Here is a 71265-nt window from a genome sequence, read left to right on the forward strand (position 1 = left end):
AAAAAATAAACAAATAAAAGTTTGGAATAGCCAAGATAAGAGGGAAAAACAGTATTTTAATCACACCCAATTCTTAGCAGTTCCATTTTCCTACACTGATAGTCTCTTGGCCATAATATAACCTTGGAGCTGACTACTCTCACTGTTGGTATTTCAAAATTATTTATTTCACAGTGAGTCCTTTTTTTTTTTTTAAAGCAGTTTTCAAATATTCCAGAGTTTTGTAAACTTTTACCGGCAATTTTAAGTAGTCTTACATTCCTTGTGACTCGGCTTCCAGGATCTGCAGAGTTTAGTGGCCTAGCAGTTACGCCCAAACTGAAACTAGGCCTACCCAGAGCTGCATCTACATTCATAGACGCACGTGTCTTAATGGATGGACGTAAAACAGTTTCTTCTCAACACAAAAATCAGGGTTCTGGGGGGATCCCCGGATGGCTCAGCAGTTTAGTGCTGCATGGAGCCTGCTTCTCCCTCTGCCTCTCTCTCTCTCTCTCTCTCTCTCTCTCTCCTGAATAAATAAATAAAATCTTTAAAAAAAAAAAAAAAGAAATCAGGATTCTGACAACCCCTGCATTTGGAATACCCATGTGTGGGACCACCACTGAGAAATCAGGTTTGGAGGGGCTGTAACCATAGCTAAAACCTTATGAAAAGCTTTCTAAGTATTTCTACACTTGCAGAAATAAAACCCTAGATGCTGTGTGAAGTTGCATGTATCTTAAATTAGTACTGTTATGTATATCTTAACTTACAATTCATTTCCCTTCCTGGTTTCCTAGAAACATTTTCAGATCTTTCTCACAATCCCAATGGGATGATTCTGGTTTTGTGCAGATATTACATTTTTGCACATATCACATTTGATATTACATTTTGTGCACATATCACAATATCAAGAAGTATTATTTCCCCCTGTGGGATCCTCCTGCAAATGTCCGGTGCCTTATAGTTTCATAATTTGGGCATGGTGACTTCTTGCCCCCAAGCCCTACCGCAGTCCCAAGACACAGGATCACTTGAGTGTTTGAAATGCTTTGAGACACATTTATTGAGGTATTTGACCCAGCCGGCTACGTGTTTTTGCAGCCTCCCTTCCATAACACCAGGTTATGTACGCAGCCTTATCTTTGGCCATAGAAACTTCACACAAAACACTTATCATAGTTCCTTGAAGACAAGTGACCGGTGTCAGTACCCTCTGTACTACTAGACAAGAAGTGTAGATCCCACGACTAACTTTATTTATCCTCATTTTCCTTAATTTCTTCTGGGAATGCAAAACTGACCTTGGCAGTGTCCTTTGCCTCCCTTCTTCTTCTTCTTCTTCTTCTTTTTTTCTTTATCCTCAATATCTCTTTATTCTAATTAGGGCAGCAGTTGTACCTAGAATCTAAATTGGGAAGGAAAGGTATACAGAAGTACATTAGGATACCTGCACTTGGGATCCCTGGGTGGCGCAGTGGTTTGGCGCCTGCCTTTGGCTCAGGGCGCGATCCTGGAGACCCGGGATCGAATCCCACGTCAGGTTCCCGGTGCATGGAGCCTGCTTCTTCCTCCACCTGTGTCTCTGCCTCTCTCTCTCTCTCTCTGTGACTATCATAAATAAAAATTAAAAAAAAAAAAAAAAAAAATTTAAAAAAAAAAAAAAAAAAAAAGGATACCTGCACTTTGGGTAAGAGACGCTGCGGTTGAGGAGAGATCACAGAACTCCCCTTGGCTTATGACAGTCTGCTTTACCTTCTCCGGAAGGGAAGCAGATTAAGGTACAATCCTTTCAAGTTGAAAGTTTTTGACAAATCACATTTTTTTTAATCCCCTGAGTTCTTCTTTATAGGGTGCTTGGTAGTGGCTTCTTTTTCTTCCTTATCAATACTAAAAATTCTTCTGTTTTATCCTCCATTATTCTTATCTTTCTGCACCTCTATCAAATTCCTTCATTTTACCCCAGCTTCTCTTCCCTTCCTAATATAGATCTCCAGAGATCTATATTAGATCTCCAACCTGGCTTTACTCTTTTAGCAGTTAAAAGTACTGACATCCTTTTCCTTTGGATCGTCTAGAGACGCCCTATCTGTGAAGGACTCCCTTACAAAAAGTTCGAATGCACCGCTCACAAAGGGGAGAGGTTGCAGGAGAAAGTCCTCAATGTTATCTTTTGGTTGTTGGATATAGGTAAGATACTTTAGAATTCAGTAAATCCAGATTAAAGGAGTGCAGTTAATGCCAGCTGAATTTAAATGTCAGCTTCTGAGATAAGGGAAGGGATGCAGACAAAAATTAGGAATTTATTCTTCGATGTAGCACCTGAGGGAGGCAGTTTGTATAGGGGTTAAGAATAAAGGCCCTCACTTGATGGGATGAGCACTGGGTGTTATTCTATATGTTGGCAAATTGAACACCAATAAAAAATAAATTTATAAAAAAAAAAGTAAAAAAAAAAAAAAGAATAAAGGCCCTCGAGGGGCATCTGGGTGGCGGAGTTGAGCTTCTGACTCTTGGTTTTGGCTCAGGTAGTGATCTCAGGGTCCTGGAATCAAGCCCTGCATCGGGGCTCCTCGGTCAGCATGGAATCTGCTTGAGACTCTTTCTCCCCTCTCCCTCCGCTCCTACTCCCCAAGTGTTTGCTCTCGGTCTCTCCCTCTCTTTCTAGAATAAATAAGCAGATCTTAAAACAAAGACCCTAGAGCCAGACTGGCCCGGTTTGAACACAGCTTCATCACTTGACTGTGTGATTTTGGGTACCTTTCTTTTGTTTTGTTTTGTTTTGTTTTTGTTTTTGTTTTTGTTTTTGTTTTTGTTTTTTAAGAATGAGAAAGAGCACAGAGCAGGAGGGGGAGCAGAGGGAGAGAGAGAGAATCTCAAGTAGACTTTGCACTGAGCACGGAGCCCAATGTAAGGCTCCATCCTATGACCCCGAGATCATGATCTGCGCAGAAATCAAGAGTCAGCCACTTGACCAACTGGACCACTGAGGCCCCCCTTGGGCACCTTTCTTATCTTTTCTTTGCCTCAGCTTCCTCCAGTGTATAGTGGAGGACACTTCTACCTCATGGGGGCATTACAAGGATTAAATTAGTTTATAAAAAAAAGCACTTATTATTGCCTGGCAATAGTAAGCACCACATAAACATCAATTACTCTTACTCAAAATTATAATAAGGAATAGATCAAGGCCCCAGAAATATTTTCAGTTTTTAGAAGTATGAATTTTCTTAATGTTTTTGATTTTTGAAAGATCACAAATGTGGTCTGGATTACCCCTAGAAAAAAGTTTGGCTTAATAACTGATTAATGAGTTTTTTAAAAAAGAAACCATTCTGTGTGACCCAGTACAGAGTGTAAAGTTCACTAACAGGAGATGTCTGGTTGGCATAAAAACCATTAAAGAAAATCCTGAGCATGATGTTAATCTTAACTCGGAAACACATGCTTTACATTATTGTCCTATCAGTTCTCAAGTTCCTGGCATATGTCGCTGAAGCAGACTTTTTTTTTTTTTCTCAAGTAGTCATTCTCTCTTATTGCTTTTGACTTAGATAAACGACCTTCTAACTAAAGATTGGGAAACTTTTTGTAGGCTTTATTTGTGATTGTTATTTAAAGTGATAGCTGTGAAAGACTGTCAGAATATCTTTAGCATAGTGCTCTTCAAAAAGAAAGGGTAATTCCTTTGAAAATAATAATGAAAGGATAATAGAATCTCAGATATAAGAAGAATAAGGTCTGCGAGCTCACGGATGGTATTCATCTGCCAAGACCGGGAAGCCTGTTTCAGGAGCTAACTGGTTCTGCTTGCTTCATACTGCTGAGTACGCTGGGGTTGCTACATTGGGGGCAAAGTGCACTGGGCAGAGGCCCAACAGATTACTCTTCTAAAAAAAAAAAAAAAGGATTACTCTTCTAGCCGGAAGGACTATGGCAGCTCTGCGTCTACAGTTCTGGCCAACTCACGCCATCTCACAGTCTGGCTTTTCACTGAATATACGAATAATTCCAATGGCCCGGGTGATTATTATATATTAAATACGAGCACTACTTTTAGTACCATTTCTGAATAAATACTTTACCTTTTTAACCACTGCTATTTTATGTTATTCTCTGCACATGCGTTCTGGAAGCTTGTGTCCAATATGGAGATTAATGAGACATACAAAAAATAAAGTGCAAATCTGCATTTTTAATTGAGAGCACTTTTAAAGGAATTTCAGTATTTATTACAAGACTTAGATCTGCAGAAGTAGAGAGGCAGCAGCATCTGGTGGAGCAAATAGAGGCTTAGGAGTCCCACCTGGTTTATTTCCTGGTCACCAGTTACGTAATCCCTCTAACTCTATCTCCTCATCTATAAAATGAGGACAATATCCGCCCTAAAATTTTCAAGAATTCAGTTAGATACATAAGTCAAAGAGTGCGTACCGCACGGAATGACGGAAAAGTTTGTCTCTCCAACATCCAGTTTCCCCTTCCCTCTCGGTGGAAAGAGACCTGAAGACTAATTAAACCCTCAGAATAGGGCAGCCCAGGTAGCTCAGCGCTGTAGCGCGGCCTGCAGCCCAGGGTGTGATCCTGGAAACTGGGGATCGAGTCCCCTGTCCGGCTCCCTGCATGGAGCCTGCCTCTCCCCCTGCGTGTGTCTCTGCCTCTCTCTCTCTCATGAATAAATAAAATCTTTTTAAAAAAATAAATAAACTCTCAGAATAAAGATTGAGGTTTTCAGTAAAAGAAAAATGTCACGTCTAAATGTCTAAAATGATCACCAAGAAAGTACTTTATAGCGAGAGAGCCTTCCCTCAGCCTTAGTCATTAATTCCACGCTAACTAACCTCAAAGTACAGAACTTGGAGGTTTTCCCTAATGTAATGCAAACACCCTGTGTCTAGACAGTCAAGAGACCCAGGACCTTAAAAAGGTTGTCATTCTCTGGAGGAAAAAAAAAAAATCCTCCACTGAGGATATTTGCACTCAGGTCACTAAAAAGTTATGCAGAGAAACCCATTAGGTGTTAAATGGGCATCGGTTTCCCAGGCCTTGAAGCTGGGCGAAGCCTTCAGGATGGAAACCTTATTTGGGAAGAAAGGTTTGAGCCCCGTTAATTCTAGAGGTCATCGAAGACCATCCCCGGGCGCCAAGCTGTATTTAAACAAGATGGACCAAGGACAGAGGCCTAAGTAGGCAGGGAGATGACAGGTGACAGGTGGCCATCCTGTGGGCCTCCTACCCGGCAGCGCAGAGGAGCAGGCGGCGGAACCCGGGGCTTCCCTTGCGGGGCCAGACGTCCTCCTCGAGGCCTCCGGAGTTGCCTTCGCGCCCCTCGAGACCCCCCCCCCCCCCCCCCCCGGCCCTGGAGGTGGAGCATCGCCCTCCCCCGCCCGCCCCGGGGGTGCCCTCCAGGGTGGGGGTGGCCTCCTGCGCCCCGCCCGCGGGGCAGCCCCTAGGATGCGCCGGGCCCCCCTGGAGCCCCGGAGACACGCCCGGGGAGGTCCCCGCTGCCGTCCTCCCGGGGCCTGTGCGTCTGCGGAGGATTTGCAGCGAGTCCTCGGAAACCAGCCGCGGAAGGGGGTGGAGGCTCCGGGCGGAGGCCGAGTTCTGGGAGGCCCTCACCTGCGGCTGGGGGGGAGGACCCGGGCTCCCCTCGTCAGCTCCCGCCGCCCCGCCTCACCTGCTCCTGCCCGTTCACCCCGAAAGGTAATGTCGAAGTTGGAGGGGCGCTGTTGTTTTTTTAAAGATGTTATGTACTTATTCATGAGACTCACAGAGAGAGGGGCAGAGGCGGAGACCCAGGCAGAGGGGGGAGCAGGCTCCCTGCGGGGAGCCCGATGCGGGACCCGATCCCGGGACCCCGGGGTCACGCCTTGGACTGAAGGCGGATGCTCCACCGCGGAGCCCCCCGGGCGCCCCTGGAGGGAACAGTCTTTAAAAGTCCGCATCCAAGGACCGCGGATGTACCCGGGGGGCACCGACCCGCTGCGCTCTGCTCAGCGTCAAGACTGATGCGCGGGGATCCCCGGGGGGCTCAGCGGGTTAGCACCTGCCTTCGGCCCAGGGCGTGACCCCGGGGCCCCGGGATCGAGGCCCGCGTCGGGCTCCCCGCGTGGAGCCTGCTTCTCCCCCTGCCTGTGTCTCTGCCTCTCTCTCTATCTCTCATGAATGAATGAATGAATGAATGAATGAATGAATGAATGAATAAATAAATAAATAAATAAATAAATGTTTAAAAAATTTTTAAAAAGTGATGCGCATCCCGCAGAGGCCACCGCGACCCCGCGCTCGGAGGCCCGCCCGCCCGCCGCGCCCTCTGCCTCCGCCCCGCCCACAGCCCCGCCCACAGCCCACAGCCCTGCTCACAGCCTGCAGCCCCGCCCACAGCTCCGCCCCAGCTCCCAGCTCCGCCCACAGCTCCCAGCCCCGCCCACAGCTCCCGCCCTCAACTCCCAGCTCCGCCCACAGCTCCCAGCCCCGCCCACAGCCCCGCCCCAGCTCCCAGCTCCGCCCACAGCTCCGCCCCAGCTCCCAGCTCCGCCCACAGCCCCCAGCCCCGCTCCCAGCCTACAGCCCCGCCCACATCCCGCTCCCAGCCCCGCCCACAGCTCCGCCCCAGCTCCCAGCTCCGCCCACAGCTCCCAGCCCCGCTCCCAGCCCCCAGCCCCGCTCCCAGCCTACAGCCCCGCCCACATCCCGCTCCCAGCCCCGCCCCAGCCCCGCCTAGCCCCGCCCCCGCGCAGCCTCCGCCCCTTCCGCCCCGGCCTGGCCGCGGCCTGCAGTGCGGCCTCCCGGCGGGGGGCGTCGCTGTGTCGGGGTGCGCGCCGCTCCCGGGGCCCTGGGCGCCGGCGGGGGCGGGAGGCGGGGCGGGGTCGCGGCGGTCGGAGGCGGCGGGCCGGGGTCTCGGCGCCATGGCCGCGTCCGTGTTCTGCTGCCTGCGGTGCTGCCGGGACGGCGGCGCGGGGCACATCCCCCTCAAGGAGATGCCGGCCGTGCAGCTGGACACGCAGCACATGGGTGAGGCCCCCGCCCCGGCCCAACGGCCCACGCCCCGGCGCGCGGCGCGACCACGCGACACGGCCCGCGGGGCGCCGCCCCCACCCCGGCCCCCGCCCCCCGGGTCCCCGGCCCCGGGACACCCCTGCCTCCTGCCCCGCCCCCCGGCCCTTGGGGCCCCGCGTCTTCCGTCCCCCCCACGACCCGCCCCCCGCCTCCCCCCCGGCCCCCGGACCCCCCCAGCTGCCCCCTGCACCCGCGCGCGGCCTGGCGGGGCTCCCCGTCTGCGCCCGCTCGGCCCGGGCCGTGTTGTGCGTGAAGGCCGGGGAGGCCGTGGAGGCCGTGGAGGCCGTGGAGGGTCCTGCCCCCCCCCCCCCCCCGCCGGGCCCTGCACCTGCCGCCCCCTGCACCTGCCGCCCCATCCCCGCGGCTCTCGGCGCTGCACCTGCCCGGACCCGGGACGTGAGCCCCCGGCCCAGGGCTCCTCCCGCGGGGCTCCTCCCGGGGCCCTACACAGGATCTCTGGCCGCAAATGAGTATTAAATACAAACATTCGGGGGGTGGGGGCGGGGACAGTGAACTAAAAATCGTTTCGAGTGTATCAGCATTTGTATCTTTCGTGGCTCTATTTTTGGCTGAGCGTTAAAAGTGAAACAAATGAACCTTGATGGTTGGATAAGAAAATTGAAAAAAGAAACTTGACGCAGTCTCTGCATTTTTTGTTTTTCTGTTTTTATTCAGGAACGGATGTTGTCATTGTGAAAAATGGAAGAAGGATATGTGGGACAGGAGGCTGTTTAGCCAGCGCCCCTTTACATCAAAACAAAAGCTACTTTGAATTCAAAATCCAGTCCACAGGTGGGTATAATGGTCCTTTACCATTGGGAGCCCTAACTGTAAATACAAGAGCAGTTTTGGGGTACACGAGAAAGATCAGTGAGATGGTAAAGAAAAAAATCACAAAGCTTGTTTGGAAAGCCCTTTTTTTTTTTTTTTCTTCCCCCACCTCTTGTGTGATCCTGGTTAAAGTAGTTAATTTAGTTATTTTAGGTTCAGTTTGCATATCTATAAAATGGGATTACAGGAACTGCCATTCCTGCTTTGCATTAATCATACTTACAGATGTGTTTTGCACTGGGTGTGCCTACGGCGCTGGCCTTATTGAATGGGTACTAGATGCTCCATCTCATTTGATCAAGGGTATAAGGCGTAGATTCCTGCTGTGTTATCTTAGGATAGAATCAGTCTTACGGGGATCCCTGGGTGGCGCAGCGGTTTGGCGCCTGCCTTTGGCCCAGGGCGCGATCCTGGAGACCCGGGATCGAATCCCACATCGGGCTCCTGGTGCATGGAGCCTGCTTCTCCCTCTGCCTGTGTCTCTGCCTCTCTCTCTCTCTCTGTGACTATCATAAATAAATAAAAATTAAAAAAAAAAAAAAAAAGAATCAGTCTTACGATCCTGAATTTTTTTTAACACTTGTTAAAATACCAAGATCTGTTGCCTTCTGAAGCAGTCAGCAGATTTAGAATTCTAATATCTATACTTCTCATTAAAAAATTTACAGAGCGTCTTGAGTCATAGGACAGTCCTGCTTGAGTATTAGAGTAGCAATGAGTTAACTTGGAGCTGTGCTGAATATGAGGAAATATATTGTTTAAAGCTTTGTTGTAAGAAAAAAAAACTTCTAGTGAAATATAGCTTGAAAAATATAAGTGTAGGCATAGAATAGGAAAACTAGCGGGGAGTAAGTTAATCAACCATACTCTTACTCGACAAGCTTGAATGATATAAAATGTCCTTCTGGGGCTTGTTTTCTTAATCAATGTAAAATACTGATGTTCTTAAGTACATGAAATAAAAGGAAACTGTCCTCCATTCTTTTATAAGCTAAACTGCAAAATGTCTCTGGTTGCTAAAATCTTCTCAAGTACAATCTACCTTTCTCAAGAGAAGCCAGTATATTCTTGAACCTTAAATTTGGTACAAATTTTCATGTGGGTTTTCCGTAAAGGATGACACGCTCAGTGACATCTCTAGGGTAAATACATTGTTGGGGTTTGTAGATTGATCTCTCAATGCAAGCCTGAGGCAGTTGTGCCCAAGGGCATCACAGCATGCACAGTTCTCTAGGGGTAGGGAGACTCTAACCCCGTCTAGAACTGTTGTCCACGAAACTAGTATTATTGCCTCTGTCACTCTTAAAATTGTCCCGCTCTGGAAGGTAAATTACATAGTCGGATTATCTAGGAAGCCTAGACGGTAATATCCAGACATGCAGCTTTTTGATAGTGCTGCTCACTTCAGAAAAATTGGCAACATGATCTTCAAACTTTCTTCCATTTATAGATTTTCTCCTGATTTTGATAAAAACTGAGAAGGAAACAGTTTGAGACAAAAATCCAGAGCTCTAGGTAATTCAGTTTCACTGGTTAGCTGCTTGCTTTAAAAATCAGCTTAGACCAAAAGGCTTTAAACTCACTGACTTAAGGTACGGGTAAGAAAATCATTTTTCTCTCTATCATTAATTTTCTCCTCTTTGTGATCTTGACCAGGTCCTATATTCTCTGTCACACACCATGGACGGAAAAGCTAAAGACAGATTTCCCACCTCTCCAAGTAGTGCTTGGCTAGAACCCTGGACCATTTAAATTTGTTGTGTAGCTTTTTTAAAATGTCTTTTAAAGAATAGTGATGACAATAATAGCTAACATCTTATAAAAAATACTCTGCGCTTTACTTAACCGATTTTGGGGGGATACTTACACTGATGCAACTATTTACTTGGTTACCTTCCTGTATCTCTTAATAACTGAAGTAAGTACTGTTAGAAGCCCAAGTTCGCAGGTGAGGAAGCAGAGGGAGGTTAAAGACCTTGCCCCAGATGACGTAGCTAAGCCGAGGTTTCACCCAGGCAGTACGGGTTCGGGACCCATTCTTACCTCCTAGGTTGTGCTCCATCCGTAGAGAACATACGGTACTTTGCAGCCTACTTTTATTTATTTATTTATTTTTTCCTAAATATACATATATTTTAAGATTTTATTTATTTATTCATGAGAGCCAGAGAGAGAGTGAGAGAGGCAGAGACACAGGCAGAGGGAGAAGCAGGCTCCATGCAGGGAGCCCGACGCCGGACTCGATCCCGGGTCTCCAGGGTCACACCCCAGGCCGAAGGCAGGCGCTAAACCGCGGAGCCACCCAGGGATCCCCTGCAGCCTACTTTTAAAATATTTGTTTTTTAGAACATAAAAAATAGTTCAGTGATAGTATGCCGCTTCTTTTAAAAACAACTTATACTCTTCTTAAAAACAATTCCTTCTTTCATATTTGTATTCCTTCGATTTGGGGGCCATTTAAACTGTTATTTTTTAGGAATATGGGGTGTTGGCGTTGCAACTCAGAAAGTTAACTTGAATCAGATTCCTCTTGGCCGAGATGTGCACAGCCTGGTGATGAGGAATGATGGAGCCCTGTACCACAACAACGAGGAGAAAAATAGGCTGCCAGCAAACAGTCTTCCGCAGGAGGGAGATGTGGTGGTAAGTTTTCTTGTGGGATTGTTTCCCACTCTAAGTTATTAGACTTGAACTGCTTTTAGCCTGGCAGTTTGTGCTTTGAATTCCGAAGTGCTGGGACTGGGTCTCATGAGGTGGCACATACTCCAGAGACAGCCGCTGGGGTAGTTGCTGCTGCCTCACCTGACTGCCCTGCTTTCTGATGCCGCCGCCGGCTGGGAAGCAGAGCGTGAGCCCTTATTTCCATTCAGGAGAATTAAGGACAGGTTGGCTGCTGATCAGCGTTTTGCCTGCTTCTCTCACATCAGAGAAGTTCTTGGTCCACAATGTTAAAAGTTTGCTGATGTTCATATTAGAAAATACTAGATATTTTCCCCGCTCGAGATCTCTTAGAGAAAACTGTGATGACGTTTATTGCAGCCATACCTCGAACATGCTGTGGGTTTGGTTCCAGACCACTTGCAATAAAACAAATACCATAGTAAAGCAAGTCAAGTGAGGCTTTGGTTTCCCAGTGAATATAAAAGTTATGTTTGCACTTTACTGCGGTCTCTTAAGTGTGCAATAGCGTTACGTGTAAACAAGTATACGTACCTTAGTTAAGAAATACCTTATTGCTAAATAAATGCTAATCATCATGTGAGTTTTCAATGAGTCATAATCTTTTTGCTGGTGGAGGGTCTTGCCTCAGTGTTGATGGCTCCTGACTGATCAGGGGGCGGTTGCTGAAGGTTGGGGTGATGGGACAGTGGCTTAAAAGCAGATGACAATGCATTTTGCTGCAAAGATTGACTCTTCTTTTCATTAACAATTTCTCTGTAGCATGCAATGCTGTTTGAGAGCATTTTATCCAAAGTAGGTCTTCTTTCAAAATTAGAATCCATTCTCTCAGACCCTGCTGCTGCCTCATCAGCTAAGTTTGTATGATACTTTTTTTTGAAAGATTTTATTTATTTATTCGTGAGAGACACAGAGAGAGGCAGAGACCCAGGCAGAGGGAGAAGCAGGCTCCATGCAGGGAGCCCGACGGGAGACTCGATCCCGGGTCCCCGGGGTCACGGCCTGAGCTGGAGGCAGGTGCTCCACCGCTGAGCCCCCCGGGCGGCCCTGTATAATATTCTAAGTCCTTTGTTGTCATTTCAACAGTCTTCACAGCATCTTCACCAGGAGTAGATGTTATCTCAAGAAACCACTTTCTTTGCACATCAGTAATAACTCTTCATCTGCTGAAATTTTATCATGAGGTCGCAGCAACTCAGTCACATCTTCAGGTTCCGCTTCTAATTCGAGTTCTCTTGCTATCCCTACCACCTCTGCAGTTATTCCTCTAAGTCTTGAAACCCTCGAGGTCATTCGTAACAGTTGGAATCAACTTCTTCTAAACTCCTATTAATGTTGATGCTTTGACTTATTCCCACGAATCATGAATATTTTTCTACTTCTTTTTTTTTTTTTTTTTTAAGTAGGCTCCATGCCCTTATGGAGCCCAACACAGGGCTTCTTGGATTCATGACCCTGAGATCAAGACCTGAGTGGAGACTAAGGGTCACATGCTTAACCAGCTGAGCCACCCAGGTGCCCTGAATCACGAATGTTCTTTTTTTTTTTTTTTAAAGATTTATTTATTTATTTATTTATTTATTTGAAAGAGAGTGAAAGAGAGAAAGAGCGAACACAAATAGGGTGAGGGTAGAGGGAGAAGCAAACTCCTGCAATCTCGAATGATCTTAAGGGCATCTAAAATGGTGAATCTTTTTCAGGAGGTTTTAGGTTACTTTTCTGAGATCTTCCAGAAGAATCATCATCTATGGCAGTTGTAGCCTTACAAACTATATTTCTTGAGTAATAAGACCTGAAAGTTGAAATTACTCCTTGATCCGTGGGCCACAGAATGGATGCTGTGTTAGCAGGCATGAAAACAGCATTAATCTCATATTTCTATCAGAGTTTTTGGGTGAACAGATGCATTGTCCGAGAGTAAGGATTTCATTTTTTCAGACCAGTGGGTCTCAGCGGTGGGCTTAAAGTATTCAGTAAACCATGTGGTGTTCTCCAGGCTTTGTTGTTCCGTTTATAGAGCACACAGCGTAGGAACACGTCGGGCTTCAGGGCCCTGGGATTTTTGGAATGGACAGTGAGTGTTGGCTGCAACTTAAAGTCACCAGCTGCATAGCGCCCAGTAGGAGGATCAGCCTGCCCTTTGAAGCCAGGCCTGGACCTCTCCTGTCTAGCTCTGAAGATCCTAGATGGCATCTTCTTCCGGTGTAAGGCCGTTCCATCTGCCCTGGCGATCTGGTGTCCGGCGCAGCCACCCTCACTTGGCGAGGTCCCCGGGATGACTTGCCGCAGCTTCTGCTCAGCACGGGCTGCTTTACCTTGCGCCTTTGTGTTATCGAAATGGCCTGTTGCCTTAAACTTCATGAACCGACTTCTTCTCGCTTCCACCTTTTCTTCTGCAGCTTCCTCTCTCAGCCTTCACAGAATTGAAGGGAGTTAGGGCCTTGCACTGGTTCAGGCTGTGGGTTGAGGGAATATTATGGCTGAGGCGACCTAAGCAGACCACCGAAATTTCTCCACATCAGCAGTCAGGCTGTTCCGCCTTCTTACTATTTGTGTGTTCGCTGGAGTAGCACTTTTAATTTTCTTCAAGAACTTTTCCTTTGTAGTCACAGCTTAGCTACCTTGTTTGGTACAAGAGGCCTAGCTTTTGGCCTGTCTTGGCTTCCTACAGGCTTTCCTCACTGAGCTTGGTATTTCTGAATTTTGATGTAAGGTGAGATGCACGTGACTTCTTTTCGCTAGAACACTTACAGGTCATTGTAGGGTTATTAACTGGCCCAACTTCAATATTGTGTCTAAGGGAATAAGGAAGCCGGAGGAGAGGGGGGAGACGGGAACAGCCAGTCACTGAAGCAGTTAAAACCCACACATACATCCATCAAGTTTATGGTCTCATATGGGCGTGGTTTGTGGCACCCCAAAACAGTTGTAATAGTAGCATCAAAGATCGCTGAACACAGATCACCTTAACAAATAGAATAGTGCAAAAGTTTGAAATATTGCAAGAACTACCAAAATGTGACCCAGAGACTTGAAGTGAGCAAACGCTGTTAGAAAAACAGCACCAATAGAGTTGGTTAACACATGGTTACCTTCAACTTGTAAAAAACACACTATCTGTGAAGCACAATAAAACAAAGTATTAAAAAAAAAAGTATGCCTCTATTTAATTTATGAACTTCTCTTAAAGAATTTCAGCATTTTACTAGGAGTATTAATCCTCATTAAACTTAATCTTGTTAAATTTCTTCACTTTGAGAACTTTTCAAAGAGGGACCCGTGGGTGGCTCAGTGGTGGAGCATCTGCCTTTAGCTCAGGTCGTGATCCCAGGGTTCTGGGATCAAGTCCCACATTGGCCTCCCTGCATGGAGCCTACTTCTCCCTCTGCCTGTGTCTCTGACTCTCTCTGTGTCTCATGAATAAATAAATAAAATCTTAAAAAAAAAAACTCTTCAAACAATAGGACTCAATCCTAAGGCTTGATCGGGGGAAAAGGTGTTTTTTGTTTTTTGTTTTTTTTTTGGAAAGCTTGGGATAGAAAGAGTTACATATAATTAAGACTTCTCTATTTTTATTCCCAACTAGATATATTTAAGTCTTTACCAAAGCCACCCTGTTGAAAATGAAATCCAGAGATCCGTTTCTGCTTTCCCTGTTACTTCTTACATGGCATTACCCAAGAACCTTACACACGGGGTGCGGGCTATCAGCTCTTGATTGAGAAGAGAATCCTAGGCTCTCCTTCAGCAAAGGTGCCCTTATACATAGAGCCTTGCGTTCCTGGCTCTGGTACCAACTTGAAAGAAATCTACGTAATGAAGGAAAGCTTCTAATGATAAGACAACACAGGGTAAATCCAGGTTTTTGAATTGAGGAAATATACAGCATTTTGGTGAGAAGGAAGACACATGTAGAAATTAAGATTTTTAACTGTGGTCTGATCTTTCATTTTTCTTAAAGGTTTATTTCACTTTACAGAAAGAAATACTGGGGGAAAGGGGCAGAGGGAAGGGGAAAGAGAGACTCTCAAGCAGACTCCTGCTGAACCCAGACTCACACAGAACCCAGTGTGGGGCTCAATCCCATGATCCTGAGATCATGACCTGAGCCAAAAATCAAGAGTTGGACAGCTAACCAGCTGAGCCACCCAGGTGCCCCTGATCTTTCATTTCTTTTCTGCAATTAAAAAAATACAAAGAACGTTTAGTTTGCATTTTTTGTTTTGTTTTTTTTTAGAGAGGGAGAGAGAGAGAATCCTAAGCAAACTCCATGCCTAGCATAGAGCCTGACTCGGGCCCAATGTCACAGCCCTGAGATTATGACCTGAGCCAAAATCAAGACTTGGACACCTAACTGACTGAGCCACCCAGGTGCCCCTAGTTTTTTTAAATAGGTAAATTGTAAGAGTTTTAGGAGAAAAAAAAGGAAATTGTTTTAGGAGACAAAAGACATAAACCATTTTTATTTTTATTTTATTCTTTTTTTTTTCATAAACCATTTTTAAAATCTGCTTTTCTCTGTTCTTCTTCTTGAATAGTTGGTTTTGTATTTGTAGATCATTGCCAGATGTCCGTAATACGGAACACCCTTACTCAAATGGATATTTCTTGAAAGAGAATCTTGAAGTCAGGTCGATGCTATCAACCTGTTTACACTAAGATGAAATTCAAACATAAGCAAGGATAATCAGTAACAAATGTTTGTCTTTGTTGGTGTGTTGAACTTCTACCGTGTGTTATTCTTGCCTTCCTATCTCATTTGTTGAGATAACTGATACCACAAATTGACAGATTTAAGAATGTCATTTTTAGTCTGTCAGCTTTATTAAATTAGACTTTGAGTTTTCATACCCATTCTGATAAAAGGAGGACTTTAAAAAAGGTGAAATATATGCAGAATCAAGAAAAGTAAAACATTACCTTACCACATTACCTTCATCTGCCTAGTTCGGACATTTGAGAACAAATTTCACCAAATTGCTGACAGTGGCATAGGAAAAATAGGATGGATTTAAGACAGGGAAAACATTCCCATATGTGTAACATTTCAGTCATATACCATTCTCTGAGGAGAAATCAAGAAAAATAAGCTTTCAACATCCGACCAAATGATTATATTCATGCGATAGTCCTGCAGTGCCCACAGGGCCTGCTGCAGCACGAGGAAGGCATACCTGGCTTGGGAGTGTAGGTGAAGAAATGTAATGAGATTAGGTTTAATGAGGATCAGTACTTTTTTCCTTTAATATGTAGTCTTGGAAAGTGGAAATCATTCTAAAGTTGTACTTTTTGGTTCAATTTAGAGAAGTTTTATAAACATTCTTTGTAATGATAATGGCAAACACTTCTCTAGCATTTATTATGGGCAGGCACTGTTTTAAATGCCTGGCAAGGATTAAATTGTTTAATCCTCATAATGATTCTATACACTCTCTAGTAGTATTACCATCATTTTACAGATTAGGAGAAGTAACCTCTTCTGCGGAGGGATCCCGGGTTATAATACAGGCGTCGTAATTACAGAGCCTGTTCACTGAATATGCAATTATTGATAAATGCCTTGAACACATTAGATTATTTGGTATCATTATGGTGGAGTGAAACCTGGTTTCTAAATCATATAAAGGACTAAGTTAGAAATACTTGGGCTGAACTCTGCTCATAGTACTTAGTACTCGTATCCTTTCCCACTTGTTTCTTTGGTCTTAGGATTTTGCCCTCAGCTGCAGGTTTGGCAACTGAAGCTTGCTTGCTTGCAGTAGGTTATGCTGCCACCAGGTGGTGGAGGCCGCCTGGATTACGCGGCTGATTACGCGGCTGCTCCAAACTGCGAGGGGTCGAGGTTCCCCGTGACACGTTCCTATAAAGAAGGAACGCATTGTTTCTATGTAATTTTGTTTTCATTACAAAAAGGAATCCCAGCCACCAGTTAGCTTTATTATTATATTTAAATAATAAACTAAATGAAACAGAAACAATCTGTCTTGATATTTTTTGACTACTAACAAATTTTTATTTAACCCTGGCTAAGATTTGAGGGTTTTTTTTTAAGATTTATTTATTTTAGAGAGCATGCATGAGTGAGCATGCATCCCCTTCCCCTTTCTCCCAGGGCAGAGGGAGAAAAATCTTCAAGCAGACTCGCTGCATAGCGCAGAGGTCGACCCCAGGACCCGAGAGATCAGGCCCTGAGCAGAAGCCAAGAGGCCTGACTGAACACCCAGCTGCCCCAGGAGAACCTTTAATAGCGCTTAGCACGTGGACTCACCTGGGACTTGGTCGTTTTAACTAGAAAGTGCGGGAGGCAAGGCTAGATCATCTGTACGATCTTTTTCTAGCTCTATAAAGTTTTTAAGTTGATATAGTATATCCACAGTCAGAAATCCCTGGAGTGGTCTTTTTGGTCTATGATGATTTTGCAGTTGAAAGATCTCCGCTGTTCTGCATTCTTCGAAGCTCTCCTCCTGCCAGCTCTTAGGAGCTATGGCATCAGGCTTTAAAGAGAGGCAGGATGGCGGCCACCAGAGTAAGTGTGCTGCGTGGGTGTAAATCCCAGGCCTGCCACTTCCCAGCTCTGTTTTCGTACGTAAGTTACTAAACCTTTCTGTGCTTTAGCTACTTCATCTGTAAAATGGGGATAATAGTAATATAATACCCATTTTGTGAGGACTAAATGATTAAATATGAAATACTTAGAATGGCGCTTGGTTCATAATACAGGCGTTAAAAGTGTTTTTCAGCATTTTATTAGTAATAGCCGTTTATTATTAGTCTCTTTCACCATCAGTAACATACAGATGTAGAGAGTGATCTATTTTTATTCCACCTTTTTTTTCCCCTACTCTTTTGAGTTATTTTTCTGTTTTCAACTTGATGTATTTCATTATATAAACACTTTACCTTGGTAATGCATTTGAGGTGCTTGAAAGCAAGGTAAAGAGATATGGAAATGTATTTCTTTTCAGAAATAAGTTGTATCGGGACGCCTGGGTGGCTCAGCAGTGGAGCGCCTGCCTTGGGCTCAGGGCGTGATCCCGGGGTCCTGGGATCGAGTCTGCATCGGGCTCCCCACAGGGAGCCTGCTTCTCCTTCTATGTCTTTGCCTCTCTCTGTGTGTCTCTCATGAATAAATAAATACAATTTTAAAAAGAAAAAGAATAAGTTATATGAAGATACTTTTTCACAGTTTGAGAACAGTGACAAGTAGTAAGCCCTAATGCAGAAAAATTCATTGTTTTTCCCCCTATCTACAGAATTAAGATAAAATTCTGTTTTTGTGTATGAGTTTTAAGGGTCTCTCTCTGAGGGTGCCGGGGCGGGGGGTACAGTCAGGTAAATGGCCAGCTCTGGTTTCAGCTCAGGTCATGGTCTCACGGTTGTGAAATCCAGCCCAGCCTTGGGCTCTGTGCTCAACGGGGACTCTGCTCCTCTCTCTCTCTCTCAAATAAATAAATAAACCTTTTAAAAAAAAGATCTCTCTGTACGTGGTCGGCAGTACTTCTATCATCTTAATATTCAGAATACAAAATTAAGATTATCTAAATATAATACCAGACATCAAACTGTTCTCATTTGTTTTACCTCTTGGAACTTTACCTGACTTCCCACCACATAATCACCACTGATTTTTTTTTTTTTTTTTTTTGGTCTCAGTTCAAGTAGAACTCTACCAATTTGTAAACCCTTAATGAAAGCTGTTGTGACACTAATTACTAACTTTTTCCATGATTTTCAGTGAGTGCTTTCTGACTATTTACACTTTTTATGTGGAACATTTATATTTTTACTTTGTAATATTTTCTTTCCTTCCTAGGGTATTACATATGACCATGTAGAACTAAATGTATATTTGAATGGAAAAAATATGCATTGTCCAGCATCAGGTATACGAGGGACAGTGTATCCAGTTGTTTATGGTAAGCTAAAATATTTCTAAATATTACTGTATGTTAACTTTTACTTGACATTTTCACTAACTTTATAACTATCATTCAAAAATCTGGACAAGTTAATAGGGATCTTTTTTTATATGAAATGTACTCAGTAGGGTATCAGAATCCCACTTTGCAGAACTAAGGAAGTTTTTCTTCTCATGTATAAAAAAAATTTTTTTTCCCAAATACAGTGATCATACTTTAAATATGCAATAGCCATACTCCCTTTTTTTTTTCTTTATTTATGAAAGTCACACAGAGAGAGAGAGAGGCAGAGACACAGGCAGAGGGAGAAGCAGGCTCCATGCACCGGGAGCCCGACGTGGGATTCGATCCCGGGTCTCCAGGATTGTGCCCTGGGCCAAAGGCAGGCGCCAAACCACTGCGCCACCCAGGGATCCCCCCATACTCCCTTTTTTAAATCATATAGTCTTATATTCTAGAAAGTTCCAAAAAGCTTTGAGTTTACAAAGCTCTTTCTGCCAGTATTAGGGAGATTTAGATGACCAGGAAATATAGTTGTAAAAAAAATTGTGGAACTAAGGATGGGAATTTTATGTAGATTGAGCATTAGTTACCTTTGTAAAATTACCTAAGTGTTAAAATTCTTCTGAGAGAAATTGTGACTTAGAATAGTTTCATATTAGTTGTTTCGCTTTTGATGGTTATCTGTATGTCTGTACTATAGTTTTGTTCAAGTGAGTCCCAATTACCAAGAATTGGGTAACTTAAGAGAGGATTCTATACCATTTATTAACTTTAATTTTTATTATAGAAAAATTCAAATGTTTATAGAAGTAAAGAGAATAGTATGCTGAACCCTCATGTACCCATCACCCAACTTCAAATAGTTATCAGCCTGGAGCCAGTCAGGTTTCATCTACCCCCTAATGCTAATACTCCTTCTGTCCTTCATCTTTCCACCTTAGATTATTTTGAAGCAAATGCCAGACATTTTATCATTTTATTCATAAGAATATTTCATATGTATCTCTAAAAAGTCAGGTATGTTTCTTTATTTAAAAAACCAAACAGGGATCCCTGGGTGGCGCAGCGGTTTGGCGCCTGCCTTTGGCCCAGGGCGCGATCCTGGAGACCCGGGATCGAATCCCACGTCGGGCTCCCGGTGCATGGAGCCTGCTTCTCCCTCTGCCTGTGTCTCTGGCTCTGTCTCTCCTTCTATCTCTCAAGAATAAATAAATAAAATCTTTAAAAAAAAAAAAAGAAAAAAAAAAAAAAACCAAACATAAGCACAGTGCCTTTATTCCTCTATTCTGCTTTATTTTTTATGTTACCAACTTTAAATCAACAGGTGTATGATTTTTCTGCCTATGACCTTAATAGATATAAAAATATTTTCTCATTTAATCACTTTAAGTTCTTAGATTTGAGGGATGCCTGGGTGGCTCAGTGGTTGAGCATCTGCCTGCAGCTCAGGGCATAACCCCAGGTCCTGGGATCGAGTCCCACATCGGACTCCCCGCAGAGAGCCTGCTTCTCCCTCTGCCTGTGTCTCTGCCTCTTTCTGTGATTCTCATGAATAAAGAAATAAAATTTTTTTAAATAAATAATAAAAATTTTTTAAAGTTCTTAGATTTGAGCCATAAATAGAAACTGATTAATTTTTATAGTAATTTACTAGAAAGGTAGCAGCGTTAGAAAGACAGGCTGAATGTCAAAAAAGTATACAAATAACAAATATAAATATTTAATAACATAATAACAACCAAAGCTTATGCTTTACTTTTTAGTTTTCATTAGTCTTTTCTCCCCAAAATTACTTTTCAGTGATTTTACAGTCTTTGCATATAAAAGTGTATTTTTAAGTTTGATTTTAGTTAGTTTCTTTACCATATTGGATAAACCTAAAAGCAATTCCTTTATCTACTTAAATGGAAATGTAGCTTAGTATTCTAAATAATATAGTCTGGAAAATGAAATTTAAAAGTACACAAATGAATGTAGCAAATACAATTTTATTCCATATTGTTTCTTTGATTGAGCATAATTTTTAATGTGGTAAAGCTATGGATAGTAAATTACATATAGTAAAGCATATTTTATAAATTGGCATTGATATATCAGTTAAATTAACCTAAATATTTTAATAATCTGATAATATCAGAGAGAAAAATAAAACTTAAGGAGCGCCTGGCCAGCTTAATCAGTAGAGCATCTGACTCTTGATCTCAGGGTGGTGAGTTCATGCCCTATATTGGGTGTAAAGATTACTTTAAAAATAAATAAAAATAAAACTTAAATTTCAAAAAAAAAAAAAAAAAACTTAAATTTCATTATCCTTTGTCCTCTATCCCATGCCTAATCCTAGATCCATCCATTCATTTTGTCAGTTCTTATACTATGCAGAGAAAAGGCCTTATCACACTGAAAGAAAAGTGTCCTTACAAAGTTATGCCTTCCAGCCTGAGCTCTCAACATTTGTGGCAGTTCTTTTACATTTCTGCACCTTCTGGACCTTCACCAGGCTTCTTGAATTCCCTCCTCAGTCTCCACAGATGACCTTACCTTCTACTTTATAAAGAAACAGGCTGTCCGTAGTGAACTCTCCCTTCCCACCCCTGCCCCCCTGAAGCTTTTCTGGATCAGATCCAGCCTCGCCTTCTTTCTGTCCCATCTTGGATGAGGTGGTTTCCTTCATGTTAGAAACACTGTAGTCTAGATCTCTAGGATTCATTCCCCTTTGTCGGTTATTTCACTCATACCTCAAGTCAGGAACCTGTCTCTCCAGTGCCTGTAAATGTTCTGTGAGTCATCCTTATCCCTCAAACCCTTCCTAAATTCACTAGCCCTTTGTTCGACTTCTCTATGTGGCTGTATTAGCAGTGGCTACACCACTTGGTGTGTCGTTCAGTTGTTCTTCAACCCCCCACTTCACCCAAAGTACCCTTCATAAAATCTCTAGCGGCTTGATGAATGTCAAGTCCAGTACTTTTCTCTGCATTTCTTATGCAATGTAAAATTATATTTAGTCATGTGCATTAAACATTTGTGCAGTTTAACATTTAGCTCTGAAGTAAACACTCATGTCATTACCAGAGTCAACATATTCATCACCCCAAAAAGTTCCCTCCTGTTCTCGTGTAATCCTTCCTGCTCCCCTCTCTCCACCACCGCCCCAGGCTTCCACTGATCTGCTTTCACTACAGACTATCTGAATCATAAAGTTTGTATTCTTTTCATGGCTTCTCTCGGCATAATTATTTTAAGATTGATCCATGTTGTAGCATGTATCAATAATTCGTTCATTTTTATTGCCGAGTAGCACATATCGTAATTTGTTTTTCCCTTTGCCTGTTCGTGGGTATCTCAGTTGTTTCCAGTCTGGGGCCATCACCAAGAAAGCTGCTGTGAACATTCATGTACAAGTCTTTGTTTGGTTTTATGTATTCATTTCTCTGTAATAAATGCTGGTAAAAACTAAAGCTAAACACGGCCTACGGGGTGGTATCGATGGCAGTACTGTGGTTATGTAAGACGCTACCACTAGGGGAAGCTGGATGAAGGGCACAGGGAACTCTATTATTTTTGCAACCTTTTTTGAATCTATAATTTTATCAAAATAAAAGATTTTTTAAAAAGTAATACATCTTGATATATAAAACAGAAAATACAGAGGCAAATAAGGAAAAATTAAAAGTACTCATATTCACACTAATTATCAGTAATACTTTAATGGATCTCCTTTTTAGTGTTTTAATTTTATTTTTCATTGTGGTTATTTCTATCTAATAGGATTATGTTTTGTAACCTGGGGAGCAGATGTACCTATTCTTTTTGCCTGTTAATATTATGGTATTATGAAAACAGTTTATTTTATAATTATGCATTCTTGGGATTTAAGCTGTTAGCTTCTAATTTCTTTCTTTCTTTTTCTGTCTTTAGTTGATGACAGTGCAATTTTGGATTGCCAGTTCAGTGAATTTTATCATACTCCTCCACCTGGTTTTGAAAAAATATTATTTGAACAGCAGATCTTCTGAATGTATTTGTTTTTGAAACTTGTGTTTCTGCACTTTTAAAAGTGTTTACCATTTAATAAAGCTTTACCTGACCTGTAGATGAAAATATATTCTTAAAAATATGCTTGTTAATGTTGTTTAAGAAACCAATGTATTCAAGATACCATCTGGAAGTTGTGATTTAAAATATTTTTGTTTTGTGAGATAAAATCAGCATTTGGGGCAGTTTATTTAATTCTTATTTAAATATAACTATGGGTTTGATTAACAGTATTAAGTGGAAATATGTATATACATATTTAAAAGGGATCTTTCTTACATAAAATAATTTGTTTTTATAATAGAGATATAGAGTTGGGTGGGTTTTTCTCATTCTGAAATTTAGACCTCATCAACTATTTTAAGTCTGCCGTCTAAGATTTTGTGTCTGTGTTGTCTTTTATATAGAGTGTAACAAAGTGAGAGAATATACATTATTGGCAACTTCTTTTTTGGTGGTTTATTTACTGTAAATCGTACCACTTTTCTTAAACTTTAAATTGTTTACTTTGTATGTCATTGCTTTAAATTTGCTTTGTGAAAGGAGGTAAATGTTTCAGTAACTGTCAGAGCGTTTTGTTGAAGACCATCATGCTGTGTTATTTCAGTACCAGAGTAAGTCGTGGTTGATGGGCGATGTATACACTGGCAGACATTTAGAATAGTATGATGCTTTAAACTTAAATGTAAATGAGATTATTCTTTTAAGAACTTTTATTTAAATGTGTGTTTTTCTGTAAGAAATAATAAAACGATAGTAATTAAGTAATACTTAGTACTATATTAAATACATGTTCTTCCTGTTTTGTAATTATATGTTAAGTTCGTTTCATCCTGATTATTTCAGAAGTTCAGAGATAAGTGAAATGCTCTCCGTGACCCTGAGCTTTTGTCGAGTCCTCAGTAGATTCCTTCAGTACCCTACTAACCTGAACTAATTCATTGTACACACGCTGGTACAGTCTCCACTTCTAGCGAGTATGCCAAGGATGTGGACGTTTCACTCCTTTGTCAACAGAGAGCAGTATGTTGTACTAGAAAACCACGGGCCTTAGAATCAGAGATCTGAATTGTAATTTTGCCACCTAATCCCATTACCTTCTCGGCTGAGTTCCTTAGCTTCCCTGAGCTCAGCTTCCTCATTTATAAAAGCGATACTCATACCTGCTCGATAAGATTCTGTAACTAAATAAGGTGTAATATATGTAAAACACTTGAATCACCATAGGCACTTAATAAGTGTAGCTTCCTTGTTGACCCTTAAAACAGTGGGTTTCATGGTGTTGTCAGACCAGCAGCCTCAGCAACACTTGGGAACTTGTTAGAAACGCATATTCTCAAGCCCCACCCCAGACCCACTGAATCAGAAACCGTGGGGATTAGCACCCTGGAGTCTGTGGTTGAACAAGTCTTTCAGGTGATTCTAATACATGCTAATGTTTGAGAACCACTGTTGGGGAGAGAATGGTTGACTACTATAAGTTTTCTAAAATTCTAAGACTATTTTTGACCTATAGGCAAGAGAATCCTGCAGTGTTTGTTTATTTGGTAGATAAAAATGCGACAATATGCTTTGAAAACATAAGTATACTTGAGTAAGTTTATTGACGTAAAACCCAGATTTACCTCTGAAGATACATAATTGAAATAACTATATTATTTATGCGTTTTTGTCTGACTTTCTGTCCTAGTAATCTTAATTTGTAAAGAACGTGCTTACTTTGGAAAGCAAATTAAAATGACTACTGTTTTCTGTCTTTATAATGTTATCTACCTCTTAGTTACCCTTTCTTTTTTTTAAGCTAGCTTTTTAAAATCATCATTTTCTTTACTCAATACTATTTTTCTGTCTCTAGTCATATGGAATAGGGACAATACTAAAAATGATATATGAATTACGTCCATGGCAATGGTTTGATGAAGTCTAGATGTGTTTTTAATCTGTAGGTATTTAAGTCCTATTAGGAAAATGATCTTCCTAAAACTATGACCTCAGTCTAATCTTAAAGAAGACATCAAATTCCAGTACAGGAGCAACCTACAAAATACTTGAACAGTACTCCTCCAAACTATCAAGGTCATCAAAAAAAAAAAAGAGAAAGTCAGAGAAACTGTCGTACCCAAGGAACTGAGCCCAACGGGACACAACAAGTAAACGTAATGTGGGATCCGGGAATAGAAAAAAGATACTAAGTAAAAACTAAGGATATATGAATAAACTATGGATTTTAATAATAAAGTATCAATATTCATTTATTAATTGTAACAAATGTATCCTGTGTGCGATGTTAATGGAGAAACTGGGAGAGGGCATATATGGAAATCCTGTACTACTCAGTTTTCCTGTAAATCTAAACTATTCTAAGAAATAAAACCTTAAAAAATTACACTGATGGGGCACCTGGCTGGTCAGAAGAGTATGCGATCTTGATCTGAGGGTCTGGAGTTTGAGCCCCACGTTGGGGGTAGAGATTAAATAAAAGCTAGGAGCTAGGAGAGCTAGCTAGGAGAAATTTAAAAATAAAGCCTTTCATGAAGCCATCATGAAGAGCATTAGTATAAACCCGTAGCTTAAATATTTAATGATAGCCAGATACAGGCCTAGATGGGACATAAAACACAGCATTTGTTCCTGGCTGAAGAGACAACCAGTGTCTTGATTCTGTATATTGTAAAACTATGTTCATACTAGTGCAATTTATCATAGTTACACTGAAAATTATTACTCATGTTATATCAATGATTTAAATATCGCAAATGACTTATGTTAGACATGTGAAACAATGAACAATGAGAATCTTGTACATATTAAAAGCCAGGAAAAGTAGATTTGGCTTTTAGTTGCCTTAGGTTCATTTGTTAAGATAATTTTTTTTAAAGATTCTATTTATTCATGAGAGACAGAGGGGCAGAGACAGGCAGAGGGAGAAGCAGGCTCCATGCAGGGAGCCCAATGTGGGACTCAATCCTGAGACCCCGGGGTCATGCCCTGAGCCGAAGGCAGATGCTAAACTGCTGAGCCCCCCAGGGGTCCCTCATTAAGATAATTTGAACATATTTTCAACTTGGATTACGGACTATTATACATTAACTTTGGAACAGTATAAAACATAATTTGACTTAGGGTTTTTCTAAATCATTAACAAAATCAGACATATGCATAACACTGTTGCTCAGATCTTTAATTGTATGTTTATTTTCTAATATAAGTCTAGTTATGGACAGCAAAAGCGTTAGTTAGAAATGCAAGTGAGATCTTGGACAAGTCTTGATAAAATACCTTAAATCAATGACTTCTAGATAATGCAAAAGATCTAGATATGATTGAGAAGAAATCTGTCATCAAAACTCGAGATAATTTCCCTGTACACAGATATAACCAAACATAGTGCTCATAAATGGAATATAATCAACTACCACTTATATTAATTTGCATTAATTGTGCAACCTGGCAGGGAGATACTGTTGGGAGCTAATTGGGCCGTTTGTGGGAATGAGTGGAAACATAATAGTAGAATCAATTAACTATTGTTCTTGCATGTACTGAATAAGATAGGAGATTCCCTTTCAACTTGCTCTTTTAAAGTAACTGGGACGAAATTAATTATTGAAACAGTGGGTACAAAGAGGATAATGTTAAATATGATGAGCTAACAAATGAAACCACGTACCATCCAAGAGTTCTATAGAAACTTAAAGGGGAAACTCTCCCAGTATTGGCTAAATTGTGTAATACGTAGTCACATGGGAACCATTACAATGGAGTCATCCAACGACTGTATCATCCATGTGCTGTTTCGTAAATACTTAAGTCATTAAACATTTCTGGATTTAATAAGAACCATTAAATGGAAAAAGTCTAGGAAAAAGCAATATATATACACATATATCTGTATAATATCCTGGAAATAAGATTACGGGGCATGATGCCTTTTATTGATAAAGTTACCTGGTAAATTACTAGTTGATGCCATGCCAGGCGCCAGCGTAACCCGGACCCCCGGACCCAGGAAAGTAATAGTGCCCGTGAAGCCACACGTGGATAGACCAGTTCTGGCAAACGCTGCATGTTTTTAAAGGACAGCGACAAACCAGTGGGGGCTACCAGGCTGCCGAGGGTCCGCGGCCCCCGCGGATGAGTGAATGACGATGGGAATGTTAGAAAATACTCAATTCACTGGGCTGTTGAGACCACAGCGACTGGTGAAATGCTGATCATTGTAAGGAGGAAGCTAGAGGGCGGCTCGGTTGGTTAAGTGGTTAAACATCTGCCTTCGGCGCAGGTCACCATCTCCGGGTCCTGGGATCAAGCCCCGAGTCGGGCTCCCTCTGCCCCTTCCCCTGCTCACGTGCGCTCGCTCTCTCAAATGAATGGATAAAATCTTTTTTTTTTTTTTTTTTTTTTAAGGGAGACTAGAAATAAAGCCAAAAAATTCTGTAGATTCATGTGTGATTCTCACAAATGTATTTCAGGAAAGACCCTCATAGGTGTGTTTCAGATCCTCGATCATTCACTTGAAAAATAAAAAGGGGAAGTAGATTATTCTCTGTTGCCCTGGAGGCAGAAGTGTTTGGAAGGTTCGGCTGCAGTTTGAGCTGGGCGGGAGCTGTCCTATCAGGTCACCACTGAAGTCGCTGCCTTGCAAAGAAGTGGGCTTCTGGTCCCTGGAATCGTTGTGACATTTGTTTAAAGATGGTTTTTTTTTTAAAACTGAGGGATGGCGGGCCAACAGACCGGGGACCAATGCCGTTGGAAAAGATCCTTTGTCACAGTTCCCAAGAGGAAAGGGCACCCGGGCCGCCGGGGACACACAGGGAGGCGTCGGGTTAGGTCAGGACGGCATCACGTGAATCCGGCAGGTTCGTGGGTGAGTCATCTGTGTGGCTGCAAATGGCAAGATTTCATTCTTTTTTTTTTTTTTTTTTTTTTTTTATGGCTGGAGAATATTCCATTGTATATGTAACGTATGTGCCCCACGCCTTTGTCCATTCATCTACCGGTGGACGCCTCGGCCGCTTCCGTGGTTTAGCTGTTGGTCACGCACCAATCATTTAAAAACAGCCCCTGATTCAGGTCGGGTCCATAAGCCTTGGAATAAAATATGGGTCCGATACGTTAACATTCAAAAGTATCTGAATCGATTTTACTGGCCGTAAAAAACTGGCCATTTGGTATTTCGAGGCGATGCAGAGTCTAAGCTTTTCTGCTGCCCTGTGTGTAGTCAATAGTGTCTCCCGACGTGCGTTCCGGAGAACAGCAGTTCTAGCGGGTGTTGGTGGAAGGGGTCCAAGGGCGACTGCTTTGGGAACCACGTCTACCTGCTGCAGAGCCCAGGGCCCAGGGCAAGCGCGGCCTCGGCCTTCTCTGCGGGGAGCGCGCGGGGGGCGGCAGCGGGGCAGGTGTTGAGCAGTGTCAGGTCCCGGCTGAGAGGCCTTGGTCGGCGGGCCGCGCCCTAGGGTGACCGGGCCAGGGGAGCTCTGCATGGGGGAGCTGGGGTGGCCGGGGTGCACCCTAGGGTGACCGGGCCAGGGAGCGCCGCATGGGGGAGCTGGGGTGGCCGGGGCGCACCCTAGGGTGACCGGGCCAGGGGAGCGCTGCAAAGGGGAGCTGGGGTGGCCGGGGCGCACCCTAGGGTGACCGGGCCAGGGGAGCTCCACATGGGGGAGCTGGGGTGGCCGGGGCGCACCCTAGGGTGACCGGGCCAGGGGAGCGCCGCAAAGGGGAGCTGGGGTGGCCGGGGCGCACCCTAGGGTGACCGGGCCAGGGGAGCTCCACATGGGGGAGCTGGGGTGGCCGGGGCGCACCCTAGGGTGACCGGGCCAGGGGAGCGCCGCAAAGGGGAGCTGGGGTGGCCGGGGCGCACCCTAGGGTGACCGGGCCAGGGGAGCTCCACATGGGGGAGCTGGGGTGGCCGGGGCACATCCTAGGGTGACCGGGCCACGGGAGCCCCACATCGGGGAGCTGGGGTGGCCGGGGCACATCCTAGGGTGACCGGGGCTGGGGAGCGCCGCATGGGGGAGCTGGGGCTCCGGGCTGGTGGGGTGAAGGCAGCTCGCCGCAGGCGGGGCCCCAGTGCCGAGGCATCGGGGACACCGCAGACGGAGCTGGGTTACTGCACGGCCTGGGTTGCCGGCCCAGGGGCGCCGCGGGCTGTGATTTGGATCCATTCGGACCGTTGCCACGTGTCCTCACGAGTGACACTGACGACAAAGCAGTGGGAGACAGGGCAGCTGCAGGGAGCGAGGCGGGTTTGTCCGTGAAGCCCGTGTTCCTTCTGGGGCCGGGAGGGGCCGCCGAGGTTTGCTGGGGCCGTTGCCCCTGCCCGGCCCTCGCAGGGTTTCGGGAGTGAGCAAAGACCTGTGAGGCCTGGGGGCAAACACGAAACGCCGCGGGTCGCGTCGCCTGTGGAGCGGTTCAGCTCGGCCGGAGCCGAGGCCCGGGCACCGCACCTGCCAGCTCGGGCTGCGGGAGAGGGGAGCTCGCGGGCGGCCCAGGACGCGAAGGGAGCCCGTGGCCCCGCCGGCCAGGTTGACCGCCTGCTTCAGGCCACGGCGAAGGGAGCCCGGTGACCCCGAGGGGTGACCCGAGGGGCCGCCGCTCGCCACGAGGGCCTGCGGGCTGGGAGCCAAGGCCCGAACAGGACGCACCAAGCCTGGAGCCCGGGTGGGCGTGGGTGGGCCGGCCCACGGGCGCCCACTGGCATCCGATTGCTGGGTGCCGGCAAGGAAAGCCGAACCTTAAGTACCCAGAGGCGGGCAACTTCCCGCTGATGCCGTGGGAGCCGTGGGTCCTTGTGGGTCCACCCACACCAGGGTGGCGCAGGAGGGCGAGCTTAAGCCACAAGACATCCTGGAGCCATTCGTGCAAACCCTCACCTCACGCTTGGACAGGGTGGCCAAGAGCCATTAGGTGTCCCGGCCACGGTGACACCGTTAGCAGATCCGCGTAACCAACATCCGTGGAGCGACACAGCGCCCTGTCAGCCGCTGCACCAAGTTCATTCTACCGGGGGTCCCGGGGGGGCTCAGCGGTTGAGCACCTGCCTTCGGCCCAGGGCCTGATCCTGGAGACCCGGGATCGAGTCCCGTGTCGGGCTCCCTGCACGGAGCCTGCTTCTCCCTCTGCCTGGGTCTCTGCCTCTGTCTCTCTCTCTCTCTCTCTCTCTCTCTCTCTCTCGGTCTTTCATGAATAAAGAAATAAAATCTTAAAAAAAAAAAAGTTCATTCTTCCTCGGCGTGGGGCTAGATAAATCCATTAACAATTTCTAGAGGTTTCTAAAGGGGTGTTTGCTTGTTTTTAATTTAAATTCAGCTTGCCGACGCGTAACACCCAGTGCTCAGTCCCTCAATCGCCCTCCTTAGCGCCCCTCAAGGGTTCTTGGTGGAAGCTGGACGTTTCGGGAGGTGTGGCCTCTAGCACTGACCGCGTGGAAGAGGCCTTTGCAGTCCCCGAGACACACCCTCGTCACATGAGACAAAGGCCAGGATAATCGACCTAAGGTCGGTTCACATTTGATTACGCTGGTTCCACGGTCAGTGCCTGTAGAGCTGTCGGAAACGACGAGATGAAGCCCTGCCTTTGGGGATGATCTGGGTGACAGCTCTCCACGAGCACAGGGAGCGGTTCGCCCACTCTCATCCCCGGGTCACCTGTGGACACGGAGGCGCGGCCTCCAAGACAGGTAACCAGGCAACATCTGATCTTTCTCCTCGTGTTATATTCTTGTAAGTAGGTGGGATATGTCCCCTGAAGCTTGGAAAACCCACAGTCCTGTAACGACGTCTGCTAGGACTTAGCTTCTGTGCACCTCCTGGAAGGAATAGGACACTACATAGTTAACGTATAAAACATTAATGTTTAATGTTGATTAAACCTAAGTAAAATAATTTAACGTAAGTAAAAATTTGAAAAGGAAAAAATAGTGTAGATTGCCTCAGGTACTACAGACATTTTCACAATATTTGTTCTTCCAATCCATGCACATGAAATATCTTTCCATTTGTGTCATCTTCAGTTCCTTTCATTAGTTTTTTTTTTAGGTTTATTTATTTTTAGCAATCTCCGCACCCAACATGGGACTCTAACTCATGATCCCAAGATCAAGAATCTCGCGCTCTTCTAACTGAGCCAGCCAGGCACCCCTTGCATTAATGTCTTAGAGTACAGATCTTTCACCTGTTTGGTTGCATTTATCTCAGGCATTTTATTATTTTTGGTGCAACTGTAAATGAGATTGTTTTCCTAATTTATCTTTCTGCTGCATTGTTATTAGTGTATAGAAATGCAGTGGGTTTCTGTTCATTAGTGTCCTATGACTTTACTGGAGTCATGTATCAGTTCTAGTAGTTTTTCCTTGGAATCTTCAGGGTTTTCTATATATAGAGTCATGTCACCTGCAAATAGTAAGAGTTTTACCTCTTCCTTACCAATTTAGATGCCTTTTATTTCTTTTTGTTGATTGCCGTGGCTAGGATTTCCAGTATTGTGTTAAGTAGTAATGGTGAGAGCGACATCCTCCTCTTGTTCCTGACCTTAGGGGAAAAGCTCTCAGTTTTCTACCATTGAGTATGATGTTAATTGTGGGTTTTTATTTTTTTTATTTTATTTTTAAAAAGATTTTATATATTCATGAGAAACAGAGAGAGAGAGAGAGAGAGAGGCAGAGGGAGAAGCAGGGTCCATGCAGGGAGCTCAATGTGTGACTCAATCCCAGGCCCCCAGGATCATGCCCTGGGCCAGAGGTGGCGCTAAACCACTGAGGCACCCAGGCTGCCCAACTGTGGGTTTTTATTATGTTGAGGTGTATTTTCTCTAAATCCACTTTGTTGAGTTCTTTTTTTTTTTTTTTTTTATCATGGAATGGATTTTGTACTTTACTAAATGCGTTTTCTGTGTCTAGGAGATAATCTTATGGTTCTTACCCTTTCTCTTATTGATGTGGTGTATCACATTGATCCATTTGCAAGTATTGAGCCATCCTTGCATTCTAGGAACAAATCTCATGATTGTGGTGAATGATTTTTTTTAGTATATTGTTGGGTTCACTTTGCTGATATTTTGTTGAGGATTTTTGCATCTATATTCAGGGCTATTGGTCATAGTTCTCTATTTTGGTGATATCTTTATCTGGTTTTGGAATCAAGGTAATGCTGGCCTCATCAGATGAATTTGGAAGTTTTTCTTCCTCTTCTATTTTTTGGAAAAGTTTGAGAAGAAAAGGTATTAACCTCTCTTTAAACATTTGGTAGATTTCACCTGTGAAGCCATCTGGTCCTGGACTTTTATTTGTTGGGAGTTTTTTTTTTTTTTTTCGTTTGTTTGTTTTGGTTTTTTTTTTGTGGGTATTTTTGTTTTTTGTCCTTTTTTTTTTTTTTAATACTGATTCAATTTCATTGCTGGTAATTGGTCTGTTGGTCTGTTCAAATTTTTTATTTCTTCCTGCTTCAGTTTTGGTAGGTTCTGTTCCTAGGAATAGTATCCATTGTTCAATTTGTTGGCATATAATTCTTCATAATATTCTCTTATAATCCTTTGTATTTCTGTGGTGTCATTAACCAGCATATTTATTTGAAGAACTTTTTTGTTCCTTCTGCAAAATAAGATTTTTTTAGAAGCAGTGATTCAAAAATCTTTTTCCCACAAAAAAAAAAAAATGGAAAAAATAAAGACTTAAAGCCCACAAAAGCTCTATACAAACACAATTTCTTGATTAATTATTGTAAAAACTCTACCGTTGCTTTAATTATCTGAATGACTGCTTCAATCTTCATTACACATTATTTAAAAATGACTACTGATTCAGGTCTGATATATATGCCTTGGAATAAAATATGGATCCAATATGTTAATACAAATGTATTTCAATCAATTTTACTGGCCATTAAAAATTGGCCATTTGGTATTTTGAGGTAAAGCATAGTTAAGCTTTTCTACTGACCTATATGTGGTTAACATAGTGTTTCCCAAAGTGCGTTTCAGAGAACAGCAGTTCTAGAGGATGTTAGTAGATAATTGTGCAAAAATGGTTCAAGGGCCAACTGCTTTAGGGATATGTCTGTTTACTACAGAGCTTTAGAGAACCAGCTTGTGACCAAGAGAGGGAGACAGAATGTATATAATATTACCTAAACACTTAAGCCAGGAACTCCTTTTCTTAGGAACAGGGTGTGGTACAATACTTTGGCCAATACTCATCTAGTGAGTTCAGGTTATTTAGGAAGAAAATTGAAAGTTGATTGTAGGTATAAATGTTATAAGTCGCTTCTGCGTTTCGGAGGGACCACAAAAGAAGATAAAATGCATAGCGCTTCATGTCCAGGCACTGTTCTAAGAACCTGACTTGCATTCCCTTCTTTAACGTTCAGAACAACCTTCTGAGGTAGTTACAATCACCGTCATTTTATAGATGCAGAAACTGTCCAAGTTCCTGTGGCCACGATGTGGCACAAGGAGGATTCGGCCCCATTCTTTGTGACTGTTCCACTATCTGGCATTTCTAGGAGCAGGTATAGGTCTAACCTTCCTGAACCTGTCTGATCTTGCACCAGTGTTAACAGGTTTAATTATTGTTGCTTTTCAGAATGTTCTCTCGTCTTTGTAGGGCTTTTCCCCGCTCTGTACTCTTTTTTTCCTTGATTCCCATAGCTATTATCACTTGTTTCTTCTTCTAGATAACCTACAGAGTAATATGTTATGTTCCAAAAATAAAACAAAACTTTTATCGGAGCTTTCGTATTGTTAAAACTCTAAGTTAATACGAGAAAAATTGCCATTTTGTGATACTCAGTCTTTCTGTTCATTAACATGATTGCCTTCCAGTCTTCTTTCAGTCTTGCGTCTTCTCGGGGAAGTAGTTCTCTTCAAGTGCATTTTAAGTGACTCAGACTCTGTTTAGGGACATTTTAGGGTAGGGATCTCTCTTCCAAAACCATCTCGGTCCCATAATGCGGCCCCCTCACTTTTGGCCCCTCTCTTCATCCCATGCTATAGCTCCTAACTGTGTCTTCTCTTCTCTACTCCTCGACAGAATTTGAAGCCTTATTCTACTATTTAATGATGATATTTATGCTTATTTATTTATCCCCAGAAATCCTCCAGCAAGACTGGACCACTTAGTACCTTCCTTTTACCTCTACTAGTCACCTAGGGCAGATCCCATTTTCCCTTTGCCCCCTCCCTGTTCCACCCCCCATTTCAGGACATTACTGATTCCTCCCTACCCCAGGGCTCCACTGTTGTTAGAACGCTGCCCCCATTCACATCCTGGCCCTGCACATCCCTTTGGAGGGTTCCTCTCCCCTTCCTTCCCTCACCAAACCAGACAAGGGCTGTGACCTAAATAACACTGCCTCCCCAGCTTCTACCCGGCCTGGGGAATTTCAACAGATGTTTCATCTCTTCCCCTCAAGTCCTGATGACAGAGATGGTGCGATTGGCTTTACAAAATAAAATAATACTTTGTGTTCATCTTTCTCCACTCTCAAAAAGATCATGACTACCACTTAATTTTTATCCCAACACACATAAAGCACAAGGTATACTTGTAGCAAGGCAGGAAGGAGGGTGGTGGTGGCCAAGCAGCAGAAGCAAGGTAGCAGTTCATTTGTACTTATATTGAGAAGTTGATTGTTCATAATTCAGGAATTGGCTATGTCCCTAATGTGTTATCAGAACATTATCATTTTACTTAAATATGTGAGGTTTTAAACTTTATAGGCTCCTAAGTATGGTTTTATTTTGTTTCAGGATGGTTCTGGAGATTTCTGTTAGAATTTCTTCTAACAGAATTTCTTCTGTTTTTCTCCAACAGAATACTTCTCTCATCTGACGGTTAAATCCAATGAACTAAATAAAGGATTTCTGGCTACTTCCATGTCCATCTATCTGTAAGAATATAATCATTGTTGACATTTATTGACTGGGCTAAGCATTGCAAGGAGATATAAAAAGAGACACGTGGTTCTTGTCCTTTAAGAGCTGACATTTGTGGTGTGGAGGGGTGGGGAGGACTCCAACAGAGAGCTCCTAAATAATTTTTTCAGCCTCTGCTTAAAAACCCAGCTGCAGAAAGTGCATGGAAGGGAAGCTTTTCAAGCAGGCTTTTCATAGGGAAACAGAAAAACCTCAAGAAAAAGTTCCCTCAATTAATATAATTGTATTAATTAATTAATTTGCCTCACTGAGTCATAGGCTAAATGGAGGGAAACCAAATAATCAGTTTACCATCAGTGTAGAGAGTAAAGGAACTTAGTGTGGAAACAAGGGGGTGAGTCCTTTGTCTCATCTACAAAGAAGAGATTGGATGCTTCAGCATCTTTATCCACCTGTTATTTCAAGGTTCATAAAATAAATCACCATCGTATCTCCCCTCATACCTCTGCAGTTGTCTTCTGACCAGGTGTCATACCTGTTTCTGCCCAGTGAGCAAACAAATGAATATCTGCTGGGTCTTTTAAACCTTCAATTCAATCTATTGATTATAATATGCACTTGGTTCAACCTGATTAAGAAAAGTGGACATGATTCTGGTTATTACCAGAAACATTTCCATGAATTTGTTTCAGCTGGCCTGACCACCAGCTTTTGCTGGGTCTCTCCCATGGCAGTATCAGGCGCTGGGCTGGCCCTGGGTGTATAAGTAGCTTGATAAGAAGTAACGTTTTCTGCCTCTGAGTTGCTTACAGAGACGTTGGAACTAGAGACTTGAAAAGAGATCAATATGGCGTGATGGCACAAGGAAAGTATAATGGGGACACAGTGGGAAGCTGTTACCTTTTTCCTTCTTGAGGTGGGAGGAGGAATAGAACTGGGTTTTGAGAGATAAACATTCCAAGTAGAGGAAACAATGCACACAGTCACCAGGCCTGGTCAGGGGAAAAAGGCATCAACAGAGGAATACCAAAGGGCAGCTGAATCCAGCTGTGAAGGGTCTTACATTCCAGACTAAGAAAATTATCCTTTATTTTATGGGTGAGGAGCTAAAGGAGGATTTTTACACAAGGGTAATTTAGTAATTATGGCAGCAGGTGGTTTGGAGTAGAGTAAGAGTAGAGGCAGAGAGACCAACGGGAGGCTATGGCCAAGGTCCTGGAGATGTTAATGGTCTAAGTCAGTGCCTTAACTCCTAGAAAGTGAAGGGAACAATAACAGGGTCTGCAGTCTACTTTATTAATTCACTAAAAGAAAGATTTGCTTTCCTTAGCTTCCAAGAACACTCGCAATTAATTAATGTAATCAGCCATCAGAGAAATGCAAATCAAAACAACAATGAGATACAACTTCATACCCAAAGACAGATAATAACAAGTGTTAGCAAAGGTACGGAGAAAGTGGAACCCTCGTACACTGTTAGTGGGAATGTAAAATGGTGCACTGCTTCGGAAAAGTATGGCTGTTCCTCAAAAGGTTAACATAGAATTAACATCTGACCCAGCAGATCCATTCCTAGGCATATATCCAAGAGAAATTGAAAACATGTGCATGCAAAAAAACTTACACATGAATATCCAAAGCCACGTTATTCATAAGAGTCACAAAAGTGGAAACCACCCAAAGGTCCATGTCTTAGTCGGTCTGGGCTGCTTTAACAAATTACCATAGACTGAGTGTTTTAAGCAACAGAAACTTATTTCTCACCGTTCTGGAGTCTGGGAAGTCCAAAGTCATGGTTGGACTCTGATGAGAATCCTCTCCTTGGTTTACAGTTGGTCGGTCATCTTCTCATTACATCCTCCTAGAGGACTGAGAGAGGAAGGAAGCTCTTCTATGTCTCTTTTTATAAGGGCATTAATCCTATCAAGAGAACCCCACCCTCATGACTTAATTACCCGCCAAGGGCCCCACCTCCGAACACCATCACATTGTAGATTAGTCTTCCACATATGAATTTGAGGGGAACAGAAGCATTTAGTCCATAGCAGTCCATAAGCTGATGAACGAGTAAATAAATGAAGAATATTACTTGGCAACATGCTACAACATGGATGAACCTTGAAAACATTACACTAAGTGAAAGAAGCCAGTCAGTCACCAAAGACTGCACACTGAAGGATTTCATTTATATGAAATGTCCAGAGTAGGCAAATCTACAGAGACAGGTAGATTAGCGGTTGCCTGGGGCTGGGGAGGAAATGAGGGGTGACTGCTAAAGGGAATGTTTCTTTCTGGCAGGATGCAAATATTCTAAAATGGATTGTGCTGATGATTGCACGACTCTGTAAATAAACTCAAAACCATTGAATTGTATACTTTAAGAGATATGGTATATGAATTAGATCTCGATGAAGTTGTTATCAAAAAAGGATAAAAATGTCACATACTGATTATGGAAAGAGGGAAAATATAAGTAAAACCGATATAACCTTCTTCACCAATCTGCAATATGAAACAGCCTATCTCTTCTCTCTCCAGATGATCACGCCATCCCTTTTGAGACCATGCTTTCCAGACTGATGCATGTAGAGGGGCAGTCCTTCCCAATGGCAAGAGAGAGCATGAGAGACCCAAGCCACCACTCCTCCGTGCTCCTGCTCCTGAAGCTGGGTCCATGGAGTTAGGAGTCCTGGGGAGGAAGACCACAGAGGTAAAATGCCATTTTCATCACATAATATCAAGGTTGGGTACTATCAACATCACTTGTCACCGTTGATGTTGATCGTGGTCACTTGGCTGCAGTAGTGTTTGTCAGGTTACTCGCTATAAAGTTACTCTTCCCCGTGCCCACCCACCCCCCGACCCTCTCCATACTGTACTCTTTGGAAGGAATTCACTATGCACAGCCCGCACTTACAGAGTGGGGAGTTATGTTCCACCTCCTTGTGGGCAGAATAGATTTGGAATTCTTCTGCGTGGGAGATATGTTCATTCTCCCTCCGTTAGTGAAGGTTCTTCTGAGAAATAGAACCAATAGATGATAGATGATGATTGATGATAGATAGATAGATAGATAGATAGATAGATAGGTAGAGGATAGGATATAAAGATATGCATCTTTATAGGGATATCTACCTCTTTATAGGGATATCCCTTTATAGAGAAAGGGTATAAAGATATGCATATAGATAAACAGAGAGAAAGGGACAGATTATGAGGAATTGGCAATTATGGAGGTTGGCGAGTCCCAAGATCTGCAAGGTGAGATGGCAAACGAGACCCAGGAGACCTGATGGTACAGTTCTAGTCTGAATCTGAAGGCCTGAGAACAAGGAAAAGCTAATGTTTCAGTCTGAGACTAAAGACAAGAAAAAGCCTATATCCCAGTTCAAAGGCTGTCAGATAGAAAGAGTTCTCTCTTACGTGGAGGAAGGTCCACCTTCAACTGATTCAATGAGTATCTCCTACATTAGGGAACACAACCTGATTTACTCAGCCTACAATCTGAACGTTAACTTCATCTGAAAACACCTTCATAGAAACATCCAGAATAAATTCTAACCAAATATCTAAGCACCTCATGGCCCGGCAAGTCGACACATATAATTAACCATCACAAGTCCACACCTTGTATATGTGGCACCCGTGTGCACCTCCTTCAACCATACTTAATCTCCAAATAAAGACAATAGCAAAATCATGATCCCACCTAGCATGATGCAACGATCTTGCCTACGGCTGACAACACACTAACCCCTTACTCAGAAGAGGACACAAAGTCCTTGAGTGACGTTGACTCTTCTCCTCGATATCCTGTAACTTAACAACTCATAAAAGTTATACTCCTTGTTTCTACAACTGGTCACATGGTTATAGCTGATATTTATGACTACCTTCCTCCACCACCCGTTCTGTATTCCCTTCACCCTCAACAAGCACCTCAGCTGGTTGTGGTTCTTAACCTGATGGAGTGACCCAAACCTTCATTCCTGAAGGATCTGTGCCATTAATAGTCCAGCCTGGATTGGGTTGTAGGTTTCCATTTACCTCAATCATAGGACACGGTAATACTAAGAGACACCCTAAGAGATCTCCTGCATGCCAGATACTCTCTTCCTTACATTCAGTATGGAGTCGCAGCCCAATTTCCCCTCGGTAGCCAACGTCAGTCACCCCAGGCAGCACAATAGCTCCCTTCTTTGCTTGTTGACTCAGAGGCATGCGGAGCCCAAAGTGACTGGGCAGCAGTCTTAACTTTCAGTTCAGTGGACTCATTGTGTGTCTTCTGGTGGAAGCATTCTTCCCTTTAGAACTAAGGCCTCTATTCAACAAATGATGTTGGGAAAACTAGACAGCAACATGCAGAAGAATTAAAATGGACCACTTCCTTACACCACTCACAAAAATAAACTCAAAATGGATGAAAGACCTAAATGTGAGACAGGAAACCATCAAAATCCCAGAGGAGAACACGGGCAGCAACCTCTTTGACCTCAGCCACAGCAATTTCTTACTGGACACGTCATTGCCGGAGACAAGAGAAACAAAAGCAAACATGAAGTATTGGGATTTCATCAAGATAAAAAAGCCTCTGCGCAGTGAGGGAAACAACAAAATTGAAAGGCAGCCTATGGAATGGGAGGAGATATTTGCAAATGACATATCTGATAAGGGGTCAGTATCCAAAATCTATAAAGAACATGTCAAACTCAACACCCAAAAAAAAAAACAAAAAAACAAAAACAATCCAATTAAGAAATGGGCAGAAGACATGAATAGACATGTTTCTAAAGAAGACTTCCGGATGGGCCAACAGACACGTGGGAAGATGCTCAACATCACTCGGCATCAGGGACATACGAATGAAAACCACCTTAAGGTTCCACCTCACACCTGTCAGAATGGCTAAAATTAACAAGGAACCAACCCTCTCACACTGCTGGTGGGAATGCAGACTCTCCAGCCCCTCTGGAGAACAGTGTGGAGGTTCCCCAAAAAAGTCAAAAATAGAGCTACCCTACAACCCAGCAATTGCACTATCAGGTATTTACCCAGAGGATGCAAAAATACAGATTCAAAGGGATACATGTGCCCCAAACTTTATAGCAGCGTTATCAGCAACAGCCAAAGTGTGGGGAGAGCCTAGATGTCCATCAATTGATGAATGAATAAAGATGTGAGATATAGATATATACTGGGATATTCCTCAGCCATCAAAAAGAATGAAGTCTTGCCACTTGCAATGATGTGGACGGAGCTAGAGTGTATTATGCTGAGTGAAATAGGTCAGAGAAAAATATTTGATTTCACTCATATTTGGAATTTAAGAAACAAAACAGATGAAGCTATGGAAAGGGCAAAAAAAAAAAAAAAAAAGAAAGAGAAAGGCAAACAAACCACCAAAAATGCTTAATTATAGAGAACAAACTGAGGGGTGACGGAGGGAGGTGGGAGGAAGGTGGGCTAAGTGGGTGATGGATATTAAGGAGGGCACTTGACACCAGGAGCACTGGGTGTTCTACGTAAGTGACAAATCACTAAATTCTACTTCTGGAACCAACATTACACTATATGTTAACTAACTAGAATTTAGTTTTTTGAAAAGGAAAAGAAAATACTATGAAAGAAAAAAAAAAGGCGCTCAAGACCAGCAAAGCACAGGCTGTGGGAATCGAGAGCAAGAAATGTTGCCAGTGGGTGCCTGGGGCTTCTGGCAGTGCCGCCGCCCCCTCCTGGCCCTTGCTGCGGCCCGCCGCTCCGGGAAGGGCGACGAGCACTGGGTGCTGCAGGTGCGCGGCGTGTGCGGCGCCCCGAGAGCCTTGCCCGGGCCCTGCAGGGCTCGGCCACCCGCTGGTGCTGCGGCTGCGCCTGCACAGGGCCCGCCGCCGCTCCCCCTGCTGTGTCCCCAGGCCTGCGGGACCGTGCACAGCAGCCGACGGGGACCAGGCCTTCTGAGCAACCTCAGGCGGCTGCTGCGGGGACGCAGCGCGGGGAGGGCCCACGGATTCGGACCCGGCCGAAGTGTCCATTCCAGGGGAAACAGAAGGGGCTCCTTCCAGGTCAGCCGCCAGGTCACTGGCTGGTCACCCCGGGAGATGACGCCCTATCCGGGCTCAGCGTGGTCTCTGCCGCTGCCCCGGTGGGTGCCGAGCGGTGACCGGAGCGGGTCAGCCCTGGCCCTGGAAGCCCCCGTTGCCGAGCCCACGTGACCCCCATCCCTACCACCAGCCCGCTCTGTCCGAGCTCTGGAAACAGGCTGAGTCACCCCCTGCACTCGATTATCAACCGCCTCCTGCGCGAAGCTCACCCCGGGTGATAGTCCTACGAGACGCGAGCGGTCACATCTCGTCCCACCCACAGCGGTCTTCCATGCACCCAGCCCCAGGCTGCCTCTTCCCCACCATCTGGCCCGCCCGCGGCCACAGCCCTGCACCTGGCCCAGGTGCACAGCCAGGTGCGTTGCCTGCAGTCCTGGCCACGGGGAGGGTCTGTGTCCACACCCGCCCTCAGGGGCATCTCAGGAAGGGTCACGGCCCCGCAGCTGTCCCCCTCGGTGGGGGCTTCCTGTCGTGCGCGGCCGTGTGCAAGGTGGCCCGAGGCCTGTGTCCCTGGCTCGGCGGGTTACAGGGAGCTCCTGTTACAGGGGCGGTGGGCGCCGGCGGGCGGGAGGAGCACCTGCCACCTATCCCCGTCGTCACGTGCCAGCGGTCACACATATGCCATCTCCACTGGAGGCTGGAGCACTGCAGCCCGTGGCTTGGCCGGCCCCGCAGTCCCCGCTTCAGGCCCCCGCGGTCTCTAACCAGGCCCAGCTGCAGGCCCAGGCCGACAGCTGCTGCCTGAGGAGAGCAGGTGTTTGCGGAGGGGGCCCCGCTCCGGCCCGAGCGCGCCCTGCAGTTCCCGGGCAGGCACCTGCCCCTTGGCCCGGGGCTCCCCAGACGCCGCGGGGCAGCTCGTGGGGCCCTCGAGGCTGTCGCGGAGCCTCCCGTCGCTCGGGGCCCCCCTCAACACCGGCAGCTCCCTCGGTTACGCGCTGAATGGGCTGGAGCGACACACTCAGATGGAAAATCTGTTGCCTCCAACATCCGAAGCGGCCCCCAAGGTGCTGTGCCTGTTTGGGTTGCAGGAAGGGACGGGTGCGATTTAAGGACTTCCGCTCCCCCTCCCGGAGGACAGATGTCGTAGCTATATAATTTGTTCGGAGTCCCCCTGCACAGAAGAGGAGTCTACTCTCATGTCTTTACTCAAGCATTTATGTAGGTCGGCACGGACACGCGAATATTTCCTTCTATCTCGGGCTCTAACCCACTCCTACTTAATCTTGCTGCTCACGTCAAGCCAGCTTGGACCACGGGGATCAGTACTTTATAGAGTTCCACAGGTGATTCTGATTGCAGCCAAGGCTGAGAACCACTGCTCCACGTAAAACATTGTGTGGAATTTCACCACCACGGAAGCACTGATCTCCCCCAAATTAGGACAGATCCAAACTGGAAAAAAAAACAACAACAAAAAAAACACCTGCAGAAGGAGTCCTATGCACCTGCAGATACTACTCTCTCCCTTCAAAGGGCAGTTCATTAGGAGCTTCTCCTCCGTTCCCTTTTTTACTGCAGACCATGAGGATACATAAAATAACACTCGTTTCTTGATCAGGACAAATTTTAAATAAGTGAGGACTGTAGGATTCAGCTGTTGGATCAATAAGCTGAGAGCTGCCCCGTGGCCGGGCGAAGAGAAGCTAAGTGACCCTGCGATGACCTCGGTGACTAGAACTCGGATTTTTTTTTTTTAAGATTTTATTTATTTATTCATGAGAGACAGAGAGGGAGAGAGAGAGGCTGAGACCCAGGCCAAGGGAGAAGCAGGCTCCATGCAGGGAGCCCGATGCGGGACTCGATCCCAGGACCCCGGGGTCACGCCCTGGGCCAAAGGCAGATGCCAAACCGCTGAGTCCCCCGGAGATCCCCAACTCGGATGTTTCTGCAGAGACGAGTGCTTACCTCGCTGAGCCGCCGTTTCCTGCATGTGGCCTTGGCAACAGCAGCCTCCGTAGCTTAACGTCCAGGGCAAGCCCCAAAGCTGGTTTCGGGTAGGTCGAGCCGGCCGACGGCTTCCCCGGGCCTCCCCGGGGAGCAGAAGTGGCAGCCCAGGAAGTTGCCGGTTCATTACTCCGAGGTGCAACCCCGTCCGGGGTTGAGTGTTCCTTGTGCCCCAGATGCAGGCCCTTGTCAGACACTTGGCAGAGCACGTTTTATTTTTTTTTTAAGGATTTATTTATTTATTTATTTATGATAGACATAGAGAGAGAGAGAGAGAGAGAGAGAGAGAGAGAGAGGCAGACACACAGGCAGAGGGAGAAGCAGGCTCCATGCAGGGAGCCCGACGTGGGACTTGACCCCAGGACCCCAGGATCATGCCCCGGGCCAAAGGCCACTTAACCGTTGAGCCACCCGAGGATCCCCCTAGAGCACTTTTAATGTCAAAAAGAAAATACCTTGAGAGCCGCGGTGACGATTGCGGCCTTAGCGTCTTGGTAGCTGCGGAAATGAGGCAGATGGGGCCTTGGGGCTTGATAAGCCAAGTGGGTCCCTGTGGCGTCACCCGTGGCGGCACGTGCGTCCTCAGGAGCCGGTGAGGACAGGGTTTCTCAGAGAGAAGGGCTGCCCGGGGGCTCCGCAGTTTAGCTCGGCCTTGGGCCCAGGGCATGATCCTGGGGTCCTGGGATCGAGTCCCGTGTCGGGCTCCCCGCACGGAGCCTGCTTCTCACTAGGCCTGGGTCTCGGCCTCTCTCTCTGTGTCTCTCAGGAATAAATACATAAAATATTTTTTTAAAAACTTAAAAAGAAAGAAAAAAGATCAGACTCGTATAGGCTGGCGACCCTGGGTGTTCGGGAGGCGCCCAGCCCAAAGCACCACCTGGTCGGCCTGTGCCCGGGGAGAGGTTGCCAGGATATGCCTACTGGTTTGGTTGCCGCTGTCACCCCGAGGGAGGGTCTTCAGTTCGAATCCTGCCTCCGTCCTGCTTTGCGGTCACTGCCAGCAGGAGAGACCTCCCCGGCACCGCCACCCCGTCCTTCTGCTGCAGGAAGGGGGGAGCTGTGTCCATCGGCTGTGTCCCCGGGAGCCCTTCTCCGTGGCCCGGGACTGTCCCAGGCCCTCCGCCTCGCCTCCGGCCTTAAGCCAGGCCCCGGGGCCCGCGGATGTGATGCTCGGGCGGTGGCCCCGGCCTGTGGCACAGCTGCCCGGCGCTCGTCCTGCCTCCGGAACCGCAGCTCTTCTGAGGACCAGGCCGCGCAGCTCCCTGCACTTCCCCCTCGACGCGGCTCACCACCTCTTGGCTGCACCTGCATCTGGAAGAAAGGCCACATTTAGCCTCCTGCCTCCTCTTCGCGGCGCCCGTCATGTCACTCTCGCCCACTCTTGGGGAGCTGGGTGTTGAGTCGCCGCAAGCACCCAACACCACGGAGCCGAATCCTTCAGCACGCTGGGCGCTTAGGCCTCCGGCCAACATTTCCAGTGACCTCTCCTCCTTCTGCCTCGGCCACTCACCCGCACAGCCACACGCTCAAGACTTCCAGAAGGGATCCCCCTCCGACACCCTGCCCCAAGCATCCTGCCCTCTGAGCACCACCTCCTTCCCTCCAGGTCCCTCGTTCTGGTGCCTCCACTACCATGTTTCTTCACATTTAGCAAAATCTCCAATCCCCTGGCCCCCTGCTTGATTCTCATCAGCTTCCTCATGACTCCGTGCTCCCTGTCCAGCCTAGATCCCCTGGGCCACCCTCGTCGCTTCCCCAGGAAGGCACCGCACCCCTGAGCCCGGCTCCCTTCGTCCGTGGCAGGTCCTCCACCCTGGACTAGCTCTTTCGTGCCCGAATCGAAGCAGCTGAACGTCACTGGACAAAGATCACACATAGACTTCTCTGGTTTAAAAAATGAAAAAAAAAATAAAAATAAAAAAAGTGTCTTAACAGAAGTAAAATATGCTTGTAGAAAAGTATTCAAAAAAATGAACACCTTGGGGGATGCGGAGTGCTTAATGGGTGTAGAGTTTTCTTTTGGGGCGATGAAAGCATCTTGAACGGGACGGGGGTGTTGGTTGCAGAACATTGTGGATACACTAAAACGGCACTAGATCGTTCACTTTAAAATAGCTAATGGTCAGTTTTATGTTATGGGAGTTTTACCTCCATTTTTTAAAAAAAAGGGAACGGCTCAGTTAATTGGCATAAAGTGAAGACACACCTGTAACCCCCGCACAGGTGGGAAAATAGAACATTATTGAGAACCCCCGCGAGGCCCACTGCCAACTACGACCCCCCCGTCCTGCCCAAAGGCAACCAAATAATTGGCTTCTTTTGCCCAAATTATGTTTGCGAGAGTCACTCATGTTACGCCTATAACTATGATTCATTCATTGTCACTGTTGTATCGACCCCTTTTTTTTTTTAAACCATCTCACAATTTACTTAACCATTCTACTGTGGATGAACATTGGGGCTGTTTCTAGTCAGTTGTCATCACAATAACACATGCAAACCTTTGGTCAGTTCTACACCTCGGAATACAACCGCTGAATCACAGGGTGTGCGTTTCTATCAGCAACAAAACAAAAACAAAAGCCTCCAGCATCCTTTTTTTTTTTTTTTTTTTTTTTTTTTTAAATACTGACATTCCTCTCTAGTTCCTTCCCCATTTCTCTGTTCCTCTTCACGGTGAAACTTCTCCAAAAAGCCATCTATGCATGCTACCTCCGTTCTTTATCTCACATTCACTATTTTTGAGCTCACTTGTTCTTGTTTAATCTCTGCCTGCTTTTCTTTCACGATTTCTTGTTTTTTTTTTTGTTTTGTTTTGAACATATGGGACGATTTGAATACCCAGGATAAATTGACATAAGTCAATTTTTTTTTTAAGATTTTATTTATTTATTCATGAGAGACAGAGACAAAGAGAGAGAGGCAGAGACCCAGGCAGAGGGAGAAACAGGCTCCATGCAGGAGCCCGATGCAGGACTCGATCCTGGGACTCCAGGATCACGCCCTGGGCCGAAGGCAGGCACTAAGCCACTGAGCCACCCAGGGATCCCCTGGAAGTCAATTTCAAGCAAAATTTGAAATCAGTGGAATGTCATTAAAAATCCTTCCAAATTAGGGATCCCTGGGTGGCGCAGTGGTTTGGCGCCTGCCTTTGGCCTGGGGCGCGATCCTGGAGACCCGGGATCGAATCCCACGTCGGGCTCCCGGTGCATGGAGCCTGCTTCTCCCTCTGCCTGTGTCTCTGCCTCTCTCTCTCTCTCTCTGTGACTATCATGAATAAATAAATAAAATCTTTAAAAAAAATAAAAATAAAAATCCTTCCAAATTAATCGTCACAGAAGCAAAAAGCACACTTGAATTCTATTTGTATAAGATTTTGTAAAATAAAAAAGGCAACGTTTCCCTAAATGTAATGTGCAACATCATAGGTTCCTGCCACTACGTGCATCAGTATCACAGGCGACCCTAAGTACAGCACAACTAGTCAGCAACAAGCCATCTATATCCAGGCTAACTGAGCTTTGTACGTGTTCCACGCTACGCAGTAAGACAGAGACCCGTCCACAGGATTTCCAAAGCAAATCTTACAGTCGGCGTGACCACAGCAAGCCATTACACGGTAGTGCCCTAAAACAGCCCCCATGGAAAACTAACACCGACCCGTTAGTGCCAAGGGCTTCAGGCCAAGTCACAGAAACCCCAAAGACCAACTCAAATCTCAAGTCCTTTAGGCAAAGTGGCATCTCGAAGGATCCACCAAGTAGATCACAGCAAAACAAAGCACGGAAATAACCAAGCTACACTGGCCATCGTCTTAGATGAAAGTCACAGGGACACGAAGGCGGGACCCGTGGCTACCTGTGTGTTTTGCGCACCGTCATTTAAGCGGGTACAGACGAGCTTCTCGTCAGTGCTCACACCAATCTCAAATATGCACACGTTCCTGTGCACAAAAAGACAATCTTGCATGATTGTTTTAAAAACCCTCCCACCATTAGTCGGTTGTAATCACCCGTTAGCATCTTGGTTACCAGGAGCCACGTACTTTCCTTCTTTACCACAAGGACGGGACACGTGAGAGAAGAGCCACATCAGACAGTGAAGCAAAGGTAAGTTGCAGCCCGTCCGGGTCCAGGGTTCAAGAACACCTTGTCACCGCCTAGAGTGGGTGCCGGAGGGACACCCGAGAACCGGCACACACGCGGGCAGCCGGGGAGGGGACACATCCGGACCCAGGCCGCTTTCCTGCCACCGGCTACTAGCAGACGCGGGAGGTCACCCAGGAAGACGAAGGGTTCAATAAAGAACTTCTCACCTTTCCGTTCCAGCGCTCCCAAGCTTCCGTTTTGCTCCTTGAGCATCTAGACAAACATTTAAAAATCACTGTCACCGGGTCCCTGGGGGGCTCAGCGGTCTGGCGCCTGCCTTCAGCCCAGGGCATGACCCTGGGTCCCGAGATCGAGTCCCACGTCGGGCTCCCTGCGTGGAGCCTGCTTCTCCCTCGGCCTGGGTCTCAGCCTCTCTCTCTCTCTCTGGGTCTCTTATGAATAAATAAGTAAAATCTTTAAAAAATAATAATAATAAAAATGAAAATCACCGTCACCGGGCCCCTGGGTGGCTCAGTCATTAAGCATCGGACTCTAGATTTCAGCTCAGGTCACGAGAGCAGGGGGTGACACTGAGGCCCACGACGAGCTGGACTGTCTCTCCCCCTCGCCCCCCCACCTGCCCTGCTCCCCGCCCACAGGCACTGGACTAAATAAATAAATAATAAAATCTTTGAAAAACTATTCTTGTTCCGTTGTCACTTACTAGAGGTCGTTGCTCTCATGCCCCGTGTCACACTGTCCCTTAGCAGAGGACAGTGCCCTCTAATGCCCCGTGTCACACTGTCCCCGACTAGAGGTCATGCGCTCTAATGCACTGGCACACTGTCCCTGTTAGAGGGATGAAGTGTAATACAGGGTCACACTCTCCTTGACTCTGGGTAATGCACTGCTTGGGGCAGAGAACACCTACCCAGGAAGAGCCCGGAATGGGGGAAGTCTCGGTTCTAAAGGCTGGAAGTCCAAGGTCAGGGTGTCAGCAGGGTTCTCTCTCCAAGTTCTAACGGAAGAATCCCTTTCTGCCCCTTCCAGCTTCCGGCCGTTCCTGCCAATATTTGGTGTCCCCTGACTTACGGGTGCTCGGGTGCTACGCTAGCAGGACTTGCTGGACGCAGGCTATTGGGCTGCCAGCAAAAGCCGTGCACAGGAAGGTGTCGTGCCCCCCAACATGCCCAAATCTGCTCTCTGGGGTGCCAAGGATAGCTGTTCACAGACAGGTGCCACGCTGGCGTCACTGTGCTCCCAGCTGCCCGAGGTGGGCCCGGCCCTGCCTCCCGCAGGCCCCGGCCTCGTCAGCCACCCTCACGGCCCGAGCCTAGCTGCATGCGAAGCAGATTAGAACCAGGAAGCAAAACCCTCCCGCCCAAGGGTTCCCACCACACCTTTCACCAGCAGGACTTAGCATCATCCCAGCAGGCGAAGGAGAAATAGCTGTAGGGTCCGTCTCCAGTAGCACAGAGCAGGCGATGAAGGGTGGGTCTGGAGCCCAGAGGCAGGAAGGCAGGAAGTTGATCACTGATACAGCCCACCTCTCTGGCTACGTGGCTTCCATATACGTCTCTCTACAAACATCGCAACTCCTATAAAATAGCAAAACAACTTTCTATTTCTTTTCTTTCAGATTTTATCTTATTTTTTATTTATTTTTTAAATTTTATTTATTTATTTATTTATTCATGAGAGAGAGAGAGAGAGAGAGAGAGAGAGAGAGAGAGGCAGAGACACAAGCAGAGGGAGAAGCAGGATTCACGCAGGGAGCCCGACGTGGGACTCGATCCTGGGACCCCGGGGATAAAGGCAGGTGCTAAACCACTGAGCCACCCAGGCTGCCCTATTTTATTTTTTTATTTTATTTTATTTATTTATTTTTTAAAGATTTATTTACTTATGATAGAGAGAGAGAGAGAGAGAGGCAGAGACACAGGAGGAGGGAGAAGCAGGCTCCATGCTGGGAGCCCAACGTGGGACTCGATCCCAGGACTCCAGGATCGTGCCCTGTTCCAAAGGCAGGCACTAAACCACTGAGCCACCCAGGGATCCCTATTTTATTTTTTTTAAAGATTTATTCATTAATTTTAGGGGGGGGAGAGGGGTGGAGGGAGAGGGAGAGAGAGAATCTCAAACAGATTTCCTGCTGAGTGTGGAGCCCAACACAGGACTTGATCCCAGGACCCTTGGGATCATGACCTGAGCCAAAACCAAGAGTCAGACACTTAACTGACTGATCCACCCAGGCACCCCTAAGATTTTATTTTTGTAAATAATCTCTACACCAAATGTGGGGCTCGAACCCACCACTCCAAGGTTGAGAGTCACATGCTCCACCGACTGAGCCAGCCAGACACAACTTAATATTTTTAACTAAAAATATAGGTATCCTTCCAAGTAGAGAAGTTCTCACCCTTTCCTCAAAATGAAGAGAGGTAAAGTCCAGTCACCGTATCCATCGCTAGTTTATGTTCATTAATCCCCAAGTTTTGTCACAATTCGATTTGCTATTGTATGAGCCCAAAGACTAAAGTTAACGTCCAACGACTTATATCTAAAAATAAAAATGAGAAGGAGAAAGACGAAGGAAATGGTGATATATGCAAATAAAAACCTACATCTACCAAGCAAAGAGAGAAATATGCAAAGCAATGTACCCCTCACTTCTTTATTTGGCCACGAGACTGTAGTTGATATCTACGGCTTCTTTCTTTTCTTACTCATCCTGCGTGTCTCCCACCCTCAGTCAAAACTTCAGCTGGGAGAGATTCTTTATGTAGTGGAATGACCCAAACCTTCATTCCTAAAAAGGACCAGGCGGCCAATCATCTTGCGTTTGTTGCTTGTTTGTTTCTATGGTCTCCATTGACCCTTCACGTTGGGCATGGAAACACTAAAGACACCCCAGAGAATCCCCTGGGCCAGACGAATTCTCCTTGTCCCCACTGTGTGCAGCAACTTCGTTTCCTGTTGGTAGTTAAGCCCGATCACTGCAGCCGTTAGACTTTTCTGCTGCCGGTTGGTTCAACGGCATTAGGCACCCACGGAGGCCAGAGGGAAGTCTCACTTCCCAACTTAATAGCACCGTTGTTGTTTCCCTGGGAGAAAGATTTCCTCTTTGGGGATTAAGACCTCCAGACCAGCAGAACCCAAGGATGAGAAGCAAAACTCAACTAGAAGTGAGTTATTAGGTAAAATACTAAGAAGAGCCACAGCCATTTGGAACCCTTGATTCTGGACCCATGTGTTCTGGTTAGAGGGGAGCCCATAGGGTCCTTTCTCAAGGGCAACCCGCCTCTTATTTAATCAAGGAGCTCTGGGCCTGTAAATTGATGTAGGTTGGGAGCTTGGTAAAAGGCCACGACTGCCCGCAGTGGCTCAGCAGAAGCGTTGGGCTACCAGTCCTGTCTAGATCAAGCAATTCTTGAGTAAATGGCTCAGCTGTTCTCATTCCGGGAGCCTGATACGTTACCCACCACCAAGGTCAGGCGGAGGCATTCTGATCACGCTCCAGCTAGACGCACCCACTCTGCCGCTGGGGCCTAAGTGACTGTCGCTCTAAGGTCCCATCCTCACCCCTGGGATCAGTGGCGACCGCTTCCATCAGGCCTGCCAAGCCGACCAACCACAGGGCCGTCCTTGAGAGAGTTGGCAGGGGCTCCACTCCTTGATGCAGTCCTGGCTCGCTTCGGTGAGCCAGATGCGCTCTGGCCTCGTCATGCAGCATAGTGGGGTGGCGGGACTGAGTCATGACGTGATGAGAACGGTAAAAAAATGTTTTGTACCATCTTCCGGGCTCTGTTCACAACTGACTAGTTTTTTCCTAATGATATGGACCATTCTGGGGACACCTGGGTGGTTCAGTGGTTAAGCGTCTGCCTTCGGCTCAGGGCATGACCCCGGGGTCCTGGGATTGAGTCCTGCATCGGGCTCCCTGCATGGAGCCTGCTTCTCCCTCTGCCTGTGTCTCTGCCTCTCTGTGTGTCTCTCATGAATAAATGAATAAAATCTTTTAAAAATAGTAATAATAATATGGACCATTTTTACAGCGTGATGGAAAAATATAGATTCTACGTGAGTCAAAGCCTCAGAATGGCAGAAACCGAGAAGTCCTGGGTTCTTTAGGTGCGTTCATTTGTGAATCTCTTCTTTTTTTTAGGATTCTGCTATTATTATGACAAATTTCCCATCCTTAGTCTTGAGTTTCTCCATTCAAGTTCCAGGGGGGCAAAAGCTGATTTTCCCTTACTATTTTTTCAGTATTCTTGGAGCCAATACCAATCAAAGCCAAATTCAGTAACAAGGCGTGCTCCTAGTAGGCCCAGTTAGCAAGTATTTTGAAGAGTAAAGAACTTTAACATCAACTTCCACAAATGCATGTGACATCATGCTTTTAAGCTGGAAGAAATGCTTGGGGAATGACACATGGTATGAAGAAACCTGAACAGGCTGTACTCAGGGAAAAATATGTGATTTATCTAAGCATCGTAAATACTTCAGAGTTTAGTTTTCCTGGTAGGAATGTCTCATGTAAACAGTAGCAAGGACTATCCCAATAGCAAAATTTCCAAGCACGAAAATAAATCAAATTTTTCTGAAGAACGTTTTCTCGGTAATATCTGGGCCCTTTTATTTACAGAGCAGAAGAGGGAAGAAATATGAAAAACATACTTCTATTGCCTTATCTTTGCTCGTATCCTTTTCCTTACACCGAAGAGAAAATGCACCGTGCGCTAAATTCAAGGCCAATGCCGTATCACTAAAGCCATCAACTTTTGCAAATCCGTCCCATGGCAATGCAGCGCTCCTTGTTTGGGAACCCGCTGTCTGGGCGCGGGTACCCCCAAGGCCCCCCAGACCCCTGTGTTGCCAGGGCTCCTGAACAAGGCACGAGCCAGGCCTTTAAAGGAGAACTGGAGCCTCCCTCATGCAGCCAAATGAAACAGATTTGTGCTCTGTTAACTCTGTCTTCACTTTTGCCCACAGAATTTGGGATATTTGAGGTGCTTAAAATATATTGCTTTCAAAATGCAAAAGCAGCTCCAGCATTTCAGAAACAGAAGAACAAAACCAAAATGTTGAATTCTGATCCATCTAATCTTCATTAGATTGGCTTGTTGTCTTCCATCTGTGTTGTCTTTTTGTTTTTGTTTTTGATTTTTTAATCCCCGCTGTAATCCCTGATCAATACTCATTTTCTCAGGGTGTGGTTTCATAGCTTTGGTACCACTTCCTATCTCTCCACGTCTGAGAAGGTCCCAGCCACTTACATTCTTCTGTTTTACAGGCACTGATTGTTTGCTCTTTTCCTTTTCCCACCCACCGAGCTGATTCCACTTAACTCGATGAAACTTCAGTCTCTAGATTCCTTTATTTTAGTCATTTAAGCTTTCTCACGTTAAACTAAATCGTGAACAAGCCAGACCTGTGTGTTTGACCTGGAGTGATAAAAACACAATGCTGGGGATCCCTGGGTGGTGCAGTGGTTTGGCGCCTGCCTTTGGCCCAGGGCGCGATCCTGGAGACCCGGGATCGAGTCCCACATCGGGCTCCCAGTGCATGGAGCCTGCTTCTCCCTCTGCCTGTGTCTCTGTCTCTCTCTCTCTCTCTCCATGACTATCATAAATAAATAAAAATTTTAAAAAAATAAAAAAAAAAACACAATGCTAGTCAAAGAGGCCCTTGTGAAAATCTAAATGAGTGTAGAAGAAGCCAGGTGAGCTTCAGAGAGGAAGACAAACCATGAGAGACTCTTGACTCTGGGAAACACATGGAGGGTCTCTGGAGGCGAGGTGGGTGGGGGTAACTAACTGGGTGATGGGCACTGAGGGGGACACGTGATGGGATGAGCACTGGGTGTTATATGCAACTGATGAGTTACTGAAAACTACATCTGAAACTAATGATGTGCTCTGTTGGCAAATTGAATTTATATTAAATAAACAAACATCTCCATATATGTTTATAGGTTATGTGTTACCTCCTCTGTAAAAACACTTTTTTTTTTTCATTTTTTTTCCTCTTATTTTTCTACTTGGCTGCTTATGCTTTTTTTTTTTCCCCACTGATATGTATATTGATAATTATTCCTGGCCAGTTTTATGTACTTTGAATATCTACTAGATATAACTTTTCACCTTCTCTAAGGTACTTTTTTTTTAAGATTTTATTTATTTATTATTGAGAGACAGAGAGGAGAGAGAGAGAGAGAGAGAGAGAGAGAGAGAGAGGCAGAGGGAGAAGCAGGCTCCATGCAGGGAGCCCGACTTGGGACTCGATCCCGGGACCCCAGGATCACGTCCTGGGCTGAAGCCAGCGCTAAACCACTGAGCCACCCAGGCTGCCCTCTCTAAGGTACTTTTGATGAACAAAAGTTCTTAATTTTTTATAGTAATGTTTATCAACCTTTTATAGTCCACATTTTTGTGTCTTCTTTACAATCTTTCTCTACTGCAATGTCTAAGTTCTGTCTACTTCTGTTTTCTACAGTGAATTTTTAATAAACCTGGGAGGAGAGAGGGTGCCTGGTTGTCTGTTCAACCTGTTAATAATCAAAAGAGAAATGTTGAAATCTCTCAGTAGGATAGTGGATTTACCATTTCTGCCTATTGTTCCATCATTTTGCTTCATATTGCATCCTTTTGTTTTAGGAGGTGTGTACATGCTGTGTATCCTCTTGCTTTTTGTTATTAAGTCCATTTTATCTAATGTTACTGTAGTAAGCCGGCTCTATTTCAATTAGTGTTTTACTGATATGTCATTTTTCATATATTGACTTACAACCATTTTATTTCCTTATGCCTTATGTTTATTTCTTATTAGTAGCACAGTTTAAAAGAAAAACAATGGGGATCCCTGGGTGGCGCAGCGGTTTGGCGCCTGCCTTTGGCCCAGGGCGCGATCCTGGAGACCCGGGATTGAGTCCCACGTCGGGCTCCCGGTGCATGGAGCCTGCTCCTCCCTCTGCCTGTGTCTCTGGCTCTGTCTCTCCTTCTATCTCTCAAGAATAAATAAATAAAATCTTTAAAAAAAAATAAAAGAAAAACAACAACAAATGAATCCAATTTGTTGAGGCACCTGAGTGGCTCAGTCAGTTAAGCATCCAACTCTTGGTTTTGGTTCAGGTCATGACCTCAGGATGATGGAGTGGAGCCCCGTGTCAGGATCCGTGCTCCTCAGGGAATCTGTGTGAGATTCTCTCTCCCTCTCCTTCTGTCCCTCCCCCCGTTCATGTGCACTCTCTCTCTCATATAAACAAATCTTTTAAAAAATGTTTTTAAAAGTCCAATTTATGAATCTTTGTATGTGATGAATTTAGCTCACGTACATTTACTGTAATTATTTTTATGTTTGGATTGTTTCTGCCATCTGAATTTTTTATTTCACCTATTTTTTATTTGGCTTTTATTTTTATATTTATTCTTCACCCATTTTTTTAAATTAATAGCTATATCATTCCATATATATCATATATATCATTATATATAAACTTTATTATATACTCATATCTCTTCATCTCTACTCCTCAAACCCATATTACCTTAATATTACATTTTTTTACCTTAATATTACATTATTACCTATATTTTAATGCCAGTTTATTGTGGATAATAATTTTTCTCTAGTCATAGTGATTCTTCTAAGTCCAACAAATTCTACCAAGCGCTTGATCATCTTTACTTCACATATTTCTTGCAATATCTACTACTAGATTTTTCTCTCCCCTTTTGAAGCCCTTTGTCTAAAATAGTTTCCAACATAGTCTTTGTGTGATAAGTTTTCTGAAGACTTCTATGCCTGAGAAAATTTTTTATCATGCCCTTGCTTTTCAATGGCAGATTGGACATAAGGATAGAGGATGATTCTAATTTCTTTTCCTGCAATATTTTGAAAATACCACTCTGCTACATTTTTTTTATTTTAATATTTTATTCATTCGACAGAGAGAGAGAGAAAGCACACACAGGGGGAGCGGCAGGCAGAGGGAGAGGGAGAAGCAGGCTCCCCATGGAGCAGGGAGCCCAATGCAGAGTTTTATGCAGGGCTTGATCCCAGGACCCCTGGATTACGATTTGAGCAGAAGGCAGACGCTCAACTGAGTGAGCCACCCAGGCGCCCCAGCACTCTACTATATTCTTGAATCAATTGGTCTTTTTGAAAAATCTGATGTCAGTCTGACTTCTGTGTTCTTTTCATGATCTTCTCTCTCTTTGCAGTCTTTTAAGATTTCCTCTGCTTCTCTGAAACTCTTTAATGTAAAGTGTCCTGATGTGGAATTTTTTTCCTTATCTCTCCTCCATAACCCTTTTAATCTTTTATATTTTTCTTCATGTTTTTTTAAGTTCAATTTGTCAATATTATATTTTTATAATTACAGAAAATTATCTCAGTTGTCCTTCAAACATTTCTTTCTCTTCATTTTTATTTTGCCTCTTTCTAGGCCTCTTATCACCCCCGTGATAGTACTTCTATCTTCCAAATAACCTTGCTTTTTCTTTATATTTTATACTCTTTTGTCCTTTCCTTCTTTCTTCTGAGAGGTTTCCTCCACCTGGTCTCCCAAGTTGCTGACTTGTTCTGCATCTCTATCCATTCTGTTCTTTATCCATCCGATGTGTTCATTTCAGCTTTTATATTTTTCATACCTAAGATTTCTTTTTGGTGTCTTTTCTTATTCCTTCTTTTAGTAGCCATATGCTTTTAAATCTCTTTTGTGTGTTTATTAGGCCAATACTGGCTATTAGGTCAACTATTGATCCATCTGTTTTTGCGTATATACTTGGTTCTGTAATCTAATAGGTTATTTTTCATCTCAAGTAGTTGTGCTTCTCAAATATCTCTCATTACTTTGACATGTGACTTCTGAAATTCTGAAATCCACCTGATGTTCCCCTGGAGGTATGTGCTCTGTCTGGTAATGCATATAAGGAACACCTGTCCTAATTAGCTCATTCCCACTCAGCCCCAATTAGCCCAGAGGGTGGGGATGGATTCGGTGGGGAAGGTAGCCAGGGCACAAGAAAACCAGGTCACTCGCTCTCCACCTCACAGGACACGGAAGTCAGGATTTCACTCTGTCTTCCAGAGATATTCAACATTAGGAGAAGACTCTCTTGGAGGCTAATTTGCCAGCCTGGGGGGTATGGAGAGGAAGGAAAAGTGACAACTCAAGGTTAGTCCTCATTTCAAGCAGAATTATTGAATCTAAAGTTGTGAATCTGACCTGTAGCCCTTGTCTGATATCCCTGGGAGGCAAGTCCTTGGCAGATCATCCACCACCGGTCACTATTTGTATGAACATTCTCCTTCAGTGGGTACCAGGAAATCTCCTTTGTCCAGAAATAATTCTTTTTCAAGAATTTCCCAATTCTATATCCCATCTCTTTGCATTACTTCCCTTATGATGTATTAAGATGTACTGTGCGTCAGCCACTGTGCTAGGTTCCGATTGTGACAGGTGTGAGAATCACATGTTCTTAAATAATTAAAAAGGGGAAACAGAAATGTGGCCAAGTTTGGGACATTAAAGACAAACCTGACCTTCCTCAAGGAGAGAGCGCTGCCTTCCTCTGAGAGAGAGCCCAGGATGATGGTGATGGAAAGGTGCTCTAAGCCAGTGGTTCTGACCTTGGCTGCTCCTGGAACCACCTGAGGAGATTTTCTAAATCCCCATGTCCAGACATACACTGTCAAGTAAATCATCATCTGTGGGGATAGAACCCAGGCGTCAATAACTGAAAAATTCTCTAGGTACACCCAATGTACACCCGGCTATACAGGCAAGTACCAAGGTCAGAATCAAGAGTTTTTGGTTAAATACCATTAGGACTGAATCGAGTGCCCCCAAAATTCATTTGTTGAAGTTTTGACCCCTCGTGCCTCAGAAAGTGACTTCATGTGGAGCTGGGATCTTCACAAAGGTGATCAGGTAGGCGCCCAGCGTCTGGCGGCTGGCGGCTGCACCCCAACAACCGACCAGCTCCCCACGCAGCGAGTCTCACTGCGTGGCCACAGTTGCCCTCCTCGCGCTGCAGTCACGGACACCTGCGCCGCGCCCTCAGGTGTGCTGTGTGCTGGACGGAGCGAGCCAGCCTGGGGGGTGGGGGGGACCCTGGTTCCTGAGGTGGCCCCCGGGGGCCTGGACTCAGTGGGGTGCGTGGGGAGCCCGGCCTCACCCCGTGACCCCGGGGCCACCTCACCCACCCGGACGGCCTTGCTCCTAATCCCAAAGCAGGGAGTTAAGGCTCAGGGAGGTTAAGGAAGGCAGTCGGGGCCCCCCACAGGGCGGTGGCACCGGGTCGGCCTTGTTCCCCAAGAAGCAGGGCGCCTGTGTCCAGCCCCCCACAGGCAGGCCTGGCGCCAGCCCTGGTACTGGCCTGCCCCCCTGGAGCCCGCCGCCCCGGCCAGCAGACCCCTGTCCCTCTCGGCACCCCCAACCCTCCCCCCCGCCAGTGGTCATTGCTGCTTGGTGCATGTGAGAGAAGGTGCCAGGGCTGCCTTCCTCTTCCTTCCTTTCTGCCCTTCGGTATCTCTCAGGATGCTTGATTCTCACAGCCGCTCCAAAGGAGTATTTAGGACAGTCCAGGAGCGACTGTTTTAATTATTTACTGCCTCTCTATTGAGGGAGTCAGGACATGTTTAAAAAAAAACACTGGTAACTAGATGTAATTAATTAGCTGCTGGTGTCTACACTGCTAGGCAACAGCAGCTTTTCCACCAAGACATAGTCCCTATGCCAGAAAAACTAACCAATGATAATTCTAACGTTTTATGTCACAGAATTTGTATGCTGAGGCTGTCCAGGTAACGTTCTCCGACTCCTTCCTGCAGTCCTCTGTTCTGAACACATTCCAAACACATCCACTCATCCACCACCCACCCATCAACACACCCATCCACCCACCCAACCCCCATCATCCACCCAGCCAACCCCTATGCATCCATCCATCAACCCATCCACCCACCGAACCTCCACCCACCCATCCACCCATCCATCCACCCACCCAACCCCTATGCATCCATCCACCCACCCATCCATCCACCCACCCAACCCCTATGCATCCATCCACCCACCCATCCATCCACCCACCCAACCCCTGCCCACCCAGCCATCCACCCACCCACCCATCCACCCATCCATCCAGCCACCCACCCAACCCCCACCCACCCATCCATCCACCCACCTACCTACCCATCCATCCACCCACCCGTCGGTCCATCTGTCAGTCCATCCATCCATGCATCCTGCTGACAGTTCAGAGTCCACAATGCAGAGCCATGGACAGGTGCACCTGGCCAGGGCTTTGCCCACAGAACATTTGTGATTCATGGGAGGATGGCACCAAGGGCACATTGAGGAAACTCTCTTTGATGAAGGCCATGCTCATCCAGAAGATGCCAGGTCTTTCTGCAGTTTTTGTTTTGGTTTTGTAGCAATTCTTCTTAAGAGGATTAGAGCAATTAGAGAAACAGCTGGGAGGGGGGGACTCATGTCCTCTTCGTTGCGCTAATGAATGCTGAGCCTGTGGACAGGCCATTGGCTTGTGTGCTTATAAAATAGGGAACATGGGCTCCTTTTGTGGCTCTGCCGGTGTAGCATGTCACAGGCTGGTGTCATCAGCTGCAGCAGCCTTGAAACTCCTCTACTAGCTCACTCACCTGCCCACACCAAAGTTCACCAGGCACAGTGCTGTCCTTGTGCAAGGTGAACCGTATTGACACCCCCAGAAAAGAGACCTCGGGGCCGAGGCAGCCTCCCCGCCCCACCCCTTGCACATTTGTTCTCTAGGTTAATAGACGCAGGGAGGCCCCTGGGTCTCTGAGCAGCCCCCTCCCTGGGCCCTTGGTTCTTCGAACGTCTTTGCTCAGACATGCCATCACAACGTCTACCTAGGTATTATGGGGTGTCGTGGCGAGTAAGGACACTTGGAAGGTGCTCGTGAATGAAAGAGCAGAGAGTTTACAGAACAATTCCCGTTCCTTGGGTCAAGCTGACGGGATCCAGTCTGTAGGCGGCGGCGGCACCCTTTCCTGTCCCCGTTTCTGGCAGGGTGGGTACCTTTGCCCCCACCGGGTGCCCGGTGTCCTCACCGCCGCCACCAGGGCTGCAGAGCAGGGACAGCGCAGTGTTCAGAGGGAGGCCGGCCCCGCGCGTCCCTGGCTTCCAAGCCCGCGTCCTCGCCTGCCCGTGAGGATGCTGAGACCACAGCGCGCCCCACCCGGCACCGGACAGGATGGGCGGAAGGCCTGGCCCTCGGCCGGGGCACGTATGTTCTGTAAAGGGTGTTACCTTCCCCGGGCACCTGTCCTGCCCCCAGACACCATCGTCTCGGGCTGGTTGAGCTCAACAGGGCGGGGAGGGTGCGCGGCCGGGCTGACCCTTCCGGGCTTCCCACGCGCTCAGGGGAGGGAGCCACCTGCCGCCATCCCGGCACGGAGGTCCTTCGAAGCTCAGGCCATCAGAGCAAAGCCCTGCTGTCCCCTGCCAGCCCCTTTGCTACGTCCTGGTCCTTAAAGACGTGGGGCTTGAGCTCCGATCTTCCTTTCCAGCGACCACTCCACCAGCCGGGGCCTCCGCGTTTCTCACCCTTCCCCCGTCAATGACTTTCGGCCTCCCCGCTGGAGGCCGGCTGCTGGGCCTGGCCATCCCCCCAGACCTCAGTTTGGAGCCCCTCACTCCTGGACCACCTGCTCCCCAGGTAGTCCCCGTCCCAGAGCCGCCTGCCGCCTCTCTCGTCTCGGGTCATGCTTCGGCTCCCCGCGCTGGCCCCGCCGGGCAGGCTGCTTCCCGCCTTATCCCGGGTCCTTGCTCCGTCCTCAGCCTCCGGGAGGCTCCATCGCCCCGCTGCACCCCTGCACCCAGCCAGTGAGCCTGCGCTCTGGGTCCGGGGCCGCCTCCGACAAGTAGGAAGGGGTGTAGGACGCACATGGAAGCTGTGGCCAGAGGACCTGAGGTTTGGCCCTTGACTCAAGCAGCTGGTGTTGTCGGCTCACTGGCTGAGCCTACTTGTCGGAGGCGGCCCCGGACCCAGAGCGCAGGCATCTGCAGGGAGGCCGTCCCGGGTGCCCGAGCTCCGACCCCCCGGGGACGTCCCGAGTCGGGATCTGCATCCTCACCAGGTCGTCGGGTGACCGCTCCATTCCACACCGAAGGTTCCAGGGCACTGCCCTGCCTGGCTTGCTTCCCGGATGGCCAGAGGTGCACTGGGCACCTTCACATCTTCCACCTGCTGCACCTGCGTCACCTCCTCCCCCGCCCGTCAGCCAGTGACAAGGGCCGTGGCGGGGCTGTCGCCTGCCCCAGGCCCCGAGGCCTGCACCCGTGTTTGAGAAGAGGCCGTGGCTCCCGCAACGCAGCCTCGACGGGTCCGTTTGGGGGAGGGGGGGACACCCAAATGTTCTTGTTATCTCAAGCGAAGAGGAGGAAGACGGTCCCGGAGTATGAAGAACACCGCTGTTCCCGCGGGGGGAGACGGCAGGGGCCCCCAGGGAATCTCCCCGCGGCCCTGCCGGTGTGGGGCCTGCCCCCGGAACACGCCTGGCCTGGAGCCACATCAGGAAAGACCTGCTGCTCCCCTTTGGGTCAGTGGCTCCGGGGGAGCCGGCCGCCCCTCTGAGCCCCGTGGTGGGGGGACCCAGGCCTCAGGCCGCAGCCTGCAGCGCTCGCCCACCCGGAGGCAGGCCCTCCTCCAGAAGGATCCTCCGGCCTCCGGGCCTCCCTCCGCTGCCCTGCGGCCTCCGTGGCCACGCGCTCTGCTGTCCCTGCCACCTGCCCACCTCTCTGCAGGTGGCCCTTTCCGCTTTTTTTAAGATGCAGTTGTTTGTTTTGCAGAGCGAACAAGCGGCAGCCCCCGGTGGGGCGGGCAGGAGTCCCAAGCAGCCTCCGGCCGGAGGACGAGCCCGAGATGACGACCTGGGCCAAAACCAAGAGTGGGGCCCCCGGGGGATGGGCCGCGGGGCGCCCCGGGCCGGCATGGAGCGCAGGTGGCACAGGGCGCGGGCAGGTGGCCTGGGGGCGCGGGGCTCTGTTGTCTTCACGGAATGGACTCGGGCTCCGAGCGGCTGGAGGGGGCGGCCGCCGGCGTCTGGCCGGGCCTGCCACTTGCCACTGAGTACTTCGCGCGTCGTCTCGTTGGCCTCTCAGAGCCACCCTGCGAGGAAGGCAAAGTTCAGAGAGGTCACTCACGGAAGGTCACACAGTGACCGGAGGCCAAGCGGCCTGCTCTAAAGCCAGGGCTCCGGGCCCTCATGGCTTGCGATCCAGGGCTGCCCCCCAGGCCCCTCGAGGATTTCTGCCCTCCCAGGAGCCCACAGTCCCTTAGACTTTATTTTTTTCTGTGTAAATTCTGTTTGTTTGTTTTTTATTAGCTTCGAGTCCCTTTTCTAAAAGTCCTTTTGCTGTTAATAAGAGTAATTATGTACCCACGACCTTGATCGTTAATACAGTGACTCCACAGTTAAAAATGAGCCGGAGGGACCCCGCCAGCTGGACGGACCGCACCTGGCCACCCTCCCGGCGACGGCACTCGCGGGCCACTTAGAGACCGGCGGCCGGCGCGGCCTGCAGCTGCCCGCCTTACCACAAAGGCACGTAGAGGAGCCCTGGTGAGGCGGTCAGGGATGCAGCCCCAGGGATGCAGCCCCGGGTCGTCTCTGCCCACCTCGGAACTTGCAGAAATCGCAATGTGAGAAATAGTTTAGCGGTCCGTTTGCATCATTCCTCAGCAAGTTAGAAAGCAAATTGCCGTGAATTAAATACATCACTTCTCAAAGGGGGCTCCTTATCCCTTGAATCATGAAACATTTTACTTTTTTTTTTTTTTTTACAGTTAGAAACATACTTTCTAAAGGAGCCAGTTGGACACATCAGAATTTAAATCCTGGAGATTACTGTGTCTCTATTCAAGTTCAAATCCCCGTTAATAATAATCTACCAAAACACACACACACACACACACACACACACACACACGCGATCCTCAAACACTACTGTTTCGCATTAACACTACTTGTATTCTAGAATTCTGAAGTTACAAACCAATAATAGGTCATTAGGTGACCCCCCTCCATCTTTCTAGGTTTGGCAACGGAGTCGTCCTGTTTCAACACAGAGTCCTTGTCCCGCAGACTAAGACGCCTGGCCACAGGACTTTGCAATTCCTCCCATCAAAGGAAGGAGCCCCTCTCCTACCCCCTTGCACCTGGGCCTGCCTTGTGACTTGTGTAGGGCAGCGGAATGAGGTGGAAGTGAAGTTGCATGGGCTCCGAAGCCCAGACGATAAGGGGTCTTAGGGTTTCCACTTCCAGTCTCTTCACGAGCTGCCGGTGCCACGCAAGGAGCAGGCTCAGAGAGGCCCGCTGACAGCCAGCACCAGGACCCAGACGCCCTCCCCGCTCAAGCCACTAGATGTCCGCAGCGGCGTGAACCACCCCGGGGAGACCGCTGGCACCATCACCCCCTGAGCCCGGCCTCACAGCAAAAGTGTGAGCAAATAAATAGTGGTTGTTATAAGCCAGCATGTTTGGGGGTGGCTTGCAGATAGTGGACACAGAGATGCATACGGAAATATATAAGGATGAAGCTGTAAACATTGTCTCGCACTTTCTTAAAAAATATCAGATGGTAGGAGGAAGACAGAGGTGTAGACGAAGGAAGATCAGCTGTAAGTTAATAATTGCTGACAATAGACAATATACATGTTGGGGGATTCATTATTCTAACTTTTTAATTTTGGGATATAGTTGAAATTTTTCCTACTAAAGTTTTGAAAAAGAAAAAAAAAAAAGAGAGTCAGCATTGCAATATTGCAAACCCAGTGGAAAAATTGCCTTTCTGCCATGGTATAACTTAACCTTTCATGTTGAATATTGGAAGATGTCATGAATGGTCCCATTTAAAAAAAAAAAAAAGTAGAATCAAGACCAAAGAAATCAGGCTAAAAGAAATATCCCTGCATAGGGGATCCCTGGGTGGCTCAGCGGTTTGGTGCCTGCCTTCACGCCCAGGTCATGATCCTGGAGTCCTGGGATCGAGTCCCATGTCGGGCTCCCTGCATGGAGCCTGCTTCTCCCTCTGCCTGTGTCTCTGCCTCTCTCTCTCTCTCTCTCTGTATCTCATGAATAAATAAATAAAATCTTAAAAAAAAAAAAAAAAGGAAAAGAAATATCCCTGCATCAAGGGTATGGGTTCTCACACCACCTGAGACTGAGTGAGTGCTGAAAACATGCCTGGGAGCCAGGGTTCAAAATTAAATTCAGGAAAAGATGCTGAATCCTTCTCAATCACCCATGTGTCAGACCCTATGCCAAATACAGAGAAGCACAGCAAACAGTAAAGCCTCCCCGACCCCCCACCGCAGTTCATGGAACCTTCTTGACTGCCTTTGGACACCTGTACTCTCCTTAGCACAGGGGCAGGAAATTCAAATGCCTAAAAAGCCTGGTCAGGTACACACATGAGTGAGATGACCACAAGGTGGGGACCCTGGCATGTGTTCTAGTGAGGAAGAGCTGGATGAGGATCCAGAGAAGCATCTAGAAAGGTCACTGCAGCTACTGGTTCTCCCAGTAGCAGCTCTTCCCTCACATGACAATTCTCACATTATGGTAGACTTTCAATTGGGGCGCCAGGGAGCCCAAAATACAGACTGCATTTTCAGCCTTAATTGCTGGGTGTGGTCGTGGATTAAGACTGAGACAGTGGGCTGTAAAAATAATACGTGCAACTCCCAGGTTATGCCCTTGAAGAGAGAGATCTTATCCCTGGCTTCCTTTTCTTCTCCTTTCAGCAGCCTTCTGAGACAGAGTGGACCCATAAAATGAGAGTAAACACCCAGGGAGGTGACAGGGCTGCATTATGACTTTGGAGAACCCCGGACACCCAAGGCTTTCGGGGCCCCTTCTTTTATTAAAAAAAAATAGTATTAAAACTTCTGTTTTACACCTGCATTGATATAATGGCAAATATAATCCAAGCTGGATTCATTTTTATACATTCATTTTTTTTTTCCTGATTCTAAATGAAATTAAAACATATTCATGGATCCTAAAAACATCACAGGCCTTGGGCACTGTACCTGCTGCGCCTAAGGGGTCAGTTGGCCCTGGGTGGTGGAACAATTAGGGAGAAGAGCCAGAGTGCCAGGGGGTGCAACACCAGACAGGACTCCCTTGAAAGATAATAAACATCTGCCTCTTTAAAAAGTTACTATTATGTGGGTTCTCTGTGGCGTGGACTTGAACCAGTGTATCTCCGTGAAGACAGCCATTGAGCCCAGTGACTGGAGGCCCAGGAGGCTCCCTAAAAGAGGTGACATTATGAAGGATGGATAGGAATTGGCCAAGTGAATGGGAGGTGAAGGAGAGCCTTTCAAGTGAGAAAACAGCAAAGGCCAAGAGGAGACATGGGGAGAGGCACCCTAACCATGTCAAGTCTTCCAACCTAGGAACATGGGATCTCCATTTATTTATGTCTTCTCTGACTTCTTTTGGCAATGTTTTGTAGTTCTCACTCTACATGTCTTTCACCTCCTTGGTTAAGTCAATTCCTAAGATTTTATTCTTTCTGACACTTTGTAAATACAACATTTTTCTTACTTTCAAGTTCAGATTATTCATTGTCACTATAGAAATGCAACTTTTCCGCAGATGCAAATGATTTTTGCACATTGGCTTTGTATCTATGACTTTTCTGAATTCATTTATTCTAAAAGTTTTTTTTTTTTTTTCGGTAAAATCTTAAGGGTTTTCTACATATAAGATCATATCATCTGTGAACAGAGACCATTTTATGTCTTCCCTTCTGGCATATAGAAGTTTTCATTGCCTAATTGCTCTGGCTAGTACTTTCGGTTCTCAGCTGACTAGAAGTTGTGAAAGCAGGTATCCTTGCCTTCTTGCTGATCTTAGAGGAAAAGCTTCCTATCTTTCACTGTTGTTTTTTTTTTAAAGATTTTATTTATTTATTCATGAGAGAGAGAGAGAGGCAGATACAGGCAGAGGGAGAAGCAGGCTCCATGCAGGGAGCCCGATGTGGGGCTCGATCCCGGGTCTCCAGAAACACACCCTGGACTGAAGGCAGGCGCTAAACTGCTGAGCCACCCAGGCTGCTCCCATCTCTCACTGTTGAGTACATTTTCTATGGAGTTTTCAGATATGGCTTTTACTATGTTGAGATAATTCCTAGTTTTGGGAGTGCTTTTGTCATGAAGGGTGTTGAAATTCATCAAATGCTTCTTCTGCATCAATTGAGATAATCATGGGCTTTTCCCTTTGGTTCTGTTAATGTGGTGTATTATGTTGACCGATTTTTTGTGTTGAACCATCCTTGCACTCCCCTATTAAATCCCACTCGGCCGTGTATAATGCTTCCAGTAAGCTGCTGAATTTGGTTTGCAAGTGTTTTGTTGAGAATTTTTGAGTCAATGTGCATAAGGGCTATTGGTCTGTAGTTTCTTTCCTGTTGCGTCTTTGGATTTAGTATCAGGGTAAGGCTGGCCTCATGAACTGGGTTAGGAAGTGTTCCTTCCCTCCTTTCAATTTTTTGGAAAAGTTTGAGAAAGATCATGTTAGTTCTCCTTTAAATGTTTCACCAGTGAATCCACCAAGCCCAGGGCTTTTCTTTGTCAGGAGATTTTTTTTTTATTAGTGATTCAGTCTCCTTACCAGTTATTCAGGTAAGTCTTCTTACCAGGTCAATTCAGATTTTCTATTTCTTCATGATTAGGTCTTAGTAGTTCTGTTTTCCTAACAAGTCGTCCATCTTATCTAAGTTATCCAATTTGTTGGTGTACAATTGTTCAAAGTTCTTTCTCATAATCATTTTTACTTCTGCAGAATCAGTAGTGGTGTCCCCGCTTTCATTTCTGATTTTAGTAATTTGAGTCTTCTCTTTCTCTCTTTTTAGTCCAGTCAGCTAAAAGTATATTAGTTTTGTTGATCTTTGCCAAGAACCGACTTCTGGTTTAATTGGTTTTCTTCTATTTCATTTATCTCGGCTCTAATCTTTATTATTTCCTCCTTCCACTAGCTTTGGGTTTAGTTTGTTGCTTCTCTAGTTCCTTAAGCTGTAAAATTAGGTTGTTGACTTGAGATCTCTCTTGTTTTTTAAACAAGCATTTATAGCCATAAATTTCCCCCTTATCACTGCTTTCCCATGTTGTGTTTCAGTTTTCATCTAAGTATTTTCTACTTCCTCTTGTGATTTCTTCTTTGATTTACTGGTTGTTTAAAAATGTGTTGTTTAATTTCTGCAAATTTCTAAATTTTCCAATTTTCCTTCCATTATTAATTTCTAATCTCATCCCACTATAGCCAGAGGAAATATTTTGTATGTTATCTATCTTTTAAAATCTATTGAGACTTAATGTTTGGCCTAAAATATGGCATGCCTGTGGGGACCTTTTGAGCTACTCAGACACGAATGAAAACCTGGAAGTACTAAAGAGTAGCCCATGTTTGGGCAATCTTTGAAGAGTTGGGGCAACTGGACAATTCTGAGGTCCATTCTCCCCAGCAACTCAGAGTCCCCAACAGGATTAATTCCCAGGTGCCCAGAACAGCAACTGGCTTAATAGTACCAGCCTTGGATTCATTCTCCCTTCTTCCTGCTTTCACCCAGACACTACTCTCTCATTTCTGGGGATCATTTCCTAAATAAACTACCAGTAAATTCTGTTTCAAGGCCCACGCAGGGAAGTCGAGAACACCAAGTTCTAAGGGAGGGAATGTGTCCAGAGAAATAGTTACACGTGTGATATAGGAAGCTGAGAAGCCCGCAGGGGGCAGAGAGACCAGTTAGAAGCCACTAACCTCTAGGCAGGAGGGACTAAGGGCAGAGGTGATGCCAATAGAGTCTGGCAGATGGAAGAATCACCAGGAGCCTGTCTAGCAGGAGCCAGAGCCACAAAGGAGGTGCCTCAGCTGCTGAAGGTACTGCCTCCTCTACTCTCTTGTTGGCAGAGTTGAGCCCAAAGCAGGTGATGGAGGAGCCTCGGAAACACAGCCTTTAGGGGTCGGCTCACTATAACAAGGCACACAGCAGGGCAAGGGAGGGCTTCAGGGCGAACCCGTGTGGACTGGGACAAAGGAACGGGCAGGAGAATAGAAAGCCAAAGAGACTGACCCGAATGGCCAAGAAGTCTGGTGGCTCAGAGAGCCCGAGGAACTCACCCAGAATTACTCATCAGTCAGTGGCAGATAGGAGAAGACCCTCAAGTGATGTACTTCTTACGTGTGGGAGAACTCAAGAACATATTACTGGATATCAATGTTCATAAGCTAAACATAGAATTGATTTTATATTAATGAGAAAATCTTGACCTTGGGCACAGTCTCACAGGAGGATACAACGGACACGTTGAGCTACAGCAGCTAGGGCCCTCCTTCCGCACATGCTCAAGGTAGGGAATCAGTAGAATTCCAGAGAAAGCGGGAAGGCCGTTGATACCCTCTACAGTCTTCTGTTATCTATATTTGCTGCTGACCCTTCTACCTTTGATATGTTGTTGTTTCCAAAAGGCTTTGACTCGTTTATGCAAGTCCAACAGGGAAGGACAAAACTTTGAAGTTTTTAACTAACAGTTACATAACACAACTCTTTGTACATAGAAAGCCCTACGGGATGAATATTACTGAGTAAACAAATCTGTAAGAGTTCCAGTTTACACCTCGGTGACCAGATCATATAATAATGTTCCCATGGAGGATGGCCTTAGGAGAGATGAAGAGGCTCCAGAGGACTGAGAAACAGTCTGAGGAAGAAGTAGGAGGTGCCATCAATTAGTAAACAGGGAAAGACAAGGGAAGCTGGAGAGCTGGGACTTAACGTTACTCTGCAAAATTTTTCTTGGTGACAACAGCAACGCTTCCTATCGCAATACAACTTTTCTAGATTTGTGGATACCCAGGAAAAAGGAGGAGTTCATAGTAGAATTCCCAAGCTCGAGGAAACTCCCCACCAGTACAGAAGGGAGCAGGAAGTGATGTGAGGAGGCAGTAATAAGCCAAAAGCAGAAGCAATGAATATCCCAGTTCTGTTGCCTTCTGCCAAGGAGAAAAAAATCTTCAGTGGCAAGTGGATATGACGTGGACAGATTGCAAAGGAGCATAGGATTTGCTGCCAGAGGTTTTAGCGGACTTGGGGTAGAGGACTTGTTCTCCTCATTATGAACTTAAAATAAGGATGCTGCTGCTGATGATGATACTTACCTTATTGGGTTATGAGGATTCAAATCCCCATCCTAGTTTTCTCATCATTAGTTTACAGTTTAGATATTGGAAACTCACTTTCCTTTGAAAAGTGTCCTCTCTCAAGGGTTACCGTTTGCTGAAATTTGTCTTAGAGTCAACCTGCTGCAAGCCAAGTCCTGTTCCCCAACCCCAGGGCTGACTCTAGGGGATTAGGACCATGCGAGACCACTGAGGATGCTCATCTTCCAATAGAAGGCAAGAAGCATGTGGCTAATATTTGGATATTATTTTCATGTGATTTGATAAGGACGTGTCGCTGAGCAAATACATGGGAGAGAATAGACAAATCGCCCATGTAGAATTCCAAGTGGTTTATGTAGATATCCACTCAAGAATGTGGGGAACGAGAAAATGGGGACCATAATCCCCCACTCCTTAAGGGTGGGCCATGCATAGCGACTCTCTTCCAGAGTACAGTAGAGAAAGTGTGCGTGAGAAGGAGTAACTTTACTGTGGAGAAACCTGACAAACATCACCTTAGCCAGGTGACCAAGGTCAGCATCAGTAATCAAAAATGATGTATAGGGGCACCTGGCCAGCTCAGTTGGGTACAGCATGTAACTCTTGATCTCCAGGTTGTGGGTGCAAGCCCCATGTTGAGCGTAGAGATCACTTAGAAACAAAATATTTTTTTTAAATGATGTTGGGAGTGCCTGGGTGGCTCAGTTGGTTGAGCCCCAGGTCATGATTTCAGGGTCCTGGGATCAAGTCCCATATTGGGCTCTGTGCTTAGTGGGAAGTCTGCTTGAGGATTCTCTTTCTCCCTCCCCCTCTGCCCCTCCCCATGCTTGTTCTCTCTTCCACTCTCTCTAAAATTAAGAAATCTTCTAAAAAATTATGTTGAGGGGTGCCTGGATGGCTCAGTTGGTTAAGTATTTGCCTTCAGCTCAGGTCATGATCTCAGGGTCCTAGAGAAGAGCCCTGTGTCGGGCTCCCTGCTCCATGGGGAGTCTGCTTCTGCCTCTCCCTCTGCTCCTCCCCCCTGCTTGTGCTCACTCTCTCTCTTTCAAATAAATAAGTAATCTTTAAAAAGATGATGGTGAGGGGATCCCCGGGTGCCTCAGCGGTTGAGCGCTGGCCTTCAGCCCGGGGCGTGATCCTGCAGTCCTGGGATTGAGTCCCATGTAAGGCTTCCTGCATGGAGCCTGCTTCTCCCTCTGCCTGTGTCTCTGCTTCTGTCTCTCTCTGTATCTCTCATGAATAAATAAATAAAATCTTAAAAAAACGATTAAAAAAAAAGATGATGGTGATAGTATGTACATTTGATATGAAGTGATGAAAATAACAGTTTGCATCTGTGACCTTAATCCCCCAAACCCATTATCACAGTCTGATATGAGAAAAGTACCAGACAGATGCCAATAGGAGGCCGTTCCACAAACCTGACCAATACTACTGACCAATACTGTCAAGCTCATCAAAAGCAAGGAAAGTCTAAGAAACTGCCACAGCCAAGAGGAGCCTGTGATTCTAGACAGGATCCTGGAACAGGAAAAGGACATGAGGTAAAACCTAAGGAAATCTGAATAGAGTATAGACATTAGTCAATAATGTATCAGTTTTGATTCATTAAATGTAACAAATGTACAGTACTAACGTGGGATGTTATAGGGCAAACGAGGTGGGGAATATATGGAAACTCTGTACTATCTTTGCAACTTTTATTTAAATCTAAAACTGCCTAAAAATAAAGCCTTACTTTTTAAAAATTTGTTGAGAAGAAAAAACAGAACAAGAATAATAGAAGAGATTAGTGAGGGGCCCCTGGGTGGCTCAGCCAGTTAAGCATCTGACTCTAGATTGCGGCTCAGGTCATGATCTTGGGGTTGTGGGCTTGAGCTCAGTGTCGGGCTCCAGGCTCAGGGGGAGGCCTGCTTCTCTCTCTTTCTCCTTCTCCCTCTGCCCCTCCCTCACTCATTCTCTCTCTCTCTCTCTCTCTCTCTCTCTCTAAGGAAGGAGAAGAGGGAAGAGGGAAGGAAGGGAGGGAGGGAGGAAGGAAGGAAGAAAAGAAGGAGAGATAGCCCAGTGGAGTATACGATTAATTGACAAATCGTATAGATAATAATTGTTCTGGAAGTTCAGTGGAAGGAGAGACATGACTTGAGACTAACGAATGCTTTATGGAAAACAGTGGGAGTTAAAGTGCTTCTTAAAGATTGATAAGATGTTGACGAGTACAAGCTGAACCAACTTTATCCAATGAGTACAGTTGACCCTTGATCCACACTGGCTTCAACTGTGCCAATCCACTTAGACGCAGATTTTTTTTTTTTTTTTATAAAAACAGTACAATGCCGCAAATGTATTTTCTCTTCCTTATGATTTTCTTAGTAACATTTTCCTTTCTCTGCCTTGGTTTATTGTTAGAATATGGTATAACATACAAAATCTGTGTTAGTTGATGGTCCATGTTATCGGTAAGGCTTCCAGGCAACAGTAAGCTGAGTAGTCAAGTGTTTGGGGAATTGCAAGTTATATGCGGATTTTTGACTGAGCCAGGCAGGTCAGCGCTCCTAACCCCTACACTGTGCAAGAGTCAACTGTAATCGTAGTATCTGGATTAACTAATTGATGAACTGTTCTCTAAGTCCAAAGCTAAACTTAAAATTATTAATATTAGTTCATAATATATAAGCACTGATGGTACTCTACAATAATTCAGCCTCTGAATGCAAAGGGGATTTTCTTATTTGTATTCTTTGTTAAACATTTTTTGAACAAGAAAAACTTTTTAAGGGGTACCTGGCTGGCTCAGTCAGTTAAGCATTCGACTCTCGATTTAGGCTCAGGTCATGATCTCAGGGTCGTGAGATCGAGCCCCGCATCAGGCTCCGTGTTGAGCCCTGAGCATGGATCCTGCCTAAGATTGTCTCCCAACCCCTCCTTGCTTCGTAAACAAACAAATATTTTTTTGACAAGACAAACAGGAACACGTGAAAAATCCTTTAACCAGCCTCTACCTAGACTAGCCTAGCCCATAAGCAGAAGAGCAATATCTACTTCTTCAAATAGTGATTAGAAATGAAACTAATTCAGAATAATTAAAAGAGAAAATATGAAACCCCTGAGAGTCTGAGTATCCTTGCATCTGCAGTGCCCAGCATAATACTCACTTCTCCTGGTTCAACTCTAATCTTTTTGACCCCTTTTCCTCAATCTCTTTTACTACATCTGCCTCCATCTGCCGATTAGGAATCAAAACAGATATAAACAGGTTTGGAGAACTGTGTGAAAATATGGGTCATGCTCTTGTACTATATTTAAAAAGACAGCGGAAAATTGATGGCTTCCTAGTAAAATATAATTTACCAAAATTGATCCAAACAAAGGAAGGAAAACTAAACAGATCAATGCATCGAAGCGATTAGAAGAGTAATTTAAAACTAACATTTGAAACCGCAGCAGGTCCAGGTGGCTCTGTGACTGTGCTCTATCCACCCTTTAATGCGGTGCTACTTCCAAGCAGCCAGTTAGGGAACTGTGTATTACCAGTCTGCCAAG

General features: G+C 45.9%; 1 protein-coding gene and 2 long non-coding RNA genes across 6 annotated transcripts; 2 read left to right on the top strand and 1 right to left on the bottom strand.

The window, feature by feature from the left end:
- The first annotated feature begins 6829 nt into the window (after positions 1 to 6829).
- SPRYD7 (SPRY domain containing 7) lies at positions 6830 to 24777 on the top strand. 3 transcript variants are annotated; one of them, XM_072760525.1, is made up of 5 exons: positions 6830 to 6999; positions 7720 to 7836; positions 10352 to 10518; positions 18368 to 18470; positions 22392 to 24777. In XM_072760525.1, exons 1-5 carry the CDS (start codon positions 6894 to 6896, stop codon positions 22487 to 22489), a joined length of 591 nt encoding a protein of 196 aa, XP_072616626.1. In that variant the 5' UTR covers positions 6830 to 6893; the 3' UTR covers positions 22490 to 24777. The 3 variants fall into 3 exon arrangements, with proteins under 3 accessions (XP_072616626.1, XP_072616627.1, XP_025873010.1); XM_026017225.2 differs by lacking the exon at positions 6830 to 6999 and adding an exon at positions 7413 to 7514; XM_072760526.1 differs by lacking the exon at positions 18368 to 18470 and having other exon boundaries at positions 6837 to 6999.
- A 2113-nt stretch (positions 24778 to 26890) lies between these two features.
- On the bottom strand, positions 26891 to 38509 carry LOC112933948 (uncharacterized). Of its 2 annotated transcripts, XR_012001958.1 has the most exons (6): positions 38342 to 38509; positions 37297 to 37396; positions 36869 to 37068; positions 36144 to 36248; positions 28254 to 30318; positions 26891 to 28136 (listed from the first exon to the last, which is right to left on the bottom strand). It is a non-coding gene; the product is annotated as an uncharacterized lncRNA (long non-coding RNA). The 2 variants fall into 2 exon arrangements; XR_003237782.2 differs by lacking the exon at positions 37297 to 37396.
- LOC140599279 (uncharacterized) lies at positions 34317 to 39759 on the top strand. Its single transcript, XR_012001959.1, has 2 exons — positions 34317 to 34393; positions 36918 to 39759. It is a non-coding gene; the product is annotated as an uncharacterized lncRNA (long non-coding RNA).
- Positions 39760 to 71265: the final 31506 nt, after the last annotated feature.

Source organism: Vulpes vulpes, chromosome 6 (genome assembly GCF_048418805.1).
Source record: "Vulpes vulpes isolate BD-2025 chromosome 6, VulVul3, whole genome shotgun sequence".
Lineage (NCBI taxonomy): Eukaryota > Metazoa > Chordata > Mammalia > Carnivora > Canidae > Vulpes > Vulpes vulpes.

Excerpts from the sequence above, each read along its gene's own strand:
- SPRYD7 (XM_072760525.1), top strand. The coding sequence starts at position 6,894 with ATGGCCGCGTCCGTGTTCTGCTGCCTGCGGTGCTGCCGGGACGGCGGC. Across the intron at positions 7,000-7,719 it reads GCTGGACACGCAGCACATGG|GAACGGATGTTGTCATTGTG; the intron begins GTGAGGCCCCCG and ends GTTTTTATTCAG. Across the intron at positions 18,471-22,391 it reads AGTGTATCCAGTTGTTTATG|TTGATGACAGTGCAATTTTG; the intron begins GTAAGCTAAAAT and ends TTCTGTCTTTAG.